This window comes from Hydra viridissima, unplaced genomic scaffold (assembly GCF_058129835.1).
Source record: "Hydra viridissima isolate aposymbiotic clone 2 unplaced genomic scaffold, HvirCarnegie_v1 scaffold_9, whole genome shotgun sequence".
Taxonomy (NCBI): Eukaryota; Metazoa; Cnidaria; class Hydrozoa; order Anthoathecata; family Hydridae; genus Hydra; species Hydra viridissima.
This window is the reverse complement of record NW_028324308.1, coordinates 11902382-11955000: the sequence shown is the minus strand read 5'-3', so window position 1 is coordinate 11955000 and position 52619 is coordinate 11902382. Positions and strand designations below refer to the sequence as shown.

General features: G+C 28.9%; 5 protein-coding genes, 2 long non-coding RNA genes and 2 pseudogenes across 11 annotated transcripts in view; 6 read left to right on the top strand and 3 right to left on the bottom strand.

The window, feature by feature from the left end:
* Nucleotides 1–692, top strand: part of LOC149884071 (uncharacterized) — a 2563-nt gene extending 1871 nt beyond the window's left edge. Inside the window, exon 2 of the long non-coding RNA XR_016455876.1 lies at nt 1–692. This exon is cut by the window's left edge and continues 1181 nt beyond it. This is a non-coding gene — a long non-coding RNA (uncharacterized LOC149884071).
* Nucleotides 1–5497, top strand: part of LOC149884069 (uncharacterized) — a 15996-nt pseudogene extending 10499 nt beyond the window's left edge. Inside the window, exons 3-5 of the transcript XR_016455729.1 lie at nt 4272–4460; nt 4658–4948; nt 5098–5497. The product of XR_016455729.1 is annotated as an uncharacterized LOC149884069 (transcript). The remainder of the gene's footprint in view (nt 1–4271; nt 4461–4657; nt 4949–5097) is intronic.
* Nucleotides 64–3530, top strand: LOC149884070 (uncharacterized). Its single transcript, XM_090098510.1, has 9 exons — nt 64–248; nt 1367–1562; nt 1693–1901; nt 2114–2161; nt 2252–2341; nt 2474–2576; nt 2650–2813; nt 3044–3200; nt 3339–3530. The coding sequence occupies exons 1-9, from the start codon at nt 240–242 to the stop codon at nt 3458–3460; spliced, it is 1098 nt and encodes a 365-aa protein (XP_089954636.1). The 5' UTR covers nt 64–239; the 3' UTR covers nt 3461–3530.
* Nucleotides 5498–9697: 4200 nt separating the features above from the next.
* LOC145183290 (sodium-independent sulfate anion transporter-like) lies at nt 9698–28300 on the bottom strand (annotated as a pseudogene). The gene is made up of 3 exons (XR_016455868.1): nt 27480–28300; nt 10827–11118; nt 9698–10562 (listed from the first exon to the last, which is right to left on the bottom strand). The product of XR_016455868.1 is annotated as a sodium-independent sulfate anion transporter-like (transcript).
* On the top strand, nt 17108–21930 carry LOC149884068 (zinc finger MYM-type protein 1-like). Its single transcript, XM_090098379.1, has one exon. It carries the CDS (start codon nt 18638–18640, stop codon nt 21626–21628), a length of 2991 nt encoding a protein of 996 aa, XP_089954505.1. The 5' UTR covers nt 17108–18637; the 3' UTR covers nt 21629–21930.
* A 3077-nt stretch (nt 28301–31377) lies between the features above and the next one.
* LOC149884067 (uncharacterized) lies at nt 31378–35552 on the bottom strand. 2 transcript variants are annotated; one of them, XR_016456014.1, is made up of 3 exons: nt 35412–35552; nt 35026–35150; nt 32914–33682 (listed from the first exon to the last, which is right to left on the bottom strand). XR_016456014.1 is itself a non-coding variant. In XM_090098976.1 (2 exons), the coding sequence occupies exon 2, from the start codon at nt 32905–32907 to the stop codon at nt 32338–32340; it is 570 nt and encodes a 189-aa protein (XP_089955102.1). In that variant the 5' UTR covers nt 32908–33682; nt 35026–35219; the 3' UTR covers nt 31378–32337. The 2 variants fall into 2 exon arrangements, 1 of the variants encoding a protein (XP_089955102.1); XM_090098976.1 differs by lacking the exon at nt 35412–35552 and having other exon boundaries at nt 31378–33682; nt 35026–35219.
* Nucleotides 35553–37325: 1773 nt separating this feature from the next.
* Nucleotides 37326–38939, top strand: LOC149884066 (uncharacterized). The gene has a single exon (XM_090098193.1). It carries the CDS (start codon nt 37410–37412, stop codon nt 37977–37979), a length of 570 nt encoding a protein of 189 aa, XP_089954319.1. The 5' UTR covers nt 37326–37409; the 3' UTR covers nt 37980–38939.
* Nucleotides 38940–44385: 5446 nt separating this feature from the next.
* On the bottom strand, nt 44386–48243 carry LOC149884065 (sodium-independent sulfate anion transporter-like). The gene is made up of 4 exons (XM_090098344.1): nt 48096–48243; nt 47166–47990; nt 45670–45961; nt 44386–45405 (listed from the first exon to the last, which is right to left on the bottom strand). The coding sequence occupies exons 1-4, from the start codon at nt 48111–48113 to the stop codon at nt 44603–44605; spliced, it is 1938 nt and encodes a 645-aa protein (XP_089954470.1). The 5' UTR covers nt 48114–48243; the 3' UTR covers nt 44386–44602.
* Nucleotides 48244–48931: 688 nt separating this feature from the next.
* Nucleotides 48932–51515, top strand: LOC149884064 (uncharacterized). 2 transcript variants are annotated; one of them, XR_016455814.1, is made up of 4 exons: nt 48932–49363; nt 49513–49738; nt 50930–51049; nt 51257–51515. It is a non-coding gene; the product is annotated as an uncharacterized LOC149884064 (long non-coding RNA). The 2 variants fall into 2 exon arrangements; XR_016455813.1 differs by having other exon boundaries at nt 48947–49738.
* The last annotated feature ends 1104 nt before the right edge of the window (nt 51516–52619 follow it).

The following is a 52619-nucleotide window of genomic DNA, read 5'->3' as shown; positions in this document are numbered from 1 at the left end:
TAAACACAGAAAAGTGAGACCATTGGTTGAGATGGACCGATGGAAAGCAACTGAATTTAGAACTTTTTTTATTTATTTGGCACCATTAGTCATGAGATCTTTTCTGCATCCCAGTGTTTATGCTCATACTATGCTTCTCCATTTTGCAGCATTCAATATGCTTGGATCAGATTTTTTACCAATTATGGATAACATTTCCTGGTGTTTGAAGAAATTTGTTACTACGTTTGCAGATCATTATGGTAAAGGTAATTTAGTGTATAACATTCATTGTCTTTTACATTTAGATGAGTTTGTAAAAAACCTTGGTCCACTTGACTTTTGGTCATCATTTCCTTTTGAGAATAAATTAAGGCATATTAAAAAGACCATTAATTCCAACACCAATTGCCTCAAACAGTGCATCAATAATGTAATTAGAAGTTCAATTTTCAAAACATTATCGCCATCTTGCAATAACTTATTTTACTTATCTACACATTCACCAGACAATATATATCTCACCTCTTCTGGAATAGTATGTTACTTCGTTTGTTACCGATGTTGTGTGTAATGGAAATGTAATGACTTTATATGAAGACGTGTATTCCCATCCATATCCTTCTTCATTTATGCATATAGGTTTGTATAAACACTCAAATAGTAATGTATGCAATGTTTCAATAATTAATAAATGTGTGTGTATTCCTTGTGAGAATAGTATATTTTACATTATTCCATTTGCTTCTAATAAATTGTTTAGTTATTGATCAAAATACCAGAATTATTTATATAAACTATTAGTTTTTGAACAGCATCAAATTTTGAACTGTTTAACAATTGAAGACATTTGTACTTTTAGCACTTATAGTCTTCAATTTAAATCTTGAAAAATGACTTTTATCTAGTTTTTAAATTTTGTATTTAATTTTAAAAAACAGTTTGTTACATAATTAGTTGTATAACCAATTTATATCAGTTGCGTAAAAGATGTTTAATTTTTTTATGAGTTTTTTAGTGTTATTTTTTTATAGGCATTCTTATGAATTTTATATCTATGTAATAAAGATATTTTTTATGAAATAATTATATATAGAAAAGTATGAGTTGTTTTACCTATTTTTTATTTACTTGATATTGTTAATTTATATTGCTATAGTCCTAGCAAGTATTGGGAATTTATATAGTTATTTTACTACTATTACTTATGCAAAATTTTTTTTATTGAATTATGGTAATTCTATTGTAAACATAGTGTCATCAGGGTGGCAAATACCCTGTAAATATTGTGCCAGCCCAAAACGATATTTACTGAAATTATCTTTCCTAATTCCTAGAGTTTTTTATAATATGCACAAATAGTTTATATTATTTATATTTTTTACAGTGTAAAGATATGTTTTATATTGTTCATTTCCTTAACGACAATACTGTGGAGTATGTTCCAAAGGAATGGCTTAATGGAAACAGCGAGTGTATGTGGCGAAAATGTAGCATGACTTCATTAAAAGGAATGCGCTGGAAGAGACAGATTCCCAATAAAGATTGGGAAAGATACAAAATACGAATTTTATCTACTGCAGGTAAAAACACACATATGTGTGTTTGTGTGTGTGTGTGCGTTTAAGTTATACCTGGTTTATTAATATTACTTTAATGCACAATCAACTCACATTTTTGTTACTTTGTACTACTTTGACTACTTTGTTACAGACTGTGAGGAAAGAGCATTAGAAAAGTTAAAAATATCTGAAGAAACAAGTGATCTTGCTTCAGAATATGAAGGTAATTCATGTCGTAGGAAGACAACATCAAAACGATTATCCCCTTCATTATTTGCTTCTCAAATTCATGGCAATATGTCTAGTGAAGATGATTCTGATTTCAACATGCCTACATCTCTTCAGCAGGCTGTCATTTCTGTAAGCTTATAAAGTGACTTTATTAAAAACAAGTTTTTTTCATTAACTTGCTTACGTTAATGAAAAAAATGTTAAATAATTATTTTAAATGTGGAAACGAAAATATTTATTTAAACATGGCTTACTCTTGTTGATTACAATCAACAAATTTTTATTTTCTTAAATTAGATAAAGTTTTACTAGATTTTAATAATTAGCATAAAATATTTTAGACATCAACACCAGGTAGCCAACCATTACTGCCAATACCACATCATGCTGTAAGTATTAAACATGTTGCTTGATAGCAATACTATAAGTTAAAATTTGTTAATGTTATTATTAGACATTTAATTTTGATATATGATTAGAATGTTTTTCGAGAGATGCAACACCAAGGAAAATCTAGTCAAAGCTTTGTGTCATTACTAAATGATCCTGATGAAATAAATTTACCTTCAGTAAGATTTTTGTAAATTTTATTTTAGTAATTATAAGTTTGCTGTTAAGTAGAATAATTATAATTGAAGATCATTAAATTTAAATATGCATAAATGTAATTAAAGTAGAATTTTTTTTTAAAATTATATCAGGAGTTCTTGCCAATGCCATACACCAAAAATTCCACTGACACCCTTACACCAATCACACAGTCAATTGAATACCGATTGTCCTCCATTGAAAATTTACTTAAAGGTGAAAAATCTTTTAAAGTACATATATTAATTTGTCTATCTTTTAAATACTTATAACAGTTCGATTTGATTAGATTTAGTAAAATCTGTAACGTCTGCGACAAAAGAGATTAAACATTTGATAGAGCGTATGCCAATTGGTCATACTGAAGAAAGTTTATTTACGAAATCAAGCAGCATAGAAGAGTTAGATGCTGTTTTGTTGCAATGCCAGGATGAAGAAATGGCCTCACTTTTTGCAAGTTGTACTTAAATATTATTGAAAAACTTTTTAATAAAAACTCCGGTTGCATCCATTGAAAAATTAAAAATTCGAATATTTAACCTTTTTTTAGATAATACAATTTTTTATATAATTTGAATTCATATATAAATTTTATTTTTTAGTAATCACTTATATATATTTATGTATGTGTTTATACACCTTTGTGTACTTTTAAATTGTTTACTTTCTTTTTCTGAATGTAGATTAACTGGCTAGCAACAGCAGGTGGAAAGTATATATCTGATACGGTACGAAACATTTTGAATGTTTTCATGGCTGATGAGTTACAGATGAGTTGTTGTCGTACTGGGAAACGCTCAAACAAATATTCAATTGAGGCTTTTGTAAAGTTTATTGCAAGTAAGCAAAGTAGCTATTCCGTTAGAGTTAACCGTTTGTCAAGTACAATTACTTATTGATAAAGTTGACATTAACCCTTAATAAATTAATTAATTTTTTGTATAATCGAAATAATAAATAATAATAAACTGATTTTAGTTGCTGTTCGAAGGCATTGCAAAAATGCTACAGACAAAGATGTCAATGAAGCCATCACCGCTTCACTGCATAACTCAGCAGATCGTGGTGGTAGACGTATGCATCGAGAGAAGAATGAATAAATAAATTTAATGAAAAGTTATTGTAAATAAATAAAATGTTTGTAAATAAATTTATAACAAAAAGCAAGAAGCATATTATTTTTCATATATATATATATATATATATATATATATATATATATATATATATATATATATATATATATATATATATATATATATATCAGATTTCATGTAAAAAGTTAGTGTACTTTCGTTCTGAAAGTGGTTTTGAGCGATATAAGTACTATTGCCACACGTGAGCCACTCCAACGCCATCCCATAATGAGTAGTGGTAAATATATGGCTAATATATACTTCCCACACGTGGGCCAGATGAACCTTTGCGCACAGATGAAGTGTGGCTTTCGTTCTTATTTAGTGTGGTTTTAGTGCTATAAGCATTAAACCCACATATGGCCCGCACTAAAGCCATCCCATTAAGAAGTGTGGTAATGATATGGCTAGCAAATGCTTCCCACGCGTGGGCCATTTGAACTTTTGCGCACAAATTAAGAGTGGCATTTGTTCTTATTTAGTGTGGTTTTATTGCTATAAACATTAAAGCCACATATGGGACGCATCAGCGCCATCCCATAAAGGAGAGTGGGAAATATATGGTTAACATGCAATTGCCATATATGGCCCACGTTAAATTTTCTTGTCGGGATAATATATTTTTTTTAAATTTGTAACATTATTTAAATATATATTTTTGATCTCCTTCCTTTTCCATTGTTTTTATATTTTACTTCAGATTTTCAAATTTGCTGCTGCATACATAAATTGTTTGATTCAATTTATTTAATTAAAGTTTTTAATTTTCTATTAGGATTTCTTGCTCAAAAAGTTGCCTAATTATTATCGACAAAGACAATTTAGTATATGTCATAGTTTAAAGGTAAAGTAATTTCCTCATTTTTCTGTTGTAAATAGTTCCATCAATAATAGCAGCCGAGCAGTAAATCCAATTTTGTCCAAATCAATTGTAGATAAAGCACAGCTATTACAAGATGTTGAAGTAAGATTTTTTCTGTGTTTATTAATTTTTTGATAAAAATGATTTCTAATTCTAATATCAGAAATTATAGTCTAATTAAGTAAACTTAGAAGCAAAAAATTTAGAAATATTATAATTAATTTAAGTGTCAGCTCATTACTTTATTTTATTAAATAGCTATAAAATAAAGAATGTATATAACTCTTTCTTTCACCTAGGTTGAATTTAATAAGAAAAAGCCATTGCTTTCAACACTGTCTATTCTAAACAGAAATCTTTTTAATAACAAGACTTATAGTGTATTTCTGAAAAGAATTACATATGCTCCTGGATTGATGCTGGAAGAAGCGATTTGTTTGTACCCTATTTTTAAAGACTCGTCTCTTAAGATTCAAAAGATGTTGGTTTGGATTTCTCCTGGTTCGCAAACCCATGCTGAAAGTTTAATGCTGCTCCAGAAATCACTTATTTCTAAGAAGACAACTGATAAGTTGTTTATGAAAGTTGATGTAAATTTTATTTGTTTTTTTTTTTAATTTGTTATTAAGCCAGTTCTATAAAATATAAACTTAACATTGATTCAAACCAATTTAATGTATTAATAATAGTTTCTTTTATTTATGGTTGTAATACTTATTTTGTATTTATAATATTTTAGTGTGATTCAATACATGAATACTTAAGAGTGCCAAGCTTGTATGGTCCACAAGTTATCTATAATAAAACGGAATATGGAGTAAGGAGTCGTAGAGGTGTCGAGATGGATGTTCAGCCCTTGATCAGTACATGTGAAATGGTGGTTGTTTTGATGGCCTTTTACTATTTGCTAGATTAGACATATCCTTGTTTTGGGCAACTTCTGGGATGTTTGCAAGATATTTGCGGCTTCGGACGATCGGCTTTACTATCTAAAAAATGCATTTTTCTTTTGCAATCTTTTTACAGCAATGTGAAGTATTTTTGAATTAATAAATGTTAATAAGTTAATTTCTTCCATTATTTTGTAAATAATTTTCATGATTATGAAAAATAATTTAATATAAATATATTAGGAAATTAAACTGCATGAAGTTGTTTTTTTTTTTAAATTAACTTTTATAAAAATAAAAAATGTTCAAGATTAGTTAGTTTATTTAGCAATTTCTGTTATTAATCATGCGTTTCAAAAAACCCACTTTAAAATAAATAATTATAATTTGACATAACGAGTAACATAACGGATAAATACCCGTTATATAAGGTTTTAAATATAAGGGTAAAATACGCGTTATTTAACGGGAGTTTTCCTCTCACATAACGGCTAATTGGCGTTATGTAACCGTTATGTTCAAGGCAATTTTGCTATGAAAAAACATAACGCTAAAACCGTTATGGTATTTTCATACATATTAAGTATTAAACATAACGGCAATGAACCGTTATGTGCGAGGAAAACTCCCGTTATGTTTTTTAAAAATACAACGAGTTTTTTATTTATGTGTACTCAGAACAATTCAGAAATTTGAAAAAATCGGTACTACTGCACTCAAAAACCGATCTGGACGACCAAGAATAACAAGTATCACTGATGATAATAGTATCCATAGAATTGCAAGAAAAAACCCTAAATATTCAGCCAAAGAGATTGCACAAGAAGTGAACTTGGCTTTAAATATCATGTCTCAAGACAAGCTGTAAATAAAAGATTGATTGATCGAAAACTTTGTTGCTACGTTGCTGCCAGAAAACCACTGCTCAAACCAACTGATCGGTTAAAACGTGTCAAATTTTGTAGAGCTATTTTGAAAATAGCTAATTATGAACAGAGTGATTATCCGAAGACATTGTAATGAGATGTTTCATAGTCGCTTCATTGCGCCGCGACTACAAGGTGGTGGAAGTTCGGTAGGCATATGGGGTTGCATCACTTATGATGGCCCAGGTCTCTGCTACCTAAAAGATGGTCGTATGGATCAACATAAATATATCGAAACGCTTGAAAATCATTTAATCCCGACAACAGACATTTTGTTTTGCAATGAGTCGGAGTGGCAGTTTCAACAATACAACGCTCCTTGTCATAAGGTGAAAACGGTGACTATTTGGTTTCAAGAAAACAACATTAAGGCTCTTCATTGGCCAGCTAAATCACCTGACACTAATCCAATCAAAATTGTATGGACATCACTAAGCCGAAAACTCACTAAAGCTCCCGTAACATTAGCTGAACATCTTAGGGAATATTTAAAAGAGTCGAAACTTTTCGATTTGAAACTTTTCGATTCTATTAAAAGATGTGAACTATGCATAAAGAACAAAGGTGGACATATCCCTTATTGATCTTGCTATTAAAGCAAACTTAAATCCAGGTGTGCTAAACTTATGAGCAGTTTTTTTTAACGCTTTTTTATATTCTAACTTTTATTAAAGATAGTGATAAACACTTGTTTTTTTTATTTTATTTTCTCATAATGTAATTAAAAAAGTCAAATAATATGTTTCGTTTTTTAAAAACCCTTAAATTTCTTGTTTTTTACTTTTATTTAATTTTTAAAGAAAGAAACGCAACGTAAATCTAATTTATGCTAAATTTTTTAGCAGTATTGTATTTTGTTTTACAAATACTGTAAAAATTTCTTCAACGCATCTACGTCGCCCTTTTCGAAAATAAATTTTTTCTTGCTTATTCTCAATCACCAACTAAAAAATTGGTTTTGGTTCTGCCATTTTAAATTTTCCTGGATTTTATTTTAAGTTTTTCCACACAATACTTTCATTCTACTTTAAGCTTCAACAAAACTCATTTTAATCGATGAATGAATAATATTATTATATTCTTAAACTAGGTCATCAAAAACATTAATATATACATAAATTGAACAATCGCTAAGATAATTTCGAATTTTTCTTTCATTGTACGATTCCATTATACAACACTAGATTTTTCATTTTCGGCAGAGAAATTCTCGACAATACTTTGTACATCTCTATTATAAAATTCTTTACCTTTTTCAACCCAAATTTTACTTTGCTTCTTTTCTTGAATAAATTTTTAAATGCTTTTACTACAGTTTATATCTTAGAGGAATCAAGCCATTTTCTTACCCAGCATTACGTATGAAATTCTATCAAAATCTATAAACTATAAAACTGTAATCTATAAAACTCTACCTAACAGGTGGAGAAGTGGGGAATTCAACTAGATCCTATCAGTAAAGGGTAAAGGTGACATCTAACAGTTACAGCAAACGGATATTTACTGGTTGTAACTATTTGATGTTCTGCTTACAAGATAAATCATAAATCTTTGTTATAAGTACTCCTAGATTTTAAAAAAGAATTTTAAACCATATTACAGCTTTCTGTCAAAAAAAATCAAACAGTTAACATCTACTCTTCGAAAAGGATTAGGAAAAAAAAACTACTGTAGAACCTAAATATTTTTTTCAATTTGAATGAAATAGTAAAATCAATTATCACATTTTTATTATGAAGAGAATGTTAGTTTTCTTAGACTTTTTTTAAAGAAACCCAAACTAAAAAAATGTAATGTTATTAGTTCGGATAATTTCTTCTTATTCTAGATAATATAGTGTTTGATTATGGTTGAATACCTTTGTTTAACTTTAAAATTGATAATTCAATTAAAGAAGTTTCTTTAAAATTATCATTTAACTTGTTGGACACTTATATCCTTATTTATGCATTTGAAATAGCTTGATTTGGTTGACTGTTTGTTGCAGCGTTTGTTGTGGTTATGATAAAGCTAATTGAGTGGTGCTCTGTAATGAGTAGCACAGATTCTTTCTGGCTTTAAGAGACCTTTTTTTTAATGTGACCAAAAAAAAATTGAATACATTCGTTAACATTGAATTAACTTTTATACCATCATTTACATCAATAAAAAACTATATAAATCTGACACGAAGTCGTATAACTTCGCTATCACAACATGCATTACTTAACTAAGTTACCATGTCAACAGCTTCCAGTTATATCTTCTGCCTCTTAAACTTTGTCCTCCTCGGCAGCTTTTGCCTCCTCTTGTATCTTTTGGTTCTGACATGTTTCGATGTATTCATTCTCGTAGTCAGACCGCAGGTGACCACTCAGGGTCAATGTTGATTCAGAAGTCATCTTTAGGTCTTTCTTGCAGGTATTGCACACACCATAGGCCTTATCTCCCCTGTACTCTTTTAGGAATTACTGCCAAATCAGCGAGCGATGGCTCTTTAGGATATTTATTCGATGTTTTACAATGTTAAAACCGTGTTAAATAATATTGAAAAAGTGATTAGGTTTTCAAAAATGTTAATTGTAATGTAAACAAATTTATAACATTTTAAAAATCGTAAAAAAGTTAAATACAACTTTTTGCGGCTCTCAACATCATTTTAACTAAGTTTAAACAATTTTTAAAGGTTTTCAAAGTCAATTGAAATTCAAGTTGCAACTTTTTACGGCTTTCATGATCGTTTATTTTTTTTCTCGAAATTTAAAGAATTTTAACACCGTTTAATTTAAAAAACGTCACCAAACCGACGGCTTTTAAAGTTGAACGAAAAATATACTAATTTGAAAACCTTAACTCGATTATTTGATCTCTAGCAAAAACATGTTTTACGTTTTTACTTCCTTTTAGAATTATTAAAATCTTCAGTAAAATAAGTCCGATTTTGTAAATGTCTTTACAGAATAAATTTACCATACCATGCTTTTTGTAGTACCAAACACATCTATATAAAAACGATGGGCTATAAAATTCGAAAAAAAAAATAATAAAATAATGCTAAATACAAATAGTATCAAAAGTTTTTATTTTCCCTTAAAAATTAACTCTTCTGAAAAAAAAACTGATTTTTTTTGGTTTTACAGCATTATTAAAAATTACGGAATTATTATCTTGAAAAGATTTTCCTTTTTGCGCTCAAAGGATTTCACGAATTTAAAAGCTTCGTTGACCTAAATTAAATTATTTGAAAAAAAAGTTCAATTAACTTTGATTTCTCGTCAATCCTTTAAGGGGCTGTATATATGAAGGCTGTATATATGTTTGCAGGGCTAGCTTGTTTACCGAGATCTTGACGTTGTCCTTATTTCAACTTAATTTTATTTTGCGTTTATATGATTAAGAGCTAGCCCGGCAAGTGAGATCTCACTGTTTTTTGCCGAGATCTCGGCAAACAGGCCAGCCATATAAAACAAGTTATATAAGGTGAGCCAGAGCTTACCTTGGTTTTAACACTATAAAAAACTTAAAATAACAATTATTATAATAATAAAGTAATACGAGAACATTTTTTATTGGTTAAGTCCAGAGTAAAAAAAATAAAAAAAGTTGTTATAAATCTTTAAAATGTAAGACGTTAAGACTTTCTACGTCTAAAGAACTCTCTTCGATTGTATTGTTATTTTTTTCCACAATATTTTCCAGTACTATATCTTCTTCCTCAGTTAATCCAGCTTTCAGGAACTTTATTTTCGAAGTGTCTCCTATCAATTCTTTGTTTTGAGGCGTCGGTTCAATCTTTGTTGACAAAGAACTTGCGTCATTGTTTGTCAAAACTTCGTCAAAGACAATCAAGCCGGCATTTAGAAATTTCCTCTTTATGGATTCGCGTGAAAAGTTGACAAAACGAAGAGCGATTCCTTTTTTTGATAATTCTTCTCTCAAAAACTCAAAGTTTTTCAGGATTGTAAAATCAACTCGCACCATAGTAGACATGTCTAGGAATAACGTTTGAATATCACTAAAATTGTTTACCTCAGAATAAATAGTTTTATTCACTGCGTCCACCCCAGGATACGTCAAGTTTTCCATTAGTAAAAGAGTGACAGATTTACCCACATCATCTTTTTCGAGAAAGTACTTTGGACGTGCTTCACGGGAAAGCATTATAATTATTGCTATGCCAGTTCCTGACATAACTCCGTATTCTAGTTTATAAAAGCTTGTGCCGAAAGCAGCTAAAAATGGAAGCAAATCCCATTTGTGTAATTTCCAAATGCTTCTTGTTATGCTCATTTCAACCATTGTGAGCACAGCCATAAGCATCATCGCTCCTAAAGCCGCCGAAGGAATATAATAAAAAGCTGGAGTCATCGTCTCAAGAGCAATCAATGCGATTATTCCAGATATGGCACCTGTGCAAAAAAATCTAAGTTTAGATCTTTGAAATTTTGAACTTAATAAGTCAGAAATTTATAATGTTTGTAATCTTGATTTAAACAACTAAACTCGAAATATTTGTTTGTCAACGTTATCTTTCTTTCAAAACTCGCTGTAAAAAACATTTTGACTATTTGGCTTTCCAATCCAAACCCGTTATAAAAAATATTATGGCTATTTGGCTTTCTGATCCAAACCCGTTATAAAAAGTATTATGACTATTTTCTAGCGGCATTTACCTGCAAGAGGAGTTTGGGCACCACTCATAGAGTTTACAGCCGAACGTGTGAAGCTTCCGCCCACAGTCCAACCCCCATAAAAAGAAGCGACGATGTTGCACATTCCGATTGCAATCAACTCTTGTTGTGCTTTCACCTTGTAATTAAACTTCCTGCCAAAGGCTTTCGTTATTGACATTTGCTCGATGAACATAATTACAGGCAATACAAAAAGAGACGCACCGAAACCTTCTACCAATTCACTTGTAGTTTTTACCGTAACATTGCCATTCATCAACGGTTGAAATGGACTCTAAACAGAAAACTCAAACGTTGTGCATTTGATAATTTAGGCACAAAATGATTAAAAATAAACGCTTTCCATAAATTTAAAAATCAACGAAAGTTTTTGGCTTTAAATTAAATTTTTTGATGAAAGAAATCTTTTAAAGGTGAAGCAATCAAATTAGATGATTTAACGTTAAAATGATTAGAAAAGAATTTTGAGAAGGCGACCTTTATGTATTTACTCTTCTTATTAAACACTGGTGTTTTGTGAGCTGAGGGTGAGGAGCTGAGGAGGTGAGGAGCTGAGGGTGGTCCTGAAGTTCAGCTGCGTTAAATAAATTTATTGTTTGGCTTTTAGTTTTTTTGTTTGTTGTGACGTAAATAAATTCATAGAATAATTTATAAAAACTAAAGTAAGATAAAAAAGAATTGTTGAATGCGGTACGTCCATTCTTAGATAATTTGAGTACTTGTAATTCTTGAGTCATGTTCTTTTCAAATGAAAAAGAAACCAGATGTGCGGTAAAGAAAATATTACACACATTACAATCCCATTTTAATTGCATTTAAACGATTTCACTAAATAACGAAGTTACCCAACAAATCTGTTTTTTGCGATTTTTTAAATTATGATCATAATAAGATTCTAATAACTTTAAGAAACATTAAAGTTAAATTTCTTTATTGCACTTTAAGAAAAATTTCTTTATTGCTTTTAAGACTGAAAGAAACTTTAAGTTAGTTTGTCAAAATATTTAAGACTTTAGTAAAAACATAAAATACATATAATTGAAGATTTTCTGGTCTTCCATGCCTCTTTTTAGCAACAGATTCAGATGACCAAGTAAAACATAAGTGAAGGGAAATTTAGTAAAGAATATTTTATTAATACGCCTTAAAGTCTAAAAAATAGATTAGTTAAGAACAGATAATAAAGTTAAATTATGCTTGTTAAAGCTTATTAAATTGTGCTTGTTAAAACTTATTAAATTGTACTTATTGAAGTTTTTGCAATAAGTATATTTATTTCAAATCATTCTCAAAGCCTCAAGGCTTTAAAAGAAGGAATTAAACATAATGACTGGTAAGAAAGAATTAAATCTAATGACTGATTTCATATAAATCATGTAACACATGTAAAGACATACTGTTGAAAATTAAAACTTAACACAAAGTGGACATTGAGCACATGTAACAAACCTAGTCTAGATCTGCTAATAATTCAGTCTTTTTTTTTAAATTTTGACAAGAACAGTGTGACCAAGCGCTACATATTTCACATTGAATACTGTTACATTCATTAAATTCATTAGCACTGATTTCTGTCTCTTCAAGTATTAGTTTATCACAATTTCTACAGAATGTTATTGGTTTTAATTGTAATAATGCTAGAGAAACATGTTTTGAAAAAAATATCTAAACTTGTTTTCACCTTATCCCAGAGCTCTTGATCAAATTTCAGTACTTCAACATGTAAGTCCTTAAGTGTCCAAACATAAAATTGTTGTATAAATTGCAAGTCAGAATATTTTATAAAATATTCTGACTTGCAATTTGTGATAGCCATTTGGGAATTAATCTGTATGTAATATTTATGACTCTTATTTAATGCTATTTGATCATTTTTCTTTGTATAAAAACTAGATTTATTAGCTCCTTCTTTAATTGTTTTATCAAAATTTTAAAAGGACATTTAACTTCCACACGCACCCTTCCATGGCATTTGCATACTATAAATCTGTCTTCAAATTTTCAAATCAATGTGTTTGTACACTAGGTCTGTATAAAGTTTTTTTGTTGCATCTTGCTCATGATCAATTCCCCATTTGGTAGAAGCAGTAATAAAATTTTTTTTTTATGAGGTTATAAAATATCAGCAACAAGAGTTGTTTTAGGCTTCTTAGAACTAGGGATTGCAATCCCGCACACTTTTCAATCCCGCGGGATCCGCGCAAAAATTTTTAATTTCTGTGCGGATCCCGCGGGATCCCGCGCAGGATTAGTAGGTTGCTTATGCACATTATTAAAGGCAAAACGACAATTGAACCCGTCATTTCGAAAAGGGCACAAGTCACACTTTTTTCGAATTTCACTTTTTTGAGCCATTTTATTTATTTTTTTATTTTTTTTAATAAATAAAGTTCACAAAAACTCTCTATGTTTTTTTATTTATCTACTCCTATATTTAGTTTTATAAGCACCGTAGACTTTTTTTTGATAAGAAACATATTTTTTGTTGATCCTGAAAAGTTTTAATAAACGGACTTGTGTCCTTTTCGAAATGACGAGTTCAATTGTATTTTTCTTTCAATTTCAAAAAAAATATACTCAACTTATTAAATTGATAAGATGAGGTAAATAAAGCCAAAAAACACAATTCATTTGTAAATCAATATAATTCTTAACATTAAATGAACAAAAAGATAAGCCAAAGTACATAGAACATCTTTTAGCTTTACGTAGAACTATTAGCTTTATTTATTTTTTTAAATATCTATTAGCTTTATTTATTTTTAAAAATATCAAATTGAGAAAATCATTGTAAGAAATGCGCTCTTAAGAAACAAACCCTATTTAAAGTATCATCACTTAATCTACTCCTCAAAGGACTGCATATGTAACCAGCAGCTGAAAAAGCTCGCTCGGCCTCTACGCTTGTTGGTGGTATGGTCATCAAGTAACTATGCGCTATATCTAGAAACTTGCCTCTTACTCCGTTACTTTCATAGGCAGACATTTCCTGCTTCAATAATTTATCAAAGTCTAAAGAATCTAAATTTGGTATCTCCTTTACATTTTCTGTCCAGCTTTTCTTGTCTTTCTGTATTTGATTTTCCAATTCTTTTTTCAGTGATAGAATTGTAGGAGTAAGTATTTGGGATTTGTTAATAGAATCTACAGCTTCTTTTTCTTCGAGTTCATTTTCTTCGACTTCATTTCTTTCAATTGTATAAACTCTTATCAATGTTTTTTTTATTTCTTGACGCATAACGGTTCTTTTTGGCATTGAAAAAGTATTTTCATTTTTTTAAATTTCTTGTTCATACTTTTTAGGATTTTGTAAGTAAACTAATAGTCCATTTAAATTCTTATTACGACGTTGTGTAAACCTCTCACGAAGTGCCGCGGCTAAATCTATGCTCAAAAGTGATGATTGCTTTTGTAATTTATCTAACATAAATTGAAAAGTTGTTTCCGCAGTGACAAGGTTCGATTCTCTCCTGCATAATAGTTCGAGACCAAGTTTTAGTGGTGCCAGGCAAATAATTAAGTCATTGATTTGGGACCACTCTTCTTGGGTGAAACGAATTTCTGACCCAACATCAATTAAGGCTTTTTCAATACACACTTTTAGTCTATGAAATCTTTCTAACATATCGAACATGCTGTCCCACCTAGTTTTACAATCAAGAATTAACTTAAGCTTTTTCCCGTGTTCTTGTTGGATATACTTCTGTAAATATGTATCATTTTTGACAGGAGAGTTTTTAAATATTTTTAAAACCTTTCTCACTTTTTTTATGAGATCTTTGTAATTGCTAACCAATTCAGCAGATGGTCGGTCCAAAATTATTGTCAAACCATATTCTTCATTTATAACTTCATCATCCTCAGTGTTACCATATTCATCTTCTTCTTCACAATTTTCATATGTAGTAAACAATTCCTCGACTTGTCCGTTGTTTTTCTTGTATAAGATATCAATAACTGCAAGTTGTATTCCATGAGCATAACATAGTTGTTGATAGCAAGACATCATTTTACCGACTTTCACCATCACACTTGCTCCATCAGTGGTCATGGCGATAATGTCTTTTTGGAGGTCAATATCGAAGCTATTTAGCCTTTCTGCAACTAACTTGACGCAATATTCTGCATTACACGATCCATGGATTCGAATCAATCCAAGATTAAAGTGGTTCGCCTCCATATGTACATTTAAGTTTAAGTATCTCTGACTATTTTGTGATGTCCATTCGTCAAACGTTATTGAAAACTTTTGATTTTGCCTTTTTAGTGATGTGAATTTTTGCATCATATCGGCTTTTACAGAATCTGAGAATTTAACTACCATCGATCTTATAGTATTAGGTGAAGTAGGGAGCCGGAAACCACTCTTTGAAAACAAATACCGTAAATCTGAAGATGTGCAAAAACTATTAAATGTAAAGCCATCTTTTGCAACCATTCGCGATACCATTTTTTCCACAGAAATTTCCTTTACGAAAAACGTGTCAATTGTTCTGATCTTTTTCGATGGAATTATTTCTTCGTCTTCGCAGTCGATGTATATTTTAGGCTCTAGTTCAACTGATTCATGCTGTTTTGAAGTTGAAGCTCTGTCTTGTTGTAAAATGTTTGATTTTAAATCGATGCCATGTTTAGTTTTTAAATGGATAAATAACCCTTTAGTTGATCTTTGACTAATTTTTAAAATAGATGAACATAACATGCACTTCGCATTTTCTTCTTTATCACTTTTTTTAAAATAATTCCATATAGTTTTAATTTGCGACATGCTTAGTTAGAACTTTTGTTTTAAAATCTTGATCTAAATAATTTTTAAAGACTTTTTAAAAAGTAGTTTTTAAAAGTATATTTTTTATTATTATGCACGCACGTTTTCAATTTCACGTTTTCAACATACTCATTAACAAAAATTTCAACGTAGTCGTTAGCGAAAATTTCAACATAATCATTAACTAAACAAAAAAAAATTTGAACGAGTTCAACTAATGTTTTGCTAAATGATTGTTTATTTTTGAATGAATTTTTTATATTTATAGCTAAGAAAAATATTTTAATAGCTAAAGATAAATTTTTAAACTTTTAATTTGATATCTTTTTTGTCTTTTTTGTTTAAAAGAATTGACTTTATTTGTTTAAAAGCAAGTTTCAAAATTCCGCAAATCCCGCGGATTCCGCAGTAGTTTTTGCGGGATCTCGCTTGCACAAAATGAATGCGGGATCCCGCAATGCGGGATTGCAATCCCTACTTAGAACTGGTATTTTTAGAAAGTGTGTTAACTTTGGTATATATACTGTGATGTCTGGATGCAGTTATCCTCTCCTTTCTCATTTGAAACCAGGTATTGCTTTTGGCTTGATCTCTTGTTTTATATTCTCCATTTTTAATTGTTGCCTGGGTCAAAACCATTTTTTCTAAAAGTATCTTGCCTAAAGTTGTTTCATCAGTGTTATGATGGTCAGAAAGTTGTTTTATCAGTGTTAGGATGGTCAGAAAGTATTTTAAAAGATAACTCCTCAAGATCAGGATTATTTTCAACATTTTTATCAGATTTTTTAACTTATGGTTTAAATATTACAAGAGAAAGCTTAAATATATGAATGCTGTTTAAAAAAGTTTCAAATGAATGTTCATCAAATTCATGGTGGCTTTATTATTAATCAATTCTTGGATCAAATTCTTGAAATGCTTTCGTTCATATGTTTTCCTTCTTCTTATTATTTGTTACATTATATGCTATTCCTTTTCTAACAATTAGGTCAGTTACTAAACATGGGTTGATATCTTTTCGAGAAGATTTATTCCAGACACATGCTTGTTCAGTGTATATTGAATTACATCAACCTTTGTTGTTAGCATATTTCATTTTATAAAGGGAAGGGAATGACATAATTACAAAATTCAAAAGCTCTAGCCATACACGAACACCAATCAGAAATTATATCGTTATTACGAAAGAAAATCCAAAGCTTTCTTATTTCTTTAATTTTTTGCGAGCTACATACCTCGGAATATGCAAACAAAAGATTTTTTTTAAACCTGAATTGCATTATAGGGCCTACAAAATTACCATCAAAAAATGAAAATGTTTTTTGGTCTATGTACTTGTCAATATATTCCAAATAAAATTTTTTTTTTTAGGATACACGAAAAAAATTTTTTTTTCTGTTTTCAATAGGAACAGAGTTTGGGTCAATTAGATCTAAAGCTTTCAGTTTGTACGCATATGATTGCTTGGCGCTACTGCAGTTTCTCCTCCTTTTTTTTTTTTTATGATTGATTATGATAGAGATTTTTATGCTGATTCAGAAAAATATGAAAACAAAGACCTGAAATTTAATGGAAAGTGCTCTAATTTGAAGTCAAAGTTTTAAAAAATTCCACTAAAAACCTTTAATTTTAAAGAAAACTAATTACCGTTACATTGCGCAATTAACAGTGTTGGTTTTCATCAGCATTAGTAATACTATTTTAAAGTGTTGTAATGAAATGAATTATTTGAAGATTTCGAATAAAGGCTGAAAATGTAGAATGTGAGAATGTAGACAAATTGATATGGAATTATTGTATGTTATTAAATTTCAAAAGTTCTTCTTTTAGGAAACAAAACTATTGAATTCTTTTTTAAAATTGTTACAAAAAGTAAATTACTTGCATTATAATTTATTCTCTAATAAACCAAGGCTGTTTTCATAGCCGCAAAAAATTGCGCAAAATAAACTAACTTTAAACAACTTTTTTCGCATAAAAACCATGTTATTAATGTGTTGTTTTTGTAAGCTGAAAGATCATTTACTTGTTATTCTCAAAATGGCAAATATTTGGATTTTTAGTGGGATTTTTTAAAACTTTAACTTTGAATTAGAGCACTTTACGTTAATTTTCAAGTCTATATTTGTATATTTTTCTGAACCAGCATAAAATTCTCTATCTAAATCAATTATAAAAAAAAAAAAAAAAAGGTTTTTCTCCTGGGGCCAATGCTATAAACAATTCGAAGTTTTTTTCGAGAAAAAGAATCTTTCGTAAAAACGCAATTTTTCACGTATGAAAAAAAGTTCGTAATCTCGAAGAATTTTCGCTGTTTGTATTTTTTCGGCCATTGCTATAAAGCATAAAACGTATACGTCACTAAAATTCACGAACTTTTTTATCCGTAATATATAGTTGTAATATAATAGTAATTTTTATTGTAATTTTTATTTAGTAGGCCTACTTAATCAGGGGCGTCGCCTTGGAGGGGGTAGGGGGGGAGTCTCCCCCTCCCAGAATCTAAAAAAGAGAAAAGTTGGGAATTTCCTTGCCGAGAGTTGGGACAGTTGGGAAATAGGTGATAAAATCAGAAAATACTTTCTAGTTAAATAAAATTAAAATGTTTGCAAAAATCCATCATCCATCTAATTCTTTTTTGACTTGGACAAATAAACTTTACGTTTATTAAACGACTTATGGCTGTTTTCCACAAGACGAAATAAATTGTGGAGTCATAAAGAAGAGCCCTTTTGATTTCCACGTTGTTTTTTTTTTCGCGCTACTTTTTTTTTGTTATCAACAATAAAAATGGCAGCTGAAAGTTTATGCTGTATGTTTGACTAAAAGCAGTTATTCTTTTTTTTTTTCATACTTTCTACTTTGAAACGTGAATATTTATTTCCATGAATTGATTTCAACATTTGTCTTATTTAATGTTTATAAAAGTTATCACACTTATTAAGAGTGATAACTTTTATAAACATTAAATCAGTTAAAAATTACGGTAAATTATAGTATCTGCATTTGTTTTCCAGCACTAACTATGAAAAGCAAAAGATATAAATTACAATGTTGCGTATGCAAAGCAGTATTTAACAACGACTATAAAACCAGTCATGAAAGATCCATTCATGGTGGTAGAAAGGTTCATATACAAACAGTGGGAGCCCCAGAGAATCCTTTTCTAGCCTCCTTAGCTTCAAAAAAACGAAAAATGGTACCTCAGAATGCTGGTGATGATGTCGAAGTGGATGATGAAATACAAAGTAGTGAACATGCAAAGTTAGACTTGATAATAATTGAAACATCGACTTCAACATGTAGTATATCCATAGAAGAAGAATCAACATCTTCTGATAAAAAATTTGAAGAGGATGCAAGTTCAAAAATTCAAGATAATGATGCAAAAGGGGAAAACTTGGGTTATGTTGTAGTCCAGGAACAAGCAGAGAAACTTACAGAACTAAATTCTAAATCAGATCATTTAAACCAGTTTCCTGACCGAGATGAAAAGGATGACATGAATATTATTAACTTGGATACTTCTGAAGTAAGCAGTGAAACAACAAGTTGGACTTTGCTCATGGGGAATTTGGGTGTTTTAATAGATAATCTTAAAGATTGTAATGACATTTATAAAAAATACTGTAAAGAAGAATTAGTAAATGAAAAATTCGCTGCGATTGAAATTGTAAATGCAACAAGTTCTGTGGTGGAAATGTCAAAAAATGTTTTGAAAATGGGAAATGCTTTTTTAAGAAAACTCGATATCAAAGCTCAAAGTATTATAATTGACAAATCAGATTCATCAGCATTGATAAGCCATGACCCAGGATTACGTCCACATACAATTACAGATAATCAAAAATCGTATTTAATCCAGTTAGGACCACACCAACCAAAACTTGCTAGTTTCCCAAGTGACGGTAAAAATAGATTTAATCCCCAGTGGTACAAAGAGTTTGAACATTTAGAATACAGTACCCAGAAGGATGCCACATTTTGTTTTGTCTGCCGGCTTTTCCCTAAGGTATTTGGAAAGAAGGGAAAAACTGAAGATGCTTGGATAAATGTTGGGGTAAGATCTTGGTCCAAGATGAAAAGCTATGGGAAAGAAAAACTTGGAAAGCTTCAGGCACACTTTACCACTCAAGCACATAAAGTTGCATTAAGTGAATATTGTCACTTTCTTATGAAAAAAGGTCATATAGATCACCTTATTGATAAATCCAATAGACTTGCTCTTATAGAAGAGCAAAAAATAGAGGTACAGAATAGAAAAACTGTTGAAATTCTTATTGATACATGCAAGACTTTAGGAAGCCAAGGGCTAGCGTTTAGGGAATCGGACAGTGCTAATCAAGGTAACTTTGTTGCAGTAGTGAATCTTATCTCTCGCCACAATCCCACACTAAAAGCCTGGATTGAAGATAGAGCCCTTCGTCCATATAGAGTTACATACACAAGTCCATCGTCTCAAAATGAAATGATTAGTTTAATTGCAACTGAATTAAAGGGAAAGATCATAGAAGAAATTAATAGCTCCAATTTTTTTTCCGTGATGGCCGACACTACTCCCAATATGTCAAATAAGGACATAATGAGTATAGTTGTGAGAACAGCCAGTGAAAACGGTGAGATTCGGGAAAGGCTTTTAAAATCCGTTGAATGCACTGATAAGACTGGAAAAGGGATGGCTGAGCTAATTTTATCTTCTTTACATAAAGAAGGCATTGACACATCAAAGATGGCTTTTCAGTCGTATGATTACGCGAGTTCAATGTCTGGACAATTTAAAGGAGTACAAAAGTATATAACAGAAGAAGTTGGCCATAATGTACCCTACATACCTTGTCAAGACCACAGAACAAACACTGCTCTTGAACATGCATGCAATGTTAATACTTTAATACGAGAATTGTTTAATGTCCTCGAACAGTTGCATGTTTTCTTCACATCAAGCACAAAAAGATTTAGTCATTTAAAAGAAAAACTGGAAGACATTGACAGTGCACTACAGCTTGTAAACCTGTCTAGAACAACCTGTCTAGCAAAATCTGTTAAGGCTTTAAATCAGTGTTTAGAGAAGGTTGTTGATCTTCTTCAGAGCATCTCAAATAATAAGATTTTTGATACTAACACAAGAACTAAGGCAATGGGACTTCTGAAAAAAGAAACAACTTTTGATTTCATTATTACTCTTTTCTTCATGAAGAATATCATTGAGAAGATAAAAATATTAACAGAAATCTTAGAAAGTCCAAACTTCAATGTTATCGACAGTATAAATGTAATTGAAAGTACTGCCAAGAACATACAAAATATCAGTAACGATACAGATGCTATGAATAATTTGATTGAAAGTGCAGTAATATTTTCTAGGAAATTACACATTGATGCAGAAAATGATTACGAACGACACCATAGATTAATAGCAATGGTGATGAAAGCTTTTTACCGGAAAGAATTCAAAGAGGTCATAGACTCTCTAGCCATGGGTTTAACAGAAAACTCGGCAGCATTAAAGGAAATATTTGCCCCTATCACCAAAATTTTTAGTTTTCCTTTAAATAAGGATAATTTGAGTATTGAAAACTTAACAAAAGCAAACAAACTTTTTCCTCCTGGATACAAGGATCATATTCCAGACGTTCATGTGCTGAAAAGCCAGATGGAAATTTTGATAGATATCTGTTTAGAAGAAGGTCATGAAGATTTTAAGTCATCAAGAACACCAGCTAAGACGCTGCAAGACATTTTGTACCATGTTGTGAAGTTAAAGGATATACTGAAACAAGCCCATAAATTATGCATTTTTGTAATCACAGCTGCTTATGGTGTAGCATCAAATGAGCGTTCATTCAGTCAACTCAAGATTGTAAAATCACATCTGAGAACAACAATGAGTGACGAGAGATTGGATAGCCTCATGCTACTAAAGTGCGAAAAAGAACTTTGTAAAGGAGTTAACCCCGAACATCTTGTTAAACGATGGGTTCAATTGAAGAAACGTCATATTAAAATCAAACAGTAGACAAAAAATGATAGTGATGATAAAATATTGTGCGTATAAGTTTTGAAATAAAATAATATTTTCCATATTCCTTTGTACTAATTCATTTCCGTAAAATTTTAAACTGCTATATATGCTGCCAAAATGGTTTGTAAAGTTTATTGGATTTGTAAATTGTAACATTTTTTTGGACTGATACAGTTTCACTATGAATGGGTAAAACCTTTAGACGTTTTTTGAATTGAATATTTTGTATAAATGTAAAGGAAGCTATGTTTTGTTAAAAGAAGTCAATAAATACTGATAATTGACAATTCATGAAAGTGAGTGCAATGTAGTATAACAATCAGTAGATTTTGTAAATAGGACAAAAATTGATTTTTTGAATTCTTAAATTATAAAAAACAGTTGTGAAAACTATGTTAAGCAGTTGGGAAAAATAAGGTCTCTCCCCCCCCTGGAATTTTCTCACGCAACGCCACTGTACTTAATAAATTTTATTAGTCATTAAGTATGCTGTGCTGTCTATTCTATTTTTATGAATATTTTTACATTCTAGTATTTGGTGTTTAAAAAACTGTGTAAAATTAAAGTAGGAAATGGATTTAATTTTTTCGGATGAAGACTTAGATTTCGAAGTTGCAGAAAATGAGCTTCGCCACCGATTGCCTCGAGAGGTTGGTGTTTAAAACATTACTTAAAATTACTAAAATTATTTAATTTATCGTATTATACACAGTGTAGGAGAAGCTATTTTCAATGTTAGTGTATTAAGTTAATAAAACTATTGAAAGTATATATATGTATATATATATACACACACACACATATATATATATATATATATATATATATATATATATATATTTACATATATATAAAATTGATATATACTATACATTACATCATGTTATCATTGTTAATTTTATATACTGTAATATATCTCTGCTGTTGCTAATGGTTTTGAATATAATGATTAAATTGCCATTATTATTACCCTTGTTATATATCATTAGCATTAATAGTAGTTTACATTAGTTTATAACTATTTGTATATAAACTTGAATGTAAAATCTTTATTTACGATTGATTGATTACATACTTATATTATGTTAATATATACTATATATTACATACTTATACTATAACATTTATATATATATATATATATATATATATATATATATATATATATATATATATATATATATATATATATATATATATATATACACACACATATATACATATATATACGTATATATAAAATATAATGTAACAATACATATTTTTATTTAAATAGTTTGCTAATTAAAACATACTAAGCTTCTCAAGAAGAACCTCTTTGTTTTCTCTGATCTTTATTGCTAGTAACATTTTAAGTTCTTTAGACAGCATTTTATTTTGTTGTGTATTCGTGTATTATTTTGTTGTGTATTTGTGTATTATATGGCATATTTATCGACTATTTATACTTTTCTTTAGTCAAACATTATGAAAAATTTGTTTAACCAAAATTACTATCGAAAACCTTCATAAATAAGTATGGAATTTTAAATTCATGCATGCATTGTTAACGAAGCACAACAAGGAACTGAATAATCGATTAAATGCAGATTTTAAGTAATTAGTTTTTTATGGAGTTACCAAAATCCTTTTCAGTTTTATCTATAAAATATCTACATAAAAACACAAACAAAGAATGCTCAATGATTTTGAAGCGCTAACGTTGTTCCAAGAATGGCCGCTAAAAATCACGAAGAAAATATCTTCAATTGAGATAAAAAATCTATCTGAAGTTTTTTTTCGAAAAAACACATTTTTTATCTGAAAAGGCGATTCCCTGGTTCGTTTATAGCATTGGATTTAATAGCGAAGTTTTTATCTTAAAAACGGAATTTTTTGAATGTTTATAGCAATGGACTTTTTTTTCCTTCGCTTTTTAAGGTAAAAACTTCGTGTTTTACGGAAAAAATTTCGTTTTTTATGTTTATAGCATTGGCCCCTGTTCTATGGCTGTTTCTATAATTTCTATATTTAATTTCATTGCAGTAAATGCTCTAGCAACAAGCTCGACTTAACGTCCAGTTCTACTTAAGTCATGAACAGTTAAAAAACTAATAAGTTGTTTGACAGATAAATTCAAAAAATCTTCGTAATTATTAAGTGGCATGTTGAAAACTACTTTCAATGATGTATTTCCAAATAAACTATTTTATTTGAAACAAATAATAAAAAATAACTTTAGCGCTTTCACTATTTTGTTTACAATTTTGTCCTGCCGAGATAAACATTACACCACGTGATTCATAATTGCTGCCTTATTACGAAAAGGTCTATTCTCTGAATAGGATCTTTGAAAGAGCGTTGGTTTCGCCATTCAAATTCAGTTTTGAGTGAATAAAAAATCATAATAAAAAAAATACAAAATACAAGATCTCCTATCAGAGTAAACTTTTCTTCAAAATGACCTGGGTATTTAACATAAAACCAATAGATTTAAAGCAATAGCAGGCATTGACGTCTGCTTTCTTTAGGTTTTGATAAGTTAACTTTGTAAACTGTTATCGCACCTTTCCTTGAAAAAACTCTATTCGTGCTCGGGTTTAATAGTTTGTCTCATTAATTTTGTAGAAAGTATCTAGACGATCAAAATCATGAACCAAACTATTCTTTTCTAAAAAGTTATAAAAGTTTTCAAACATTTTTTGATTCTGCGGGCTGGAATCATTGCTGCTGCTCTAATTTTTTTAAGGAATGATTTTTCCCAATATTCAGTTGGAAGTCCATTTTTAAACGGTAGAGTATCGGAAAATTAAGAAATTTCGTTCGTCTGAAGCAGCGTTAAATTAAGTCATCCTTTTTAGGATCGCCCAAAAAATCAGATGACAAACCAAGCCATTCAACCAAGTGTTCTTCTTCAAATTCAGTTAACACATTTTCAGGACCAGTTTTCTTCAGAATTTCTCCATTTTGTTGCTTCTTTTAATGCCACCAAATTTTTTGTTTCGGCATTGCGTAATTTTTGAAGGCAGTATAAATTGATAAGGTTCCTTTGAAAATCTTTTCCAAAGCTGCCTTTAGAGAAAGAACCTCATACTTCTTATATTTTCAAGATAAAGCAGCAATTGATATTTCCTCTTCTTCAAAACTGTTACTATTTTCGTTGATTGCAGTTAAATATAAAATAACTTTAATCAAACAAAAAAAGGTCTTTGAATCACTTTTCATGCAAAATTTGAACTTTGCGGTTAAATTTCCGCAAAAAACAGAATTTTCATCGTAAAAAGATAGGTTCAATTTTTACATAACTTTAAAACATTTATTACTTGAATTACCAATAAATTCCCATTAAGGCATCAAAAATGTAAGAAATAAGTTGGTTTTCACTAATATCAAACGTCATCTTGTAAAATTTATAATCTTGAATCATCGTAAATTTCTATTCATTGAAGGACAACTTCAAAATTTGATAATAGTTAATTGACATGTTAAATTTTTGTTCAGAATGTTTTGTATACAAAACAGTTCTGAATAAATGGGTTTGTATAATTTACACGTTTTGAGAGCTGGTAAGAACATGTCAAGTTCTCTAAAATATTTCTCTCTTAAAAATTGTATACCTCAAAAAACAACTCTTTTACCATGTACAAATTTCAAACAAGATCTTAGCTTGCTTTTTTTCTTTTTTTTTTTTTTTACGGTTTGTTTTTGTTATTAATATTTATTTTATATTTATACCACTTTAACTTTACATTTTAAGATTGATGTTTATGTATAATTTTAATATTTTAGATTTTTATTTTAGGTTGTTTTAAAACAAAAGATAAAAAAATTATTCATTAAAAATATATGCTAATAAATTTTTAATGAATAATTTTTTTGTCTTTTGTTTTTACTTAGTTTTCTTTTAATTTCATTTAAGCTACGTAACGTTACTTTCAGTAAATGTCTTTTATTTTCATTACCGTAGAGTTTATTCAAGCAAAAAAATGAAATTGTTTTACGTCACTTTACTGCAGCATTATCGAGCTAAGATATCTTCTTAACTAAAACATTTTTCATCAAAACTTGTTATTTAAAAAAGTAAAATTTTAAGTGACTAATGTGATTTGTTTGGTTTTTACAAACATCATTTTTCTAGTGACGAATTTTCGAATTTTAACACGCTAAAAGTAGTCATTATAATCACGCGGTTAACATTTATTTCCCAATGACGGCAATTGTGATTAGCAATGCAAGAAGTTAATCAAGATAAAGGTGGCTTTTCTCTAAAGATTTAAAATCCGCATTACAGTTTAATTGTTCTCGCTGCTTGAAACATTTTATATGCTACCATGCTGAGTCACATAGAAAACGAATCGCAATAAAATCTTATCTGCTTCATAAGCAACATTCTTAGTGATACTTTGAATTTTTACAGGAATTTTAACTTACAAAGTGTTTCGTTCAAAAAACAAAGGGAGTTCAACATAACAGAACATAAAAAATTTTTTTTCACAGTTTTCTTTGACTTTGAATTGTACTGGATAATTTTCAAGTTAATTTGAATTTTTCTTTATGCCAAAAGTCATTAAAACTTATGCATCTTTGCGTACATGTATTATCTTAAAATCAACAGAACTAAAATAAAATAGGTACTTAATATGAAAAGCAGCTTTCATGTTGATTCGATTCTGCTATTTTGCAATGCATTAAATTCTTTTTCCCCTACGAATACTTCAAAAAAATCATCGCTAATAATGTAATTTGTAGATGTATGTTTAGATTTTCGAATTTTTTTCTATTTAAAAAGCATCTTTGATAAAGCAGTTTTATGCTTTAGATTTTAGGTCCTATTTTAGGTAATCCTCAGATAACCTGAAAGATTAATCTAGGGTTGGGAGTTAAGGTTAGTTTAAGTCTAATTTAACTTAGTCTACTAACTTCTAAGTTTTACTAGATTTAGTCGAGTAACTTTTTAGTCTAACTTTAATTAGTTGACTAAAACAAGATTTAGTGCTAAAAAAACTGAATAACCTATATTATGAAATTATATGAACATAATATGAATTATGACAAATAAATCAATTTAAAGACATTCATCAAAATTTATTGTTTTTAAGAAACTCAAAATACGTAATATAATTTGTGAAAATTAGGTAATAAAAATGCTTTGTTTGTAACTATTGCCCCAAATTTTCTTTTATTGAATTAAATAAAAATTGGTTTGTTAGCAAAACAGCTCTGTCAAAACAGCTGATATTTTTATACCGAAAACATAATTAGTCATTAGCATTTTAATAAATTTAAAGAAAAAACAAAATTGAGAGTTGAACGAGATATATATTCAATTACAAATAATAAAAAACATTAATTGCCAAACTGTTCATTACCTTATTGTTGTCACTGTAAATATCTGCGTTTTTAACAAGTTTTTAATAATAACGGGTACTAATTAGATAAGTTTTATTACAAAATTCCAAATGTTTATGTCGCAAACCTTTCTCCAAAAACCTGAAAAGCTTAACCTTAAAATAGATGCCCTGCAGATGTAAATTCTAACTTACAACAATTTGTAATTAAAAACATGGCGCTCAAATCACTTCACAACTAACGTATAACAAGATTTAAAAAAATTACTTTTTGGGTGACAGTAACAATATATTTTTCGCAAATTAAAAAGTTTGTCGACTAAATTTAGTCAGACTAAAAAAACAGTCGACTAAATTCAGTTAGACTACAAAGTTACGCTAAAATGTCAGTCGACTAACTTTAGTTATACTAAAAATGTAGTCGACTAACTTTAGTTTTTAGTTTTGGTCACAACATTAGATTAATCATGAATACGTCAGAAAATCCCGTCTTAAAAAATATGGCAGTATTTTCTAACCTGATAACGAGGTAGCCCTTTTGGAATTACGCCAGCCATTGAAAACACCTTTTTGTAGCCATTTACGTGAAATATGTAAACAACAATTGTTGCAAAGAGACAAACAAGAGCCATACGAGCCGCACATAAAAACCAAATTGCTTTTTTCATAACTGCTCTCGCTTTGATGTGGGTTGTAGGGTTAGGATCAAACTTTCTGTTTGAAAGCCAAACAAAAAACGCCAGAAAAACAAGGCAGCAAGCGCTCATACTTACGTCCCATTTGTTCGTGAGGCGGATGTTGTCAATGATGTATTTAAGAATCTCAAATACGTTTTGTGGTGCCTTTTTAATTCCAAGCAAGTTAGAAAACTGCGTTACAATGATGGTGATGGCTGTCGCTGATACAAACGCACTGATCACAAGCTGAGGCACATACTTTATCAAAAAGCCTAGTTTAAAAATGCCCATAAGCACTAAAATAACACCAGTCAAAAAACTCAGAAGCGAAGCACCTAACGCTGTGTTTGTTGGATTGAACCTTGATGTATATAAACCCAGAGTCACTGCAGTACCTGCACTAACATCTTTTGATGTGCCAAATATACAATAAATTAAACCAGGTGTCAATGAAGCGTACAAGCCGTTTTGCGGTGGAAGTTTAGCAAGGTTAGCAAATGCAATGCCTTGTGGAATAACAACAACACCGCAAGTCAATCCGGCAATAAGGTCACCGCGTAATTTACTCAAGTTATATTGAGGAAGCCAAACTAAGGGAAAAATCTCTTCAACAAAACTACAACATCACTTTTCTTTATGCTTGAGAAGAACATTTTTGAACACTAAAAATAAGAAATATAATAAGAACAAGTTATAAAATTTAACAAAAAATAAACAAAAAAAAGTTATGGCAAACAAAAAGGATTTCTTTCACAGGGTACGGCGCATACAAAATGTGAATTTTGTATTAGCCGTACCAGTGTAAGAAAAGCTTTCAGATGAAATTTTATAATAAAAACTTATATTATTCTAGTTTTAGAAAAATTTACAGTTAACTTATTTCTGTTAATTCTATTTTTTTTTTTTTTTTTTTTTTTTTTTTTTTCCAATATGATTTAACACAAGTGTTTAAAAAAAAAACACTTGTGTTTAAAACTGTGACTTGATTTGCATTAAAATTGCCGTTCTTCAAAATTTTTATTACTGTTGTCAATGGTAAAAAAAAAGCATTGTGTTTTGTTTTTAATATTATGGTGAGCAAAAAATGCCAATTTTAACCGTCTTTAAATGTTAATAAAAACAAAGGAACGTTTAGTTTATTCAATTTAATAACGTAAATCGCCGACGGCAATAGTTTCAAATGATTGACAGCTTAAGAGTCATATTTTGAAATGCTTACCACTTATATTGTCTGAGGTCGTATTCAAAAAACTTCGTACGCAAAAACTTAATTTCTTGCGTAACTTCGGACCTGAAAATCGTTAAGAATATTGTTCTAAACTACACAATATTTTACAAATACATCAATTTGCTGTAAACTTTAGTAACATGTCTTTTGAATTTATTGTAAGATTCTCATTTTGAAGCAAGTTACGCAACCTAAGAAATCCAGCCCCAGGTGTAACCTAAGAAATCTGGCCCCTGGTGTAACCTAAGAAATCTGATTAAGAAAGTCGAATGAATGTAAATAATTAAGATAAGTAATTAGGACTTTAAAAAATGTGGCTAATTCCTTCTTGCTTATTTAAAACAAATCAAATATTAAATTTTAAATTTCTCCCAAACCTAGTGTACACATTCAGAACCATAATAGCCATTATGTTTAGGCAATAATGCTAAAACTTATAAAATAACGAAAAAAACATTTGTATTTATAAAGTTACCCAGTAAGCGAGATTTTTGCTTGCCCCATTTAATGAAGCAGTCAATCCTAGCAGGCAAAAGACATTTTTAGACTAAGACTTCTCTAATTTGTATCTATCATCGATGCGCATATTTTAGACGTACATTAGGCATCGAAAAAACCTCTAATTACCGAGATTCTATTTATGTCCACTGTGGACGCAAATTAGATGCATAAGCTAGATTAATACAAAGATATCTTTCTTTCGGTTAAGTATAAATGTATTTAAGATGTCTTTTATAGATCAGTTATAACTGAAAGAAAAAATTTCAACTCATGACAAAATAGATTTTACAGAACGATCATTGTAAATGACCGCCATTAAAGAAACGTGCGTCTAGAATGGCGGAAACTTGTTTCTAGAAAGGAATAAAAATTTATATATAGCTAAATTTATACCACAATCTATGAGCGACATAAATCATAACGATAATAATTTTTAATGAGTTTTAAGTCATAAAATTATAAGCTATTATAAATTGCATGCTACAATAGGGACGAAATGTTTTTATGGTTTCAGTGCATAAAATTTTACAAAATTCACTTCATGATCTGAAAGATAAAAATGTTATTCTTAAAATGATAATTTTATTTGCAGATTAAAATGTAACTATATTAAATGTGTACTTTTATGATAATATGTGGTGCATTTTAATAACGCCAGAAACTGGCTGTGCACATTACGTTTATTATCATTTATTACTAGTAGCAAAAAGCAACCCGTAATACGGGTTATGGTCGGTCTGTTACTTAATTTATAGTAGCTGTTTTCCACTATTTAAAGTTGCGAAACCTTAACTAATAACCAATTAGAAAAACGCCTTCAAATTGGAAAAATTAAACCAACTGTAAAATTAAAATAAAAAGTATGCGGAGGTAAAATAATTTAACAATTATTTAACATTGAGTAATTTACAACTGACATAGGTCATATCAGTGTAAGGCAGAAATATTTTCCTCGACATTGCTAAGTTCAAAACAATACGTTTTTAGTTACTGACACAAAATAATAACACTTCGTCATGCTTTAAATTGACGAAAGAGTAAAGCTAAATTCTTGTAATATTTTTTATAACATGAGCTTTAATTAATAAGATTAATATAAAGCAAACGTAAATTATACATGAGATAATAATTTTTTGGTATCCTCTTGATACATGTTTCTTTAAAAAAGGAAATTGTCTTTAAAACGTTAAATACACACAACTAAATAAACTTATTAAAAATAACTGATCATTTGACCATTACTATATATGGCACTAATCTGACCATTTTTATATATGCCCTCTTTGTTTCAATAGTTTTTAGTAAAGGACCTCCCTTCCCCGTTTTTGCCAGAATGGTGGTCAGGAGAATAGAGTTACTTTTATTAAGAGTAATCAAGTTTTTGATGGAGACCTTTCACCAGAATAATAAAATGTAAAACAATGATTTACATGTATAAGATTTTTTTCTTTTTAATATATATAAGAATTTAACATATATAAGAATTTTTTCTTTCCTCAAAAGTGTTGCAAATGCAAACTAAGCTAATTAATTAGTTGAACACCTCATAAAGTTTAAGTAACTCGATATTTGAAAAATGCGCAAAACTACAATATTTACCCCCCGTTTAAAAATATTCCTTAAGTTACGTACAACAAATTATTAGGCATAAAATAGAGAAAATTGAACTAATTGTATATATTTATATCATTTTAACTGACAAAAATTTACAATAAAAGGTAATCAGGTTTTTTTTTATAAATCGTATAAATGCGTCAATCGTAAATCTTAAAGGAAAAAAAAACACCACATAAAAACTGAAAATCGATTTACCTATTTATAGTAACCTATTTTGACATGGCAGTTAATATAAACATTTATCGAAAATGTAAGGATTAACAATACTAATATATATATATATATATATATATATATATATATATATATATATATATATATATATATATATATATATATATATATATATATATATATATATATATAAAAATCAAATTAAGATATAAACTGCATTTTTAGCATAATGTTGGCTTTTAGTAAATAAATAAAAGCATTAAGTTCCAATAATGAAACTACCTATTATTCATTTTTAACAATAGACACCAACGTGAAGGTAAGCCAAGCAGTCTATCAACACAAAACATCACAACAAAAACACATAACAATAGAATATTTACACCCTTGATCCTAAAATCCAGCGAAAATAACAAACCAAATTAAAATATGAAAGGCAAAAGTAGAAAACCAATTTAAAGTTAACTATATATTTATCTTTTTACTAAACATATAACTACATAAAAGTATATTTGTTTTTATATTCAATATTAGTTATTCCATTAATTCAAGTTTAGGACATTAAAACACCCTAGATTTAAAGATCAAGGTTGCATACTCTCCCATACACATTACGCTAAAAATTAACAGACATTATTGTGTTTCCAGAATAATTAAAAAAGGCTAGACAACACAACCTAGCTCTAAAGCAGTAACACCGCATGACACTAAATGCTGCCAAGTCACACCTCTGCTATAAGTACACCGCTTGGCTGGCAAGGTTATCAATCTTGCTCAATATAATGCCAACTCACACCACTTTGAAAACATGGAAACAACATAATTTAAACATATATACAGCTATAAACAAATATGGTTTCATATAACACATATAAACATATTAAATGACAGGTATATTTATCAAAAACTATGAAAAAAATATTAAAGTAATAAAAAAAATATAACATTATTTGTGTAACACTTTTCACCTACCATACCTTGAATGAGATGTTTATCAATTTTGAAAAACAAACTATTAAATGCCCTAGTTCTTGAACAAGCAACATATAGTTGACCATGAGAGAAACACGGTTTTTTGAGATATACCCCAACTCTATCAAATGTTTGACCTTGACTTTTATTAATTGTCATTGAATAAACCAATCTGACAGGAAACTGACGACGTTTCAGAACGAAAGGTTAATTAGAATCTGATGGAGGCAACTGAATTTGAAAAACAAAAACCCATTTACCACCAGAAACACCTGTCAAAACCTCTGCATCAATATAATTATTTTGAAGAGCAAAAACTTTCGTTCGAGTACCATAGCATAACCCAGCTTTGAGATCTAAATTTCTAAGTAGCATAATTACACAACCAATTTTCAACTTTAAACAATGAGGTAGCATACCTGAAGGAGTTAAGCTGTTCAAAAACTCAACAGGAAAGTTATTTCTTTCATTAAGGTCATCAGTATCAATTTGATCAGCACTTAAATAAATTTTGACCTCACCCAGCAGACATTCAAGCACTTCTTCGTTGATTAATAATGAATCAACATTAGTTGATGTTAAAATCACGCGTTTAGAATAATCATTTTGATCAGCATCTCCAAAAATCTTTTCAACAACTGATTCATTTTCTCTAATGCACTGATTTGGTATTTCAATGCATCCTTTAAAAGGATCCTCCTCTTTGACAGGTATTGTTCCATTCCCAAGTTTTAGTAGCCATTGGGAAAATTCACTTTCCCCAACTCGTACTCTCATATTTTCAGTTAATGCAAACTTCTGCACCCATCGCCAAAGCAAAGAACATTTTACACACAATTCTACTATTTCAGCTGGTTGTGTTTATACACAATTCTACTATTTCAGTTGTTGAACATTTTCATCAAAATTTTCTAGATTTAAGCCAATAAACTCATCAATAACAGGCAGATTGTAATCAGCCAGCATTTTACCACTTTGATTAATAATCTTTTCAATTTGATGAAGAGTAGCTTGTTCAGCTATTAGAAGTGGGATTGAGCGGTGAATGAAATCTTCCATCATAAAAGCTTTGCATGTATTCCAGAGATGTAAAGGATTGTCAGATTCACAAAAGGTGTGAATAATTGAAAACAACTGTCTAACTTGCTTTGCCATTACGTGTTAAAACTGCCTCAGGAAGAGTATTCTGCCATTCAGTGTCATCTTGCAACAAACCTTTCAAAACACATGCTTCACAAAACATTTCAAGGACAATGTCATTAACAGTACACACATCCTCCCAAGATGTTGCTCTTTTGCTTGCAAAAGTAACAGTTTAAGAAAATACAATTCTCCAGTTGGGTTAACTTTATACATTCTTACTATCACCTTATTACCACCCCTTTGTCTAACCTTCCATTTACAATGTTTATCATCAAATATAAAGTCATAAGGAATGTCTACATAAGAATAGAAATGTGCTCTTTCATTTTCAGTATTTAACTTAAATCATGCCGTTAGGTGCGTATCACGTTGAGCTGCACAATCTAAAGCCATTTGTTCTGCTCCTTCTCTAAAATACAATAATTGATTTTCAGGTAGATGTTTACCAAGTCACAGCACTTTGAAAACACAGAAACAACATAATATAAACATATGTTCCAACTATAAACACAATAAATGTGTTTAAATATGTATATAAGGTTAAATATATACCTTATAAACATATTTAAACACATTTTTAAAACAATTATATAACACATGTTAACACATACACAAACAATAAAAACACTTTAAATTATTGTACTACTTTACATTATTGTAAAAACACATTGATAAAACAACTATAAAGCACTTATTACCTGTAATTGAATTGCGTGAAGAAACTATTTACGGCGGATTTTATTGACGTAGTTTATTTGATATGTTGTAAATATAGTTTAAGCGGTTTATTTTATGAGCATATTTGAGGTTCTTTGTATAGTATAAATTGAAGGAAAACTTTTTGTAAAGGGGGGAATTTTAAGGAGAAGAGAAAATGTAGAGCTGAAACGTTGTGTTCGCTGCGAGAAAACAACAAGCTAACCGGGCACATGATGGAGTCATCTTCGAATAATTTGAACATCTTTGAAAAATACGATGGTATATCCGATCCCGCAATTTAGTCGCAGCGAACAAAAGTTGTTGCAGAGAAGCAACGCGTTGAGTTGACAGTGCTCTTTCCAGTTTTGTTGCGAAGTAATACTTAGTCTTCGATTGTTTGTGAGTAGAAGATAAGAAGGATGTGAAGAGAATCGAAGATGTCTATTTATCGAGTTTTTCCTTTGGATGCCTACGTGGCATGAGTTGTGTACGAAGCAGAAGATGAGAGATGAGGAACAAATGGATGTCTCTTTTGCTGATCTAAAACGTTTCTCGTGTTTGGCAGAGTAGCCTGACGAGAGGGTGCGACTGGCGTTGTAGTTGGATTGCCAGAAGCGGTATTTGAGATTTGGATCCGCAAAAGAAACAATTGTTGTGATGTTCCGCAAAGCAAGAGTTGCTTTGAATTAAATGTGATCCCGAAGGATCAAGGAGGAGTGTAATTGAATTGCGTGAAGAAACTATTTACGGCGGATTTGATTGACGTAGTTTATTTGATATGTTGTAAATATAGTTTAAGCGGTTTATTTTATGAGCATATTTGAGGTTCTTTGTATAGTATAAATTGAAGGAAAACTTTTTGTAAAGGGGGGAATTTTAAGGAGAAGAGAAAATGTAGAGCTGAAACGTTGTGTTCGCTGCGAGAAAACAACATTACCACATACATTTAAAGCATATATGCAAACAATAAACGTGTGCAAACAAAAATTTTAAAAATGACATGAGAAAATTTAAAAAGATTCAAAATATATATTTACAAAAAATACTCTTTACCTTCTTTTTTTTTTTTCTTCATAAGAACTGTAATCCTCATAACAAAATTTAACCTTTACATGCAATAACATGTGACATGCCATGTCAGTGTTGGCAAAAAATTTTAATTTATTTTTCTAAATTTTCTAAAAAACAACAAAAATAGTTAATCGCATAACAGAAATTTCAAAGTAGTAATAACCATTTTATGGAAATAGCATTAGTAAAACTTTAAATAACACCAATACCCTATTTTCCTTCTTAAAAAAAATGCTGAAAGAAAAACTAAAACAAAATAAGTGTAAACGATTTAAAAATTAAAATCCTTTCTACTTTATCTAATTAAAATTTAAATCCTTTCTACTTTACCCAATAAAAATGTATATATAACTAATTTATATACTTACTTCAATTATAAGATGATCTTAGCGGTGATTATTTATCTTCATATGATTCTTTATGTAATATATCTAAACTAATAATTAAATTCCAAATCTAAACAAATAATTTAATTCCAAAAGGAAAAAAGTTTCAACTCGCTTAAGAGATCTTTCTCCAATGGCCGCGTGCAACGGAAAAACACGCTCTCTCAAAGACTAGTAACTAATGACGAAACGACGTTAAACATTAAACGTTAAACACTAAACGTTTCTGTAGGACTTATTTAATAATAATAATAATAATAATAATAATAATAATAATAATAATAATAATAATAATAATAATAATAATAATAATAATAATAATAATAATAATAATAATAATAGTAATAATAATAATAATAATAATAATAATAATAATAATATTAATAATAATAATAATAATAATAATAATAATAAAAATAATAATAATAATAATAATATAAATAATAATAATAATAATAATAATGATAATAATAATAATAATAATGATAACAATAAAAGTAATAATAATAATAATAATAATAATAATAATAATAATAATAATAAATAATTAATAATAATAGTAATAATAATAATAAATAATTAATAATAATAGTAATAATAATAATAATAATAATAATAATAATAATAATAATAATAATAATAAATAATTAATAATAATAGTAATAATAATAATAATAAATAATTAATAATAATAGTAATAATAATAATAATAATAATAATAATAATAATAATAATAATAATAATAAATAATTAATAATAATAGTAATAATAATAATAATAAATAATTAATAATAATAGTAATAATAATAATAATAATAATAATAATAATAATAATAATAAATAACTAATAATAATAATAACAATAATAATAATAATAACAATAAAAATAATAATAATAATAATAAAAATAAAAATAAACTATTATTAATAAAAATAAATTATTATTATAATAAAAATTATTATTTATATTACTATTGTTATTATTATTGTTATTGTTATTATTCTTCTTCTTCTTCTTCTTCTTATTATTATTATTCTTCTTCTTCTTCTTCTTCTTATTATTATTATTATTATTATTATTAATTATTTATTATTATTATTATTATTATTATTACTTTTATTGTTATAATTATTATTATTATCATCATTATTATTATTATTATTATTATTATTATTATTATTATTATTATTATTATTATTATTATTATTATTATTATTATTATTATTATTATTATTATTATTGTTATTATTATTATTATTATTATTATTATTATTATTATTATTATTATTTTTTTATTATTATAATTATTATTATTATTATTATTATTATTATTATTATTATTATTATTATTATTATTATTATTATTATTATTATTATTATTATTATTATTATTAAATAAGTCCTACAGAAACCTTTAACGTTTAATGTTTAACGTCGTTTCGTCATTAGTTACTAGTCTTTGAGAGAGCGTGTTTTTCCCAGGGCTGTTGAGTCGGAGTCGGAGTCGTGGAGTCGGAGTCGGAGGAGCTCATTTTTGCTGGAGTCGGAGTCGGAAAAATTGTACCGACTCCGACTCCGGTTTAAAAAAATTCTCTCAAAGTTTCATAATTTTCATAAGGATTTTATAGATGTTACAAAACTACAAGTCTCAGGATGGTCTGAAAGCTGTAGAATATCCAGACACAATGGGAATTGTAGTTTGCAACAACTGGAGGACAAGGAGTTTGATATGTTGTTTTAAGGCCTTTAAAACAGTGATAAGCAATAGGGTATTTTGCTGCTTATCACTAAGAATCATATATCACCTCCCTTGCGCTCTCCTCTACCTTCCCTTAAACTATATAACTTCATAATCCCCTATCTCCCGACTTAAACAATAGTAGAATTGTGTATAAACACAACCAGCTGAAATAGTAGAATTGTGTGTAAAATGTTCTTTGCTTTGGCGATGGGTGCAGAAGTTTGCATTAACTGAAAATATGAGAGTACGAGTTGGGGAAAGTGAATTTTCCCAATGGCTACTAAAACTTGGGAATGGAACAATACCTGTCAAAGAGGAGGATCCTTTTAAAGGATGCATTGAAATACCAAATCAGTGCATTAGAGAAAATGAATCAGTTGTTGAAAAGATTTTTGGAGATGCTGATCAAAATGATTATTCTAAACGCGTGATTTTAACATCAACTAATGTTGATTCATTATTAATCAACGAAGAAGTGCTTGAATGTCTGCTGGGTGAGGTCAAAATTTATTTAAGTGCTGATCAAATTGATACTGATGACCTTAATGAAAGAAATAACTTTCCTGTTGAGTTTTTGAACAGCTTAACTCCTTCAGGTATGCTACCTCATTGTTTAAAGTTGAAAATTGGTTGTGTAATTATGCTACTTAGAAATTTAGATCTCAAAGCTGGGTTATGCTATGGTACTCGAACGAAAGTTTTTGCTCTTCAAAATAATTATATTGATGCAGAGGTTTTGACAGGTGTTTCTGGTGGTAAATGGGTTTTTGTTTTTCAAATTCAGTTGCCTCCATCAGATTCTAATTAACCTTTCGTTCTGAAACGTCGTCAGTTTCCTGTCAGATTGGTTTATTCAATGACAATTAATAAAAGTCAAGGTCAAACATTTGATAGAGTTGGGGTATATCTCAAAAAACCGTGTTTCTCTCATGGTCAACTATATGTTGCTTGTTCAAGAACTAGGGCATTTAATAGTTTGTTTTTCAAAATTGATAAACATCTCATTCAAGGTATGGTAGGTGAAAAGTGTTACACAAATAATGTTATATTTTTTTTATTACTTTAATATTTTTTTCATAGTTTTTGATAAATATACCTGTCATTTAATATGTTTATATGTGTTATATGAAACCATATTTGTTTATAGCTGTATATATGTTTAAATTATGTTGTTTCCATGTTTTCAAAGTGGTGTGAGTTGGCATTATATTGAGCAAGATTGATAACCTTGCCAGCCAAGCGGTGTACTTATAGCAGAGGTGTGACTTGGCAGCATTTAGTGTCATGCGGTGTTACTGCTTTAGAGCTAGGTTGTGTTGTCTAGCCTTTTTTAATTATTCTGGAAACACAATAATGTCTGTTAATTTTTAGCGTAATGTGTATGGGAGAGTATGCAACCTTGATCTTTAAATCTAGGGTGTTTTAATGTCCTAAACTTGAATTAATGGAATAACTAATATTGAATATAAAAACAAATATACTTTTATGTAGTTATATGTTTAGTAAAAAGATAAATATATAGTTAACTTTAAATTGGTTTTCTACTTTTGCCTTTCATATTTTAATTTGGTTTGTTATTTTCGCTGGATTTTAGGATCAAGGGTGTAAATATTCTATTGTTATGTGTTTTTGTTGTGATGTTTTGTGTTGATAGACTGCTTGGCTTACCTTCACGTTGGTGTCTATTGTTAAAAATGAATAATAGGTAGTTTCATTATTGGAACTTAATGCTTTTATTTATTTACTAAAAGCCAACATTATGCTAAAAATGCAGTTTATATCTTAATTTGATTTTATATATATATATATATATATATATATATATATATATATATATATATATATATATATATATTAGTATTGTTAATCCTTACATTTTCGATAAATGTTTATATTAACTGCCATGTCAAAATAGGTTACTATAAATAGGTAAATCGATTTTCAGTTTTTATGTGGTGTTTTTTTTTCCTTTAAGATTTACGATTGACGCATTTATACGATTTATAAAAAAAAACCTGATTACCTTTTATTGTAAATTTTTGTCAGTTAAAATGATATAAATATATACAATTAGTTCAATTTTCTCTATTTTATGCCTAATAATTTGTTGTACGTAACTTAAGGAATATTTTTAAACGGGGGGTAAATATTGTAGTTTTGCGCATTTTTCAAATATCGAGTTACTTAAACTTTATGAGGTGTTCAACTAATTAATTAGCTTAGTTTGCATTTGCAACACTTTTGAGGAAAGAAAAAATTCTTATATATGTTAAATTCTTATATATATTAAAAAGAAAAAAATCTTATACATGTAAATCATTGTTTTACATTTTATTATTCTGGTGAAAGGTCTCCATCAAAAACTTGATTACTCTTAATAAAAGTAACTCTATTCTCCTGACCACCATTCTGGCAAAAACGGGGAAGGGAGGTCCTTTATTAGTGTCAAAATATTTAAGAGAATTAAATTTCAAGTAACAAAAGGAATTTTTAGTAAATGGTAGCAAATTACCGTTTATTAAAAATTGTTTAAAACAAAAGATTTGTAACAATGTGCAACGAGCGTGGTTCGCAAAAAAAAAGATATTCTGACTATCCAATAAAAATATTTCAAAATATTTTTCTGAGCAGCGATACATAAAATGAGTATGGCTTTGCTATTAATCAAGAAGATTATTCTCTTTTACTTGAAAATATTTATAACGAAATTGAAATAGTTGTGGCTGATTTTATTGAGATAGATCTTCAAGAGTTAGCAGACTTGTTATCAGAGGATTTTGAATTGGAGGTCATATCACCAGCAATTTCTGCAGAGAAGCTGATTGCAGAATTAGAAACTAAAATGCTGAAAAAAAAAACAGAAGAACGCTTAATAACCAAATTTACGTGTCCGAAAAGTCGCAATAAATTTTTTAGAGAATCGAATTTTAAAAAGCATGAAAAGAAATGTTACATTCGTACTTAAGTTGTGTTTATACTCACATGTTGTGGAACTTAACGTCTAAACTGGTGCTAATTTATATTTGCAAATACTCCCAGATTATGAAAATATTGTAATAATTCTTAATTTTGATTTTAGAAATTATTCAAAACTGTAAATTGTTGTACTGTACTATTGAACTTCCATATAGAAGAATGCAAGTTGTCTTTGTTACATTTATTACATATACTGGTGTAAGAAAATGTACACAGTTAAAAGATGGCTAGTTAAAGGAAATAGATGATTGACTTTCGTTACTCTTTAACCTGGATTCCATCAGAGGCAAGTTAGTACAGTAGATGGTACTAAAATCACAACAGACTTCTGACCATATTAATGAGCAATCTTTATGTCTAATAACTTTAAAGTTTTCAACTGTATTGCCTTCTTTTGTTTCAATTATTCCAACATCCTCATTTGATGTGCTTCGGAAATTTTTAAAATCAGAAAATTTATTTCTTATTAGTAAAAAAGATAGTGGAAGTCATTATTACATTAAAGAAGTTTATGCATGAAATGTTGTAGAGTATGATAATAGCAGATTGAAGATTTAGTAGATCTGGAAGAGATTTGTCAATATTAATAGATAATGGTACTTCACGATTTAAAAAAATTAATCTCCACATGCCATTTGATTGGCGAGAACTATTGATTTTAACTATTACAAAATAATTTTTGTTATTTTCATTGTAACAGTCAAAACCATGTTTTGATGCAAATGCTTTTAACTGTTGATGAATACTTATCACATGTACTTTTTTATTTCTTCCAACTCTTGTGAGTTTGTTACATACATAACAGGTTTCTGTTTGTTCAGAAAAAGTGAAGAATTTATCATTCCTCTCAGCTTCAAATCCTTTTTTTGAATTTAAATCTAGCCTGCATAAGACCATATAAAATGATTTGATAAAATATTCAGGATGAACTTTTTGATTGTCTGAGGTTATATCCAGCTTGTAAAAACTAAGAGTTGCTTGTTTAAAGATAACAACAGGTTTTAACTGATAGTGACTATCCTGTTTTATTATGCAGCCACACTTTCCGGATAAATGTTTTAAATATTCCTAATGAAGACTCATTATTTCTCCAGTAATGAGATAATAGATTTGAATATAAGATTACTTCTTTTAATATATCTAGAAAAGGTTAAAAATAAGGTTGTATACCATTTGTAGAAGGCTCAATAATATGCAACGAAAGGTATGGTCATATTATTTTTATTAACATATTGTTACTATTAGTAACAACAATAACAATAAAAATGATAAGATCATTATAAGTTAAAGAAGCTTTACATGGCTGACTGTTTAAAAATGCTCATTAAAAATACATCCTTAATATTTCTTTCCAACTTCTGAAATCAATAGTTTTTTATGAACTTTAAGATGATTTTAGTAATAATACCTTTAGACAAAATGCGATTTAGGTATCGAAAATAAGAAAATTTATAACTAGGACGTTCGCGAAAAAAAAAAAAAAAAAAACTAATTCAAGAGAAAAAAAAAGCGAGGCAAATAAGTTCGACATTTCCGACTAAAATAAGAAATACTCTCTGATTTGAACCTTAAAGTGGGGAGCATAATCGGAGAGTGGGGTGAAAAGAACACTGAAAATCTCTTACTCAATCTTTAAACTATGTCATAGCAATTTTAATTTAACAAGGAAAATTTGTTTCACTTTACTCTATCCATTCTAGTAAACCAAAAATAGGCTTTTTGTAAAAGCCTAGTTTTAGACGTCAAAGTTTAAACACAGTTAAATTTTTATTAAGCAAAGTTCATAGCTCAAACCAACCTTTTTCAGATTTGTGAACTATTCTTGATTAATTTTTTTGTCTTTTATAACCATAAGCTTCAGTAAATGCATAATTATAATGGGTTTACTAAGTGAGGTTTTTTGACGGAAATTTGACGGGTAGAAGTCGGAATATCTGTATCATGAATTTAGAAAATTGACGGTAACACGCAGTTTTTAGCTAATTGGCGGCACCTTTGATCTATAACAATGCATTGAACGTCCATCTATTAATACGTCCTTGGTATAAGTGAGCAAAAGAAATTTTCACCTGATCGGCGCGCGCATACGGGAAATTCAGAAGGGACCCAAATAAACCTTGTTGGAAAATACCAGATTTAACCCGCACTAGATATCCAGATTAAAACCGTACGGATTCCATATTGTACCATATGGAATCCTTACGGTTTTAATCTGGATATCTAGTGGATATTTAGTTTTCAAAAAACACTAGGTTCTTCCTAGCAAGCATAACGTTATGCTTGCTAGGACGAACCTAGTGTTTTTTGAAAACTAAATGGAATAGTGAAATCCATTATCAATTTTTTATTTTGTCGAAAAAATCATTTCTATATGTGACAAAGTTGCTTTTGTAGATTTTATTTGTTTACACTTTATATTGTCATTTTTTAATTTTTTTATCCCTTCCAATGGTTGCACATAAAATGGTGCAGCTAAGTTAATGATTTAATGCAGAAAAATATATTATAATTATGCGCATTACACAAAAATAAATGTTATTTCATTTACTTGCTCGTAGCCTCTCTTGTTTGTTGTTGAAAGTTGCTGAAAGTGATGGATATTTTGGTAATAATCATAATCATTTAGATATTTTTACAAATTTCCTTGAATGAAATGAGAAAAGTTTCCTGGAATGTTGTGTTCAGAAGACATCAAAGAAATCAAAGTGCTCTAAAGCTTCATTCTACATTTATACGAACTTCTTCGGATGGGAGAAGCATCTTTTTAATCCAAAAGAAAGTATAAAATTTACAAGAAGGTATTTCGCGTCAAAATCTTGCAATAGTTAAAGATGCTCCTGAGTTAAACGTTATTAAGAATGAAATTATATTCATCAAAGACTTGAATATCTATATTTTTCAAAAACTTGGATGAACTTGATAAAGTTGTAATCTTAGCTTACATCCATATTTTATAGGAAGGAAATATTTTTAAATAATAAAAGGTTTATGTTTTAGTTGAAAACTAACCCAAGAAATTGCCCAAATTTAAGGCGGAAAAAGTTAACTAAAATGGAAGTTTTACATTCTATTGTGTCATGTTTAGCCTTTTGTTGAATATCTTAAGAATGGGCAAGCAAACTTTGCCAAAGAGTGTGCAGAGACATTTTGTTCTAAATTTAAACCTTACGAAGTTGGTTTAAACTTGTAGAAAAGCAAATATGCTTTTTTTTGGGGGGTAGCCTCCTCTGTTGCACGTTTTAATGGAAGTAAAATATAATTTAGTGATTAATAAATTTAAATAAACTTAAAAAATAGCATTTTATTAGTTAATACTTAATTAGTGATGAAAGTTTCGATCAATTAAAATGCTATAAAATCTGGTAGCTCTTTAGTTTATATCTGAACTAGTATCCCTTAGATTTCTAGGTCATAGGTTTATCAACCGTTATGTAAAAAAATGTCTACTCTGCTGCATCAAAAGAAATTTTTTTAGGTGTTTAAACATTTTGTTTTTCCCAAATGTTGTTTTTATTGTCATCTTTACCAAATATTTTTTTAATACCAAATATTTTTTTAAAACATTACTTCGTTGTTACTAAAATCTCTTTCTATTAAATATTTTTAAAATATTTTTTTCTGAGATTTTTTTCAATATTCAAAAACTAGAATGTTTACAAAATTGAATGTGAATTAATGAAAAAAATACATGAAAGTTACGACTGACTTTTTACCTATTAATAAAAAAGATTAGACTTAACGTACCTTCTCGTAATTCGACATAACTACACGTTTGTAATCCAGATGTCTTGCTAAAACATTACGTTTTTACTTCCTATCGGAAAAATAATAAAATCTTTTCAAAGTCGAATTTTTTTAAACGTCTTTTTGGAGTCTAACGGTCACAAAATGCTTTTTGTATTCCCGAAGACGTTTATAAAAAAAGGGGCCATAAAATATGAAAAAAAAAGAAAATATTTGATGGAAATTGTGTTATAAGTTATTTTCCCGTAAAATACGGTTTTTTTAAGTAATAAAAAAAAGATCTTTTTTTGCACTCATAGGATTCCACGAATTTTAGAGTTATTTATAGGTATAATTGACCTAAACGAAATCATTTGAACCAAAAGACTCAATTAACGTGGATAGGTCAGCTTGTCATTCAAAATATTTTCGAAATCAAAACATTCAAGAATACTTTTAACTATTCAAATATTTAAACAAAATATTCAAATATTTAAACAAAATATTGAAACCTGTTTAAGATTATTGATATTTATTTAGTAAAAACATTTCTATACAAGTGAAAATTTTGATCAAGCAATATTAATTTCGAGTTAATCTTGTTTAAAGGATATAAATAGTTTTATAAAAAAAACAATAATAAATAGAGATAGAGATTATTTTTTATTGGTAAAGTGCGGAGAAAAAAATATATATAAAAAAAATTTTTATATCTTAAAAATTTAAAAACTATTATAAATCTTTAAAATGCATGACGTTAAGACTTTCTACGTCTAAAGAACTCTCTTCGATTGTATTGTTATTTTTTTCCACAATATTTTCCAGTACTATATCTTCTTCCTCAGTTAATCCAGCTTTCAGGAACTTTATTTTCGAAGTGTCTCCTATCAATTCTTTGTTTTGAGGCGTCGGTTCAATCTTTGTTGACAAAGAACTTGCGTCATTGTTTGTCAAAACTTCGTCAAAGACAATCAAGCCGGCATTTAGAAATTTCCTCTTTATGGATTCGCGTGAAAAGTTGACAAAACGAAGAGCGATTCCTTTTTTTGATAATTCTTCTCTCAAAAACTCAAAGTTTTTCAGGATTGTAAAATCAACTCGCACCATAGTAGACATGTCTAGGAATAACGTTTGAATATCACTAAAATTGTTTACCTCAGAATAAATAGTTTTATTCACTGCGTCCACCCCAGGATACGTCAAGTTTTCCATTAGTAAAAGAGTGACAGATTTACCCACATCATCTTTTTCGAGAAAGTACTTTGGACGTGCTTCACGGGAAAGCATTATAATTATTGCTATGCCAGTTCCTGACATAACTCCGTATTCTAGTTTATAAAAGCTTGTGCCGAAAGCAGCTAAAAATGGAAGCAAATCCCATTTGTGTAATTTCCAAATGCTTCTTGTTATGCTCATTTCAACCATTGTGAGCACAGCCATAAGCATCATCGCTCCTAAAGCCGCCGAAGGAATATAATAAAAAGCTGGAGTCATCGTCTCAAGAGCAATCAATGCGATTATTCCAGATATGGCACCTGTGCAAAAAAATCTAAGTTTAGATCTTTGAAATTTTGAACTTAATAAGTCAGAAATTTATAATGTTTGTAATCTTGATTTAAACAACTAAACTCGAAATATTTGTTTGTCAACGTTATCTTTCTTTCAAAACTCGCTGTAAAAAACATTTTGACTATTTGGCTTTCCAATCCAAACCCGTTATAAAAAATATTATGGCTATTTGGCTTTCTGATCCAAACCCGTTATAAAAAGTATTATGACTATTTTCTAGCGGCATTTACCTGCAAGAGGAGTTTGGGCACCACTCATAGAGTTTACAGCCGAACGTGTGAAGCTTCCGCCCACAGTCCAACCCCCATAAAAAGAAGCGACGATGTTGCACATTCCGATTGCAATCAACTCTTGTTGTGCTTTCACCTTGTAATTAAACTTCCTGCCAAAGGCTTTCGTTATTGACATTTGCTCGATGAACATAATTACAGGCAATACAAAAAGAGACGCACCAAAACCTTCTACCAATTCACTTGTAGTTTTTACCGTAACATTGCCATTCATCAACGGTTGAAATGGACTCTAAATAGAAAACTCAAACATAATGTATTTACTTTAGGTATAAGCGAACTTGAACTATTTAAACGCGAAATAATTAAAATAAAACTTTGCAAAAATAAAAATTAATGAAAAATGACGGCTTTAAATTATGTTTTCTTTACGGTAGTTATTTAAGATGGTTGAAGAATATGATGAATGGAAAAGGATGTTAAAACGGTTTAAAAAGTATTTAGAGAATGCGAGTATAGTTTTTTTAAAAAAAAACTCTTCAGTTAAGATATGTTTTTAACCGCAATATTTTTTTTCGTCTTAACTTTTTTAAAAAAATTAAGTTGTTAAAAAAAAATTTGGGTTTTTATAAATTGCAAGCTTTTTCTTGTGACGAGTTTTCGATTTTATGTTTACTTGCTAAAAATAGTCATTACAATTGCGCGGTTAACATTTATTTCCTAATGACGACATTTGCGAAAAGAAGTGCATGATGTTTATTAAAATAAAGAATTACTTTCTCTAAAGATTTAAAATGCGCATCACAATTTAATTGTTCTGGGTGCTTGAATCATTTTACATGCTACCATGCTGAGTTACATAGAAAATGAATCACAATAAAAGTTTATCTGCTTATTAAGCGACATCCGCAGAGATTCTGAGGATTTTTACAGGATATTCTAATTTGTGAAGTGATAGAATCATAAACTTGTTTCACATTAAAAAAAAAAAATTTGTTTCAAAGTTTCAAACTTCAAATTCAAAAGGATAATTTACAAGATAATTTAGATTTTTTCTCCATGACAAAATGTATCAAAAAATATGCGCATCTGTGCAAATAAACTATTCTCATACCAGTTCCACTGATATTAAAAAATGTATATGAGCTCAGAGATAAATAAGTTTATTGATATATAAGTTTACTCTATATAAATATAGATTTCAAACTATATATATTATGCATATTTTATTTTATCACATATCGATTTAATGATTTTTTAATGTTTTAAATTCTTTTTCCCATTCGGACGCTTCAAAGCAATTTTCGTTAATAATGTAATTTGTAGATATTCACTGTATGTTTAGGTTTTCGAATTTAATTATATTTAAAAAAAGCATCGTTAATCAAATTGTTTCATTTTAGATTTTAAGTCCTATTTTAAATAGATAACCTTAAAAATGTTTCATGAATACGTCAGAAAATCCCGTCTTAAAAAATATGGCAGTATTTTCTAACCTGATAACGAGGTAGCCCTTTTGGAATTACGCCAGCCATTGAAAACACCTTTTTGTAGCCATTTACGTGAAATATGTAAACAACAATTGTTGCAAAGAGACAAACAAGAGCCATACGAGCCGCACATAAAAACCAAATTGCTTTTTTCATAACTGCTCTCGCTTTGATGTGGGTTGTAGGGTTAGGATCAAACTTTCTGTTTGAAAGCCAAACAAAAAACGCCAGAAAAACAAGGCAGCAAGCGCTCATACTTACGTCCCATTTGTTCGTGAGGCGGATGTTGTCAATGATGTATTTAAGAATCTCAAATACGTTTTGTGGTGCCTTTTTAATTCCAAGCAAGTTAGAAAACTGCGTTACAATGATGGTGATGGCTGTCGCTGATACAAACGCACTGATCACAAGCTGAGGCACATACTTTATCAAAAAGCCTAGTTTAAAAATGCCCATAAGCACTAAAATAACACCAGTCAAAAAACTCAGAAGCGAAGCACCTAACGCTGTGTTTGTTGGATTGAACCTTGATGTATATAAACCCAGAGTCACTGCAGTACCTGCACTAACATCTTTTGATGTGCCAAATATACAATAAATTAAACCAGGTGTCAATGAAGCGTACAAGCCGTTTTGCGGTGGAAGTTTAGCAAGGTTAGCAAATGCAATGCCTTGTGGAATAACAACAACACCGCAAGTCAATCCGGCAATAAGGTCACCGCGTAATTTACTCAAGTTATATTGAGGAAGCCAAACTAATATAGGGAAAAATCTCTTCAACAAAACTACAACATCACTTTTCTTTATGCTTGAGAAGAACATTTTTGAACACTAAAAATAAGAAATATAATAAGAACAAGTTATAAAATTTAAAAATAAACAAGAAAAAATTTATTGAAAAGAAAAAGGTTTTCTTTAACATGCAACGGCGCTTACAATTCGTGAGTCTTCCATGCGCCGTTTATGTTAAAGAAATATACGCCGATTTTATCATTTTCAAACGAAAATTATCACCAACAACTATGGCTTCAAATGATTGACAGCTTAATAGAAACATTTTAAATTGTTTACTGTTTACGTTGTCTGGCGTAATTTGAGAAATCTAATGAAATACGTCGAATTAAAGTAACTAATTGAGATAAGTAATTGGCATAGTTAAAATGTAGATAATTTCGTCTCGTTTATTTATATAAAACACTTTGAATTTTTAAATTTCTCTAAAATATTGCGTGTCGAAGTTTAATTGAACATAATGAGAATCTTAATGACCGTTAAATTTAGGCGATAATGTATCGTTAAAATAACGCGACAACCAAACTAACAACCCATCAAGCTGAATATTGTATTTACATTGTTCAATTTAAATGTATAAATTTGCATTGTAAGCAGGATTTTTTGTTTGCTTTTTTACCTGCGGTCATACTTTGTTCCTTTTTATGAAGCAGCAAGATTGCTTTTAAGTTAACGAAACAAAAGGGTAGTGCGTAAAAATCATATGACTTATTTTTTGTAGTTGGCAAATGATTTTAAAATTAAGCTGCTAAAGCTTTAATTTATATATCTGACACTGTGATGTCTTACTTATAAAATTGTGTAGATGAAATTTGGAATTATTTTGAAGTTCTCACGCAGAACTAAAAACAACTAAACTTAAAAGAAAAAAAGTAATTTAATTCTTCGTTCAGTTTTGCTTTGCAATGATGATCAGATTTCTATTTTTTTTTTTTTTTTTTTATTTTTACTTAGTAATAAATTTGTTTCCAGGACACTTACTTACTGAATACTAAATTCTTGGCTTATGCCTACCCAGATCAAAGCAAGTAATCGTGGAATTAACAATGGCCACTATAAAACTAAGTTAAGGAAGTAATTGGAAATTTTATTTTCTTTTATAAAGGTATTACGAATGTTTATCAAGGAGTTAAACGGTTGCTTTCATTTTCTTTACCTAAAAAAGTTTTCATCCAATCACTAAAAGCAAAAGGTGTACTTGTTTGTATTGGTTTATTAGAGTTAGCAATGAGAGTTGCAAGTTTGTGCTTATTAATGAACTTTTGGAATTTAAAACGCGTTGTCAATATTTATAATTTTCTAGGAGGATGTGCTCACCTGCTGCCACACATTTTTACTTTTATTGTAACAAAAAAGAAGGCTTTTATTTACTAAATCATGGGTTGCTGTTAAGCTTTAAACCAAATTATGAGGTATAAAAGAATTAAAACCGCAGATTTAACTTGACTTTTTGAAATCACTTAAATATATCTTTTGTTCATGTGTTTTTTTTATTTAACATTTAAATTGGTTGATGCATTCCCAAAGACATTTACTAAAACTTATTCAATGCGCTTTTTAGGAATTCCTTCATAGTTAGATGACATTGTCTTTTGATGGCAGTTAAGATATCCGACTAGCATTATAAATAAAGTGTTTTATCACAAAGGAGGGCGGAATACAATAATAACTTATCAATACTCTAATCTTTTCTTCGAAGCAGCAATCTCTCTCACCACTGCTTACCAATTTAAACAGCTGCCTTTGGACGACAATTTTATTGAAAATATCTTAAACTCTTTGTCAATGTATGAATTCTTACTTTGAGATTTTCTAACGTTTACAAATACTTTTTTAAGACATTAAACCAATTTTATCCACGATTATCATTAGTAGACTAACCACGATTATCGTTATTAGACTAACAATTGAATTGTGCGGTAATCATTAAGTTTTATCGAGAAACAAAAAAGAGTTTACATTCTTATCCGTTTTTTAAATTTAAATATTATAAACCTGAAACTGGGCTGCAGCTAAACTACAGTTTTTTTTTTGATTTTTTTTTTATTGCGATAGTTTAACATGTAAAATTTACTCAATCCCAACTTTCTATAGAAAAAATTCTTAAGATTCTTACATAGAAAGTTTAGAAATAAACAACTTTGTTCCCTTAGCGAATAATTGCAACGTGCTCTTCACGGCATAAATGTGTGCTTACAAACATGTATTAACTCTAGTACATAGCAATACCATGGACGTATAAGAGATGGACGTGCAACTTACTGTTTTACATCAAAGAGGCCGCAGAAATCAGCGAGTCATGCTAGTTTCCGACAAACTCTAAGTTTTCACTCATCAACAAAAAAATCTCCTAAAATGGCTGCCCACAGTAATTTGTTTAGTAATTTGCCAACTACTTCACGCGTTGGCAAATTACTAAACAAATTACACCAAGGTAAAGAAAATTAGTTGTCGCCACGAAAAGAGTTTATCATTTTTTCAAGATAAACATTTGTAAATTTGAAAACTTTTTTCGTGTAAACAGAGTCTGTCAATAATAAAATAGATCTGTAAGGATAATTTTAAAACAACTAAAAAAAGTATAACGAAATATAAAAAAGCTGATATAAAACATTTTGTCAAGATTTGATTTTATTTAACTCCTAGGTCCTTCATTCACCAGGGGCCAATGCTATAAACAATTCGAAGTTTTTTTCGAGAAAAAAAATCTTTCGTAAAAACGCAATTTTTCACGTACGAAAAAAAGTTCGTAATCTCGAAGAATTTATCGCTGTTTGTATTTTTTTCGGCCATTGCTATAAAGCATAAAACGTATACGTCACTAAAATTCACGAACTTTTTTATCCGTAATACATAGTAGTTATATAATAGTAATTTTTATTGTAATTTTTATTTATTAGGCCTAATTAATGAATTTTATTAGTCATTAAGTATGCTGTGCTGTCTATTCTACTTTTATGAATATTTTTACATTCTAGTATTTGGTGTTTAAAAAAGCTGTGTAAAATTAAAGTAGGAACATGAATTTAATTTTTTCGGGCGAAGACTTAGATTTCGAAGTTGCAGAAAATTAGCTTCGCCACCGATTGCCTCGAGAGGTTGGTATTTAAAACATTACTTAAAATTACTATATATATATATATATATATATATATATATATATATATATATATATATATATATATATATATATATATGTATATATATATATATATATATAATGATTTTTTATCGAACAAAATCAGAAATCAAACTAAATAGGCGCAGAAATTATATTTTTGTTTTGTTTTTCAATATCATTTTAGTTTAATGGTCGCTTTTTTAACGAAGATGTTTCTGACAACGTTTTTCGAGAGCAGTATCGAGTCCCAAGAGCTGTATTAGATTTTTTAGAAACTAGGCTTAAAGATGATTTGCAACATTATACTAAGCAATTTGCAACATTATACTAAGCATTTCTTCATTTTATTGGCACAAATGTTTTTTTTCATGTTCTCAGAGACTGTCATGGAATCTTTACCAACACAATTTATCGTATTATACAGTGTAGGAGAAGCTATTTTCAATGTTATTAAGTTAATAAAACTATTGGAAGTATATATATATTTACATATATATATATATATATATATATATATATATATATATATATATATATATATATATATATATATATATATATATATATATATATATATATATTTAGATATATATAAAATTGATATATACTATACATTACATCATGTTATCACTGTTAATTTTATATACTGTAATATATCTCTGCTGTTTTTGAATAGAATGATTAAATTGCCATTATTATTACCCTTGTTATATATCATTAGCACTGTTAGTAGCTTACTTTACATTAGTTTATAACTATTTGTATATAAACTCGAATGTAAAATCTTTATTTAGAAATATGATTGATTGATTACATACTTACATTATGTTAATATATACTATATATTACATACTTATACTATAACATTTGTAAATATATATATATACATATATAAAATATAATGTAGCAATACATATTTTTATTTAAATAGTTTGCTAATTAAAACATACAAAGCTTCCCAAGAAGAACCTCTTTGTTTTCTCTGATCTTTATTGCTAGTAACATTTTAAGTTCTTTAGACAGCATTTTATTTTGTTGTGTATTTGTGTATTATTTTGTTGTGTATTTGTGTATTATATGGCATATTTATCAACTCTTTATACTTTTCTTTAGTCAAACACTATGAAAAATTTGTTTAACCAGAATTACTATCGAAAACCTTCATAAATAAGTATGGAATTTTAAATTCATGCATGCATTGTTAACGAAGCACAACAAGGAACTGAATAATCGATTAAATGCAGATTTTAAGTAATTAGTTTTTTATGGAGTTACCAAAATCCTTTTCAGTTTTATCTATAAAATATCTACATAAAAACACAAACAAAGAATGCTCAATGATTTTGAAGCGCTAACGTTGTTCCAAGAATGGCCGCTAAAAATCACGAAGAAAATATCTAAAATTGAGATAAAAAATCTATCTGAAGTTTTTTTTCGAAAAAACGCATTTTTTATCTGAAAAGGCGATTCCCTGGTTCGTTTATAGCATTGGATTTAATAGCGAAGTTTTTATCTTAAAAACGGAATTTTTTGAATGTTTATAGCAA

Bases quoted from the DNA above. Each gene is read 5' to 3' on its own strand.
- LOC149884065 (XM_090098344.1), bottom strand. The intron at 45,962-47,165 runs GTTAGAAAATAC...TTTTCTATTTAG, and splicing joins AAGGGCTACCTCGTTATCAG to AGTCCATTTCAACCGTTGAT. The intron at 45,406-45,669 runs GTAAATGCCGCT...TTTTTTGCACAG, and splicing joins TGCCCAAACTCCTCTTGCAG to GTGCCATATCTGGAATAATC.
- LOC149884070 (XM_090098510.1), top strand. The intron at 1,563-1,692 runs GTAAAAACACAC...ACTTTGTTACAG, and splicing joins ACGAATTTTATCTACTGCAG to ACTGTGAGGAAAGAGCATTA. The intron at 2,342-2,473 runs GTAAGATTTTTG...AAATTATATCAG, and splicing joins ATGAAATAAATTTACCTTCA to GAGTTCTTGCCAATGCCATA.
- LOC149884066 (XM_090098193.1), top strand. From the start codon at position 37,410: ATGAGAGTACGAGTTGGGGAAAGTGAATTTTCCCAATGGCTACTAAAA.
- LOC149884067 (XM_090098976.1), bottom strand. From the start codon at position 32,907: ATGAGAGTACGAGTTGGGGAAAGTGAATTTTCCCAATGGCTACTAAAA.
- LOC149884068 (XM_090098379.1), top strand. From the start codon at position 18,638: ATGAAAAGCAAAAGATATAAATTACAATGTTGCGTATGCAAAGCAGTA.